The following is a 71465-nucleotide window of genomic DNA, read 5'->3' as shown; positions in this document are numbered from 1 at the left end:
ACCTGTCTGTGAAAAAGAATCCTATAAAAGATTTAGTTAGTTGTTATACATTAAAACATAAAACTTCATAATTATAATTTAAAAACTACAACTTTGACAACTTTGGTCTCTTGGGAACCAATATCTGAAGAACCAATCATGAATGAATCTGAATTAGTAGGCTGCATCATGAGATGAAAAAGAAATTGCTATTGAGTCAGATATTGTTGATCAAAGTGTTAAAAACTAAATATAACTGTTGAAAAAAACCTGAGGACTAATATTCTTTTTTTCAAGTTCATCAATTATGTTTGCATTATCGGTTAATCTTGATATCCCATAAATATTACTTTTATTAATCACATTGTAGCTTGAGATATCAATCTTAATTGCCAACTTTTTCTCCACCACAACTTTCAACTCCATTGGATACAAATCCAAATTGATGCCAAGCTAAAATATAAAAAATAATTGTTAGAAAATTTGTGTATAAATATATAATTGTATAACATAAAGAAGTAATTTAGAACTATAAAATAATACCTTGTTGTTTATATCATACAACTCTTTAGCTGTATATTTAAACAACTTCTTTGCTTCTTGATCAAATAAGGTTAAAGTCAAGGTCCCTGTGTTATCTTGAACCCGAAGTGGGATTTTAAATCTAAATAAAGTATAAAATCATATTATATTACACAATTACAATAAACATATATTGCTTTTATATAAAATAAATATGTAATACCTTAGAATAACCAAAATTTTGATATTTTTGCATTTAGGATTAGCACATTCATAAGTAACGAATTTGGCCACTTCATGAGAACCATCAACCTTATCAGTAGAAGACTCTTTTTGTTTTGATGACTTTTTGCAGTTGCTACAAGCAAGGTAATACCAACGTATGTTTTGACGTATTCCCTTAACAGTACAAACAATAACGATAGTTTTTTCCTAGAAAATTAAATAATGTTTAATGTTAAGAAAATGTTAGTTTATGCCAGTGTATGTTACTTTCATTATAACAATATATTATGTTTCTTTCTTAAGCTTTTAAAATTTATAAATAAAAGTGCATTAAAGTAAAAACTATAAAAATAGCGTAAAGTACCTCCAAAGGTTCAAACAAATCATCAATGTTAGAAAACACATTATTTTTCAGAAAGTCATCCTGTTATGTCACTTGTTTTGATTCCATCATTTTGATTCCACTTGATGAAAGTTGTTGTCCATTTTCAGAAACCAATCTGTTCATTTATAACAAAGAAAGGAATTAAAATTTATTATAATATGAAAAAACTGAATGTGAAAATACAAACGAAATTATAAATGAAAATATTTGTTCTTGTAGCTTGTAATTTCATCCATATCATTGTTTATGAACAACCTACTAACATCAAAGTAGCTGTATGAAAAAGGATGACCTACAAAAAATATAATTTATTATTTAAGTATATATAAAATTTTATTAAATGGTTGTGAAAAATAAGTACAAAACATTAATAAACTTCACTTTGGCAAACTGAACAATAACAACTACCGGAGCAAGGCTATTATTGTTAGCAAGAAAATCTTGCATGTAGTATGCATTATGACCCCACAAAGTTACCTTAAGCTTAGTATCCCTGAAAAAATAAACAAATATTGTAGATAATATATTTGAAAGTATATTATTTGTTTGTAATAATGGTGAATACTCTATATCTTGAAGATGCAAGAGCATCTTGTGTTTTGATTTATCTTGTTCCGAGGTATCCATACGCCCATATTCAAAAATGTGTCTAATAATATCTACAAAAGCAACAAAATATAAGATTAAGTTAATAAGAATTATCAATTTGTAATAAAATGAAAGAAAATAAAATGTTATATAACAAAACTTAATATGAAAAGAACCAAGCAAAAGAGTTTGACTCCAGGATGTTGTTAGAAACAATCGTATTGAAGTCAACAAAAACAAAGCCATGTGCAGAACCAGAAAAGTTTTCACAATTTTTCACAGTTGTATCTTGATTAAAAATAAGTTTTTTGTCCGGATCAGTAAACTTAAAGTTTGAAGTATTTGGTGCGGCATTAGGTTTCCTGATGTATAAGGAACTATCCTCTTTTAAATAGTGGTGGAATTTAGGAAACCATTTCTTCAGACAAGATGCATGACTTTTCCTTCCCTAAAAAAATTGAATTACAAAAATTTAAAAATAATTGCTTACAATTACGAATAAATTTTTATAACAATAATAATTGAATATATGCATTTTATACCTCCTCATCCATCAAAACCATTTCAATCTAGTATGTTTCGTTTGCATCAAATCTTGACTTTTGAGTCCAAAGACATATGATCCGAACCTTAATTGTGAAATTGTCCTTGATTGAGTAAATCTCCTTTATCGGAGTACTATGTTCCATTGTACCTTGCAAGTTAAAAAAATATAATAAAAATTACATTGATATTTAACAGATTTTCATTGATAGAAATACAAAATGTTATAACTTCTTTAAGTGACTTATGGGTACATAAATGACTTCAAATACTTAAGGAAAAAACATGATTAACAGTTTATAAATGCATTGCTATTCAACAATCTGAGATACAGATACATGATGAAACGGTATATATCAATGAGTATATAAAGAACAGGGTTAACAGGATATAAAAAATAGGGTTAACAGTTAAAAAAAACAGTAAACTGACCCAGTTGATTATGCAATATATATATATATATATATATATATATATATATATATATATTGATGAGTATATATCATAGATATAAGAAAAACACACTGCAAGCAAAAAAAAGATAGATCCATGAGTATACCATCGATATATTAAAAACACAAAGTAAACAATGTAGTCTCCTTACCTGATGAATAAAGTCTGATCTGTGCGTAGTGAAACAGGAAGTTAAACACGCATGTAAAGGTGTATATATATTCGACTGATATTCGATTGCTGATTTAGTGGGATGGAAATTTGATTTGCTGATTTTTTGGAAGTGATAGAGTTTAAAATTTATTTTATGCCATATTTGTTGCAGAATCATAAGGTATAATTGAAAATTCAAATTTCAAATATCTTTATTTCCTTATTTAAATATTTTCCGAATTATAAAAAAAATTTACAATTTTTTTCGTGTTTTCAGTGATAAATAACATGGAGGGCAATTCTGGAATTTCAGTTGACAAAAATGAGCGGGAAAAGCAAGGAAGGATGGACTAAGGAGGTGCCACGTGTCATTTATTGTACTGTTTTATTAGATAGGAAGATATCGGAAGAATCAATTAGGTATAATTATTTGACTTTTGGATGGAATTATCGGATCATGAATAGTATAACAAAAAAAAGTTGACTCAAAAACTTTGGATCAATGAAAGGTAACAAGTTTGTTTATTTGGGCTTAGGAATGATCGATGAACAGTAATGTGAGTTGTAATTTTGGGCTCAATGAGCAGTGAATTTCGATAGACAAAATTACAAAAATGGTCCCTGTGGTTTCTTATTTTATATAGTTATGGTCCAAACGTTTGAAAAGTTGCAAATTTGGTCCTTTTCAACAAGCTTTATTGTAGTTTTGGTCCCTCATCCGTTAAGTTTAACTGGTTGGCTGTTAAGTTTTTTAAAATGATAATTTTACCATCATTGACCATTTTCGCAGTTTTGACTTTTACCATACCATAAGGACCATTTTTGCATACATTTTTTTTTATTTTATCGAAGTATTATATATTAATAAATATTATTTTTAATATATAATATTATATATAAATAAATATTGTTTTATTGGATTATTAGTTTATTATAGTTGATTTTTTTTTTGTTTTTTTTGTTAGAGTAATTCTTTTTATTTAGTTATTATATATCAATACATATAGTTTTTAATATATAATATTTATATCATAATAAATATTATATTATTAGATTATTAATTTCTTTTAGTTAATATTTTTAACTCTTTTTTTAAAATTATTTTTATTGGATTATTTAATTTTTTATTTTCTTCATATACTAAATATTGTTTTATTGGATTATTAATTTATTTTAGTTAATTCTTTTTTTAAAAAAAACAATTGTCGAAGTAATTATTATTTATTAAATTATTATATATCAATAAATATAGTTTTTAATATATAATATTTATATATTAATAAATATTATATTATTGGATTATTATTATCTTTTAGTTAATTTTTGTAATTTCTTTTTTTAAACTATTTTTTATTGGATTATTACTTTTAATTTATTATTTTCTTCATATACTAAATATTATTTTATTGGATTATTAATTTATTTTTAATTATAATAATAGTTCTTGTTAATTTTATTAGTTTCACCACAAAGTCATGAGATACGCAAAATCGTCGTCTCTCATCATCGAAATCATTAAGATCGCTGCCAAACACTTTCATTTCATTTAGTTTATAATGAGAAACCATAGGGAAAATACCACCAACATCACTCGGTCACCACCACCACTTATAAATGTTCTAAGGGTTTGTTGCGCATTATGTGGGTTATGAAGGATTCCAGTGGATTATGAAGAGGTTGTCGCAGGTGGCTACCAGCAACGCTAGGTGGAATAGGGTAGGGTATCTATTGAACCTTCAATGAAGGTGTTTGGAGGTGATCCTGCCAATTTTTGACAATGATAAGCGACACTTTTACATATTTCGGCGACTTAGTGGTGAAACTAATAAAATTAAAAACAATTAATAGTATACATTCAAAATAAAATAATAATCCAATAAGATAATATTTATTATATTAAAAAAATAATAAATTAAAAATAATATTTCAACAAATTAATAATTCAAAAAAAACAAATTACAAAAATTAATAATCCAATAATGTATTATTTATTATGATGTAAATATTATATATTAAAAATAATATTTGTTGATATATAATAATCTAATTAAAAAGAATTGCTCCAACAAAAAAGAAATTATAAAAAGAATCAACTAAAAGAAATTTATAATCCAATACAATAATATTTTGTAATATATAATAATCTCATAATATAATATTTATTATGATATAAATATTATATATTAAAAACTATATGTATTGATATATAATAATTCAATAAAAAATAATTATTTCGACAAAAAAATTAAAAATATATATAATTAACTAAAATAAATTAATAACCCAATAAAACAACATTTAGTATATCAAGAAAATAATAAATTAAAAGTAATAATACAATAAAAATTAATTAAAACTTACAAAAGTTAACTAAAAAATGATAATCCAATAACATAATATTTATTATGATATAAATATTATATATTAAAAACTATATGTATTGATATATAATAATTCAATAAAAAAGAATTACTCCAACAATTTTTTTTTAAATCAACTAAAATAAATTAATAATCCAATAAAAAAATTTATGAATATATAATATTATATATTAAAAATAATATCTATTAATATATAATACTTCATTAAACTAAAAAAGAATGTATGCAAAAATGGTCCTTATAGTATAGTGAAAGACAAAACTACGAAAATAGTCCATGGGGGTAAAATTGTCATTTTAAGGAAGTTAACAGCCAACCAGTTAAACTTAACGGATGAGGGACCAAAACCACAACAAAACTTGTTTAAAAGGACCAAATCTGCAACTTTTCAAATGTTTGGACCGTAGCCACATAAAATGAGAAACCACGGGGTGCCATTTTTGCAGTTTTATCATTTCGAAATATTGAAGAAAAAAATGGATTTAAAATAAAGAAAAATTGTGACAATATGATTTTGATTTTTTGATTGATGTAAAAATAATAATTGAATCAACAATGGGGTTTGAAACGAAATATATCCAATGAATCAAAACGATCAAAAATGAAAAACAAAACGCACGAATCGAAATTAAAATTGAATTTCAATAAAACCAGGATCGTTCTTAATCGGATCATCAAAAATCAAGATCGTTTTGGAATCCATTTGAAAACTTGAGACATCTTCTTGATGATTCTTTTTCCATTTGCAACACATGAATCAACCATTGATGATCTTGGTTTTTTTGTTGGAACAAGCAAATCACCAAATTGAAAATTGTACCACCCATGATGCGTGTTGTACAACTCGTTCTTTGTGTTCTTCAACGATCTAACACCATCTTCATAAGAACCCTCAACACTTTTGGGTTTTGAATTCAAATCCATTGCAAAACTTGGAGATTGTTGCTTTGGAACCCATTTTGCTTCATGGATTTCAGCTTCACAACAACATTTGAAGATTTTTATGAATAAACCCATTTGTTCTTGTTTTTTATCTTCTTCTTTTTCTTTATCATCTTTTTGCATCTTGAAGATTTGATTTCAAGAACAACTTTATTCTTGACAACTTCAACTTTGCAAGTTTGAATCAAATCTTTTGGATTTTGATATTTGTAAATTTCTTGGATTGATGGCTTTCGATAAGGAATCATTCCTTCAAACGAATCACGAGAACACAAAATATCATCGGTTTGAACTCTAACTGAGCAAAAAAAAAAACTTTTTCATCTTCAAGAGAATCAACTTGAATCTTCTTATCATGAACTTCAATAACATCAAGAACATCACATTGAATTACATAGTCTTAAACTTCAAAAAACTTAAGAGCATGAAGATCATTTGGGTTTTCAACAAGAGAAATGTATTTCTTATCAACCAAATCTCTTTCTTCTAGTTCCTTTTGATTTTCACTCCAAGATACCATGTTCATGGAAATTTCAATCAAGCATCCTATCTTCAAAAGTGGTTGAAAAATCAATCTTCCATGATCGTCCTTCAAACCTCCATAAGAAACCATAGTATCCCATGAAATGAAGCCACCTTTCAACAATAATCCATAGAATTGATTTTCGTTGACTTTGTATTTGACATCTTCAATGATCACAGCGTAAGAATCATAACACAAGTACACCATCTTTGATCAATTGATAAGAACTTGGGTTTTTCGAGAGAGAGAAAGTGATTTTGAATGGGTTTCTAGAGATAGAAAGCAAAAATCACTTGAATTCTAGTGAAGAAAGTCGAATTATGACTCAAATCAAGTAACAATTTGATTTCTAGAATCCAAAAACTCTCTAAAACACGAAGATCAAATACAATGAAGAATCACCAAATAAAAAATATCATCATGGATCAATTCTTGAGAGATTTAGGAACACCTACTCTGATACAATTGTAGTGGTGTTGATTACGATGACGAATGGGGAATATGAAATGATTTAGTGAATCATACAAGAATCATGAACACAAAGAACACAAGAGTAAACAAATGCGGGTTTTGCTCTCATTAGTTTTTAGAAAGAGTAAAAATGGGTTTGCAATAATTCTCTCTCTAAACTAATCTCTCATAAACTTCTTCCTTTCTTACTTACATAAAATGAGTGTCACTCACTTCCTTATAAAGGAAAGACAACTCATTACACACATACAAAGGAGTAACCACACATGACATCCAAGAGTGACTTTGCACCCTAACATGTTGTTTTTACATTGTTGGATGCAGACCAAATGACGTAAGTGGGTGCGATATTGATGATATTAATTAGGCATTTAAAGATTTTGAACTTACTGGAGGATGTTGATGATTTTGTGGTATATTGTGACGCGTCAATCATAGGTTTTGGTGTGGTACTGATGCAGAGGGGTCGGGTTATTGCATATACTTCGAGGCAGCTGAAGCTTCATGAGGTGAATTATCCCACTCATGTTTTATAGTTAAGGGCAGTGGTTTTCGCCCTCAAGATTTTGTGACATTACCTCTATAGGGTATGTTGTACCATTTACCTGGATTACAAGAGCTTAAGTTACTTGATGGATCAACCAAATCTAAATATGAGGCAGCACAGGTAGTTGGATGTGTTGAATTATTATGATTATGAGATCCTTTATCATCCTGGGAAGGCCAACGTGGTGGCTAATGTGCTTAGTTTCAAGGTGATGAGTGCACTTGTTCGAGATCTATGACTGAGGCTGATAGTGATTACTCTATTATTGGATTGTAACGCTTGTATCAGGTATTATTTATTTCTCAAATTTTTAGGGTTTTAGACTGGAACTCAACGAGTTAGGGAGCTCCAACTCGTCGTGTAAGGATCATATTGGACGTGGGTTAAGGGTCTACTCGACGAGTTAGAAGGCCCCAAATTGACGAGTAGACGCTGGAAAGGAAAATCCTAATTTCAGGGCTTGTACCCTATTTAAAGGCCTTAAGCCTCGTTAGTAGCCTCCCTTATCGCCCCATCATCCAGAGAAACACTAGTTCACCCATTTCCTCTCATTGTGTGTGTGTGTGTGAGAGAGAGAGAGAGAGAGAGAGAGAGAGCTTAGAAAGTGACTTTTGGAGCTCTTTTGGAAAGAAACTAGAAGCTTGAAGAGGATATATTGAGTAGAAGGTAGTAGATCAGGGATTTCCTCCAGTGTTGTAGCTACATTGAGATATAAAGTCGAACTTGGCCTTTTATTGCTTAGATCTTCTTCTATGAAAGTTTATGGTCATTATTAGCCTAGTTTGGGACTATTCTTGGATTTAAGCATCATATGAAGATTTGGCTTCAGATCTGGATATCTCAGGGCCTTTGTGGACTTAAAGTTGCCAACTTTATCAAGTCTTGGCCCTCCTTCATGCTCTAATACCCTTGATAAGCTTGTTTAAGTGTTTCTAGCCCTTTGATGCCTTGCATGGATGTAAAGTTAGCAACTTTACATGGTATCTCAACCTTAGGGGACTGGATATGTAGTTTGGGGCTTTAGAATCGACTGAAAAGGGCTGATTATGTTAAGACTGGAAAAACTTGATGAGTTGCCCTAGTAACTCGACAAGTTGGATCGGGTTTCCCCGCCTTCCGAATACTAAGTGAAATCGATGAGTTGATGAGACAACTCGGTGAGTTGGCTAGGGCTTATCCGGATTTTTTAAACACTGAAGGAACTCAACGAGTTGTTAGATGCACTCGAAGAGTTGGGGTCAACATGGACAGTTGACCTTGACTTTGACCATGGTTGACCAAGTTTGACTTTAAGGGTATTTTGGTATTTCGGGATTTTGACAAATAAGTCACTTGGCGATTGTAGGCTGTTGAGTTGGAGTTGTTGATTGGGATTGATCTTATCGGTTCAACATTTCTTGAGAGGTGAGTCTCCTCACCATACCAATGGGTCGAAGTCACAAAGGCCGGCCCATTATATGATATGTGAATTGTTAGTTGATTATATGATATGTCGGTATGGCAATTGTATGGAAGACCCAAGGGGTTCTCGTGGCAGTAGATTAAGACCATGTGGGGGTTCCCATGGCATTTAGTATAAGTCATTGGAGGGTTTCCAAGGCATCCTAGTATGTTTACATGTTTAGCTCGTATGATATTTATTTGGTTAGTGAAGACCATGTGGGGGTTCCCGTGGCAGGTAGTCAAGACCACGTCGGGGTTCCAATGGCAGTTAGTAAAGACCATGTGGGGGTTCTCATGGCAGTTAGTGAAGACCATGTGGGGGTTCCAATGGCAAGTAGTTAAGACCACGTGGCGGTTCCAGTGGCACTCGGTATTAGACCTTGGAGGGTTTCTATGGCATCCTTATATGTTTGTATGCATGACTTATGTGGTATGTGTAGCTTATAGAGTTAATATGGATTATGTGATTATGTGGATTGTGTGGGGTATGCCATGGGGAACTCACTAAGCATTAGCTTACAGTTTGTTGATTGTTTCACGTACTTCAGAGCCTAAGGGAAAGGGCCCAGCTTGATGGCACGACGTGCACTCTCCGACGATTTTATTGGGGACACTCTGATATTATGAATAAAATGTTTGATATTGTGGATTTTGAAAACAATTTTGATTGGTATTTTATGTTTATTGGAAACGATTTTGTTAATTAAAAATGAAAATTTTTATTGGAAATTTGGGTTGTTACAAGTTGGTATCAGAGCCTTGGTTTGAGGGATTCGGGCACACTCTCGGGTGCGTTAGGACTCAAACTAAGGAAATGGTAAAATTGTTTTCAAAATTCAACGTTAAAACTTCTTAAACTGAAAAAGGAGAGTGCAATGTACGTAATCGTTCGAGCCCAAGTAAGTGGTTCCCCAATATGTTAGTCATGCTATACTGATATTTGGATTATGATAGTCGAATGGATTTTGCTATGTGTATGCTTTAAAAATTGTATACGGTTAGGATCGTATAGCCTTAGAATGATTGATTTGGCGTTATTTCATGTTCCTTGTCTGGTTGTGGTCCTAGGGTAGAGTCTATTATTCGAAAGTCTATTTGATCATGTTCTGTGTATAATTTGTATGCACAAGGAACCTGTTATGATTGATCTGATTTCTGGTTTGATGTGGATGGAGCAAATCTTAGGATAGCCTAGGATTTGATTTATGCGGTATCCTGTGAGATATGTTTTGTTCTGGGACGAATTAGAGTTATCAGGTAGAGCCTTGGGGAAGGTACAGGTAGGTGTGGAATGTAGTTTTGGCCCCGTACTACTGAAAGCACAGGACCGGTACCCGAACCAGTGTTAGATCTGGAAGCTTTAAGGAGAACCGGTATGGAAGGATCCCCTTTTTGAATATCTTGATCATTATGTTTTATGGTATTTCAGAGCAGTATGGTGATAACACGACATGGAGCAGGGGGTTAGGATCAGGATCCAGATATGGGTCGGGCGACGGTTACAAGCCCATTGACGAGAGGCTGTGCGAGCTTATTGCAGCCAAGGTTACGAGGGGCGTCCTTGATGCTACCCTAGTGATTTTTGGGACAGTTAAGGAAGGGATTGCAGACCGTGCAAAGTCGACAGAAGAGCTATGTAGATAGGCACCAATCTGATTTGGAGTTTCAGGACGGAGATATGGTACCCCTGAAGGTGTCACCTTGGAAAGATGTCATCTGGTTCAGGAAGCTAGGCCCCAGATATATCAATATTTTCAGGTTTATTGCCTGGGTGGGAAGGGTTGCCTATCATTTGGAATTGCCTAAACAGCTCAATCAGATCCACAACACTTTTCGAGTATCTCAACTACGGAAGTGTTTGTTTGATGATTTTGTAATGGTGCCTTTGAAGGACATTCAGGTGGATGAGCAGCAGAACTACATAGAGACCAGATATGATCCTCGATAGGAAGACCAAATCCCTAAGAAACAAGGAAGCACCGGAGGGGCTCATAGTGGACTTGGGAGCCTGAGGTGGAAATGAGAGAGCACTATCTGGAGCTATATGTAGCAACGGACTTTGAGGACGAAGTCTGATTCAAGTGGATGATAGTTGTAACATCCGGTTCTGAAGTATGTTTTATTTTTATTTAAGATTTGATTTTGGGGAGTCACCACGACGTGGCGAGGCATTTTCTAGTCGTGAGTCTTTTTGAATCACCACGACGTGGCAAGGAGGGCCGCCGTGTGGCCGCCGCTGACGTCTTAAACCCTATTTTTCGGGTTTTTCACCTATTTAAAGGAATGAGGAGGCTAGGGTTTGCTCACCCTCAGCCTCCACCACCCTCTTAAACTTAGAAGACACTCTAACTCCTTTTCCTCTATTTTTGAAGCTTTCTTGAGTGCTTTTGAGAGATCTTAAAGGAAGAAGCGAGAAAAAGTAATCCAAGAATCAGCAAGAGTGTCCCTATCTCAATTTTGGACCCTTGTAAGTGTTCAAGGTTCCACCTTTTTTATTATAGAGTGCTAGATCTTGTATTTTGTCCCATTTTCTTATTGATCTTGTTAGATGGAATGGTGAGATTTCATAAAGGTTGAATCTCGGGATCATTTGGAGTAGTTCATGATTTGGATCTGAAGTTTGGTGGGTTGTTTGAGCCATGCATAAGATTTTGGCCATAAACCCCCATTTTGACCTAAGTTGAGTCTAAGACAAGCATTTCTAAAAAGCTCCAATTTTTAGGATGGTTTTAGTATCATAATCCCTTATAGAGCAAATAGGCTTGAGACTTAAGGGATTAAGTGCTTCTCGATTAAGTTCATGCCATAGTTATGCTTTATAGACTATAAACTTTAGATCTAGACCTCTTGGTGGGTCTTAAGGGATAAAGTTGGAAAATTTATCAATTTAGACCATAATAATGATCAAATTTGGACCTTGGAACCTATGGGATTAGAGGATTTGGCTTAACCCGTTGAGACACTTTGTGATGGGTTTTAGGCATAAGAACAGTCCTATGTGCTCATACAAACCCTAATGCTTGGATCTAGGTTTCTCTCTTGTACATGCTTTGAATCCAATACTAATAAACTTAGATCTAACATATTATAAACTGAAATTAGGGTTTATAAAATTACCTTTGATTGCTATATAGCAATAACAATCAATTCCTTGCTTGGATTGGCTTCAAAAGCTTAGTGCCTTAAGTGTTGCACCTCTAATGGAGTCACAAACACCTTATGCAACTTGGATGAAGAGGAGAAGAAAGGAGGCTGCCCAAAAATGACTAGAAACCCTAGAGAATCCGTTTTCCACGTTTTGGGAGCCTAAGGGGTCCTTTATATACTTGTGTGGCCTGCTAGGGTTTCAGTCAAAACCCTAATGGACAGCTTAAACTCTAAGCAGCCCATGGAACCTTCTGGATAAAGACCATGGACGAAAATATGATGGGCTTCCATCATAATTTCGTTCACCCCTTATTCCTTTAGCATTCCTTAGCCCAATAACTCAATTATCTAATAATTTCAGTCCAGTCCCCTAAATTTAATTAATCTCTTTTAGCCACAAAATTAATTCATAATTAATTATTGACTAATATTAATTAAACAATATGATTTCTCCTTTAATATATTATTCTCATAATATATTAATAAATCATATTTAAACCTCTCTCTTCTTAATTCATCCTACATATTGCTATGGTGAAGGCAACTCAAAAGGACCATGCTCATAATCGGGTCAAGTACATACCAAAATATTTATGGACTTAGACACTAATCCAATAGTCTCCCACTTGGATAAGTCTAATAACTATTTTCTTTATGACTTCAGAACCTGATCAACAATCGTAGCTTTCAAAAGCCGCTGTCAACTCTGATCTTATCAGATAGCATGTCCTCTAGATAAGGGATTATTTATTCCTCCATTCTCAAGATATCGTATAGACAAAAAACATGAATTTCAATCATTCTCTCTATACTGTTTCCCGACTTCCAATTTATGACGACTGACAACAGACTATAATTGAACACATCAACTTAGTCCCGGCTTGGCCAAGCGCTTAGGTGTCATCACTAAATCATCGAGAGGCACACAGATATCTCTTTTATCCCACTTTGGATAAAAGGAATGGATAAACTTTGACTCAAATGCTCGCTTGAATTTACTGATCGAATCACACACAACAATAAGTTTTATAACACCAAGTTACTGGTGCGTTTACTTATTATCAATGTGCAACCGACCAACAAATAACAACTCACACGTCTCGGTTTCAAGAATATACAATATTATCGTCTTACTAATCACTCATGATAAAACCATGAAGTGATCCAAGTGAGCGTGGGTTTAGTCCAATACTCTAATCTTATCAAAGCACTCATGAACTCTGCAGCAAACTTGTGCTATGTCTAAACCTTTCAGACAATCTACAGACTCTTCATGACAGCCTTCCTTCATACTTACTTCCAACGTATGACTGACTGTGGATGTTTGAATAACCTAGTTATTTTGGAAGTCAAAACATGCAAACTGAAACATAATAATAATACTTAATGCTATATGGCCCCAAACTTGTGAGAGTAAATAAAACACTTCTATTTAACCACCATATTGATTACTCATTATTATCGTTTAATGTTTCGGATAATCAACTCATTACTTGAATTACAACAACAATTGTCCCATGCTCTAAACATGCACACTTTGTTTCCTATGATCCATGCTTTGTGAAATAGATCAATTGAAAAAAAAATTCAATGATGCTCATATCACAATTCCTTAATCCCCATTGTTAGTGTAAGAGCACAAGGTTCTTGCCACTACTAGAATATGCTAGATTCTAACATTTTACGCAACGATCCTTTCGCAAAGTCATAGCACAAAAGTCACCAAGACTTGGCCAATGAAATTACAAAGTACTCTATCGAAATTGTTACAAGACAATTCCATAAACGTGAAGTCCCACATTCAAAGTACATTCATTTGAACATCCTTCCTGCATAAAAGTTTCTAATCTAGGCATAGACTCTCAATATCCAACTCCCAATATGGAAACATTTCCACATTTGCCATATGACAACTCATTCTTAATAGAATCTTATCTATTCATAATAATGTCGATATGGTCCATCCAATACCATACTTCCAACTACTCACAAGCGAGCAATCCTCAGTGAACTTTGGATCGTCCTTAGATGGTTGTTTAATTATTTTAGTCAAAACCAATTCTAGTCCTTTTTCCCTCTTAATGCGCTAGACATTTGGGAAAAAATTTAGAATGGTAAAATATTATATCATTTGCAATCGATCCTATACCCGAAGCGTATGGGACACGATGCATAATGTCTTACATAAAGATATGATACTTTACCAATCTTTTGCCATAATATTTTATGTGTCATATTCTCACAATTCGAATTATAAAGAGGGATGCCGTAATCATAATCGAAATTTAAGAACACACAATGTATCCTTTGACTGAAGATATTAAAATTTCTCAATCTAAGCTTTAGATTTTGAAACGAAGTAAAATATTCTCTCCCTTAATTATATCAAAACAACTTTTCAACCCATGCAGCTTTGCAAATTGAATCTTTGTTTTTCTATAATTAATATTGCTAACTTGCAATACTTTCCATAATAATCATAACACTTATGCTCCCACTATCATGATGATTATTATCATATAAGCATAACACTTATGCTCCCACTAGCTTTTGACATGTATTCAGAAAACAAATGAACTTCCAGAAAACAATGCCTATTGAATTTCTGAAATTCATATTTTTAATACCAGATGCTTCGATAAGCCTTTATCTAAGCTTCTTAAACTTATACACCTTTGCCTTAGATAGCTCATATGTGTGTTTAAACAATTTAGAACTTATGTTACTAAGTTCCAAATCTTCAAACTAATTGCCAAATCTCACAATTCGAACTATGGAAATGGATGTCATAACCATAATCGAATTTTGAGAATACAATTTTCACAATTGCTATCTTCTTAAAATCTCTCTTAGTGAAAGCATTTCCTCACAGTCATTTTCATGGAGGGAATCTTATGACACTTAGATTTTATGGTGTATGAGTTCCTATCCATGTGAGTTTGCCAAAACCAAAGTTTGTGACAAATTCAACCTCATATGGACTGAACTTTCTTAATCTTGATTTCTTGCCGAGTGCCCACCATGTCTTCCAAGTAGTTTAGTAACTTGTCCTTACATATCAATGTACTTTCCATCGACTAAGGCTCTAGTATGCATTCAAATGAGAACTCATAGAATTCACATACACAATTAACTCAATTGGAATGGCATAGAAACAAAATGATGTCAGCACGATAGGTTGTAAACCTCAAGTCGTGTGCTAGTGATGATCGATAAGGTTTATTCTTGATTTGTTCTTGAAACCTTTCAAGACCATTAAGACTCCCACTGACTCCTTGACATATAAGATTCTCTTGTCAAGAAACATTTCTTGACAAAGCAAAAACTCAAGAGTTAGTGTAGTTCTTATCAAGACAAAACACTTCACATAATTGGTCCTAGTTGGTCTTTGTCTTATCCAAGACAACACAACTTACCAATTTCAAATGTGCAAGAATAAGAAATTTTTTCTAAATTCCACATTTGATGAGTGTTATAAACCTACTTAAGACTTTTCACTCAATGTCACAATCTTGACTCTAAGACTTGATATTGGAACGAAGTATGACTGACTTATTGATTTAACCATTTCTACAATACTCGATTCCTCTTCTTAGACATGCAATTGCACTAAGACTCACTTAGAGGATCTATTGAGACATGGTTCTTAATCTTTAAGACTTATCATAAAACACAATAAAAGGTACTCTCCCTTCTTCTTAGAAAAGAGAAACTTTTATCTTTCTGCCTACTTGATTCTTCTTTATTCGTTCTACTATTCATTTAAACTCTTTCAATCAACTCAGAATTACACTTAATCTTATAAGTATGATCATATTTACTAAACTTTAGTAAATCATGACGAATATCTTTTTCACTCTTGTGGTGGACTTGATCAACGCACAACCTTGTGTACTCGATCTCCATGTCCTTCAATTGACACTTTGCCAAAGAATTAGTCTAAGTTTCCCAAATGTGAAAGTTTTTCATTCATCATACAATACACATTGCATGATTCCAAGTTTCTGTCCAATTGAAACTTGGGCGATGAGAAACTCTCCCTATTTGGTAAACTTCTGATATTTCCACAAATAACATAATTAAGAATTAAATCCATTTTGCTAATAATAGAAGTGCACAAACATCAATTTGTTCATATATTTCATTGCAAGGATAAACAAATAAGATAAAATAAAAATTCATTTTATTGCGGAAAAAATTTGTCCTTACAATGCAATTCAATTGAAAAACTATGTTATTACATATTTCTTAACAATCTATTCTAACTCCAAGTAGTAGCTCAAGAATCCAATCTTCAAGAAATGCCACCGAAATCCATTTCTTCACGATCAGATTTAGCTCACTTCTTCCCTTAAGCTTCCTCTCTTTTCTTCGATTCTACAAAACATCAAAATGTAATATTATCACATCATGTATTAAGAATCTAGAATAGGAACTTAAAAGAGTTAGATAATGGATTTTACCTGAAGTGGAGCCATACGTCTTGACTCTCCCATCTCTTAGATCTCTCAGGTAAATAGGGCAGCTTCGTCTCCAATGCCCCTTCTCTTGGCAATAAAAGCAAATGGACTCCTTTGGCACAGCACATCGACAATCACAGACTTAGTTCTTTCTGGACTTCCAATGTTGCCAGTGTCCATTGAAGTTTGGGAGCTTGATTCACCAGACAAATTTGCTTGACCAGCACGCCAAATCATTGCTGATTCAGCAGCTATAAGCAAATAGGTGAGATTAATGAGGGTCACGTTGTGATCCATCATATAGTACTCTCTAACGAACTCACTATATGATTCAAGAAGTGACTGAAGAACCCAGTCAGCAGCCAACTCGCTTGAAATCTTGACACCCAACATGCTTAACCTATCAATGTGTGACTTCATCTCTAAGACATGTGCACACACAGGTTTCCCATCTTCGTGTTTACTTGCCAAAAGGGCTTGAGTGAGCTTGAACTTGTCAAGCCTTTGAACTTGTGGGTCAGGGAGAACGATTGGAGGAGGTGGAGGAAGTGAAGCATGACTCTCATTTCCTTGATCGTATCTCGGAACGTCATCTTCATTTGGAAAGCTTGTTCCAAAGGATTTGGGAAGACCATTGTAAGATGTAGACATCTACAAAACGGGAGAAAATTCAAGTTAAGTTGATTGAGTCCTTAATAAAACACCCAAATGAGTTATTAAGGCTAGGATCCAACACAATATTCTACAACCTAGAAGAGGGATGCCGTAATCTAGTTGAAGAATATTTGAAGGTAGGTAAATGACGATTCACCAATTTCCACCATGAAAAACGAAAAGGAATATTAAGTTTTAAATGAATTGAAAATCCTAGATCTTTTGAGATTCATTGAACTTTTCAATGGCATGTTTAATCTCGATTATGCCCTACTATTTGTGACTGGGATGCCGAGGATCACAAACAAGGTGTGAATAACCATACGAATCACGTGGTGCACCCAATGCTACTATCACCTAATCAATGTTCCGGTTAGCCACACACGCTCCATTGATCTATGACAAACATCGAGTCACCCTTCGCTACCAATGTCATCCCCAAATTAGTGTGCCGGTTAACCACACACGCTCCACTAACGTTTGACAGGGGTACGAAGTGTAATTCTATGGATTAGCATACAATTTCACATTTTTCCTAAAGTAACTATGATTTGGGAATTTGAAAAAGCATTTAGTTACTCTGTACTTCATTATACTTATAATGGAAGGTTTCTGTCCTATCCTACCCGTTCGGCTAACGACCCTCCACTAGTCAAGAGTGCGGTGGGTAAGAGTGGATACCCATTCAATCGCCATTTTATAGGCAATTTCCTTAAACACCCCTTATAGACCAGCTTCATGAATGAGGTCTACTAACGGTAAGACTGACTGTTTACTCATATATATATATATATATATATATATATATATATATATATATATATATATATATATATAATATTAGACTTTTAATGTTATATATAATATAGGGTGTATTTTACACTTTTAAAATACTAGGTGGTTTAATTTAGTGAATTATACTTTTAATTTAATTAAATGTAAACCAAAACTTTATGGATTTATTAAATCATTTTTAATTATACATGTTAATTAATTAATAAAACCATAAGGGTGAGATTTGAACTTTTTCAAATTACTAGGGTTTTAGAATTTAACATTTCAAAATTAAACTTTTAATCAACTTTTAAATCCCAAAACTTGAGGGCAAGTTTTGAGACTTTTCAAAACATAAGGGATCAAATAACAAATAACATAAATTAAACAATTAATTTCATAATTATCTATATTTGACCTAATCTTATTTTAGTCATTAGATAATTACCAAATAACTTTAAATAATCCTTATTTATCACATAAACAACCAATATTTAAAAGATTTGAAATTATCTATTGTTTTGGCATGGATAAACACTTAATTAAGATAAAATTCGGATTTTAACTTCATAAAACAAATTAAGCATCAAGTCCAAGTCAAAACAGCAGCCAAAACCCGAAAATCCTCTGACCCCTGGACTCGCCGAGTTCATCCACTGACTCGCCGAGTCAGGTCGGGCAGAGGCCAAAAAATCGTTTTTTCAGCAATAATTCAACATAGCATCACATACAACTGAAACCAATCAAGGCTCTGATACCACTGATGGGTTTTAGGCATAAGAACAGTCCTATGTGCTCATACAAACCCTAATGCTTGGATCTAGGTTTCTTTATTGTACATGCTTTGAATCCAAGACTAATAAACTTAGATCTAACATATTATAAACTGAATTAGGGTTTATAAAATTACCTTTGATTGTTATATAGCAATAACAATCAATTCCTTGCTTGGATTGGCTTCAAAAGCTTAGTGCCTCAAGTGTTGCACCTCTAATGGAGTCACAAACACCTTATGCAACTTGGATGAAGAGGAGAAGAAAGAAGGCTGCCCAAAAACGACTAGAAACCCTAGAGAATCCGTTGTCCACGTTTTGGGAGCCTAAGGGGTCCTTTATATACTTGTGTGGGTTGCTAGGGTTTCAGTCAAAACCCTAATGGACAGCTTAAACTCTAAGCAGCCCATGGAACCTTCTGGATAAAGACCATGGACGAAAATATGATGGGCTTCCATCATAATTTCGTTCACCCCTTATTCCTTTAGCATTCCTTAGCCCAATAACTCAATTATCCAATAATTGCAGTCCAGTCCCCTAAATTTAATTAATCTCTTTTAGCCACAAAATTAATTCATAATTAATTATTGACTAATATTAATTAAACAATATGATTTCTCCTTTAATATATTATTCTCATAATATATTAATAAATCATATTTAAACCTCTCTCTTCTTAATTCATCCTACATATTGCTATGGTGAAGGCAACCCAAAAGGACCATGCTCATAATCGGGTCAAGTACATACCAAAATAGTTATGGACTTAGACACTAATCCAACACTTTGAACCAGTGCCCACGACGTGGCCTAGGTTGCCACGGTGTGGTGACTAGGGAAAACGCGTCTGTTTTGTCGTTTAAAAGCCACAACATGGCCAAGGATGGCCATGACGTGGAGAATCAACCTTGACAGTTGACTTTGAATTTTGACTTGTAATGACTTTTGGTCAAACCCCTAGTTTGGAATGGAAGATAAGGTTGTACTTTGTATGGTTGTATAGGAGGTTTGTAGCATTTGTATTCACATCAATAAGAACAATATCATTGTTTGTTAGGTGAGTTTCCTTACTAAACTCGTGGGTCGAAGTCACCAACCCGGCCCACTAGATTATGTTTGTAGGATGATAGTTGTCTTTGTAAAACTTGCTAATATATTTGTATGTGCTTGTTTTCTTTGTGACTATTGTTGATATGATTGTATGCTTAACTGTAGGGGTGAAGTAGATCCAGTACTAGTTGAAAGATACCGAAGGGGGTAAAATAGACCTAGTATTGTTTGAAAGATATTGAAGGGGGTGAAATAGACCCAATACCGGTTGAAAGATACCGAAGGGGGTGAAATAGACCAAGTTTTAGTTTCAAGTTGTTATGTATGTTTGGTATGGGGTATTTTGGGGGAAATTCACTAAGCTTGTGCTTACAGTCTTATGTTTATGGTTTCAGGTACTTCCAGTTTGAAAGGGAAGGGTCTGGCATGATCGCACCACATCCACTAGCATTCCGCATTTTATGAGATGATTTGTACTATGATAACTATTTTATAGATTATCACATTTTTTATGGATTTTGAAATGAATTAATGATGTTTCTGTTGGTTTTAAAATGAAATTTTTACATAGTAATTTTGAGGACGTTACAAGTTGGTATTAAAGTCTTGGTTTGATGGATTCGGGCATACTTTTGGGTGTGTCTGAACTCAAACTAAGGAATTGATAATCTTTTGATAGGAAATGAGTTTTCTAAATAAATCTTTACAAAGAAAATGGGGTGTGACGTGTGCGTTCAATCAAGCTCAAGTAAGTATTTTCCAAAATACTCATACATGTTTATTATTTCAGTATATATATATATATATATATATATATGTGTGTGTGTATGTGTGTGTATAGCATGCTAGATTAGGGATAAGGATTTGCTCAAAATTTCATGGTAGGATGCTAGGAGAGATGCCTTGTATGTCGGTTGTAAGAACCTTTAGAACTACATGCTAGTATAGGTTTTAGATGATTAGATAGAGTGGTCTGGTTAGATAGTGCTCTGGTTTAGAACTCAATGCTTGAATGTTGCTTGCTTTGTGCTTCTAGGGACCCCACTGGTGTCGGATAATTATTAATAGAATACGTTAAATTACATGTTGTGGGGATTAGATAATTCTCAAAGGTTAGGTTCAACCCTATTGCACAACTCTTGTTTGAGTCCAACCGCTATAGGGTGGGATCTGGCGGTCGAAAACTATCTGATGTCGATAACATGTAACTGTATTCGTAAGGTAGTTAGAAGATGTTGGAGGGAGTGTCTTCTGCAGCTGATGGCAGAGGGTGATGAGAACCCTAGGAAATCGTGGGGTTGAGACATATTTTTCACAAACAACATTTTTTTCTTCCTAATACACACTCAAGATCATGACTTCACGAGTTCTCGTTCCTAATTTACCCTAGTCACTTCAAATCTTCGATACTTCCAACTTCCAAGTTCCACCCAACTCCTTGGTTCGTCAATGGCTTCACCTCCATCCGATTATCTAAAGGATGAGATTCGATTCACACAAGGTATCAATTGATACCTTTGATTGACACCGGGTTGCTATTAGCATTTAGCCACTTTAATACTTATTTTATAGTGTAGTTCATAAATCCTAAAGGTTAGCTATTGATTCAAATAGTTTTCTTATAAAGTTGTGTTTTAAACGTCCTTTGCTTTTGTGCATTGTGATTTGTGAGTATTGAAATTTTGTTAGGAATTAGAATCATATATTGACGGATTTTAAGGAAAGTTTGCATATGAATCATAGTAATCTTAAGTAGGGGTTAAGTGTATAATATTTGCATACAATCTATCAGTTTTGTCTTAATTTTAATGTTATTTTTTCTTATTTTTAGCATTAACTAACAAATAAATTAGATACACTGACAACCACTGATATATACTTATGATTTTTTTCAAGAATGATGTTGAAGTATTAGTTGTTTGTTGCATTGTTGGAATGGTGTTGAAGTTGGAAATAGTGAACTGATATTTTGAAATGTTAATTGTGTGTTTTAAACTTTGGATTGTTTTTTGGAATTTTGTTTGTGTGTTTTATACTTTGTATGTTTTTTTTAGTTTACAAGGGTAACAAATACACTAGAATCTTATATTTACTCATTGTTAACATTTAAACAAGTAATATGTAATGTTATTTTTCAAATTTTTTGACATTTGAAGAAACAAATATAGATGATTGCGTTTTCGGGTATCTCTGATATTTCCGTATCCAAAATTGTGGATACAAAATCGGATATCAATATCTATTTTTGGAAATTTTCGGATATACGGTTATGAATACCCCTAATTAGTGGATTATGTGGAATTTATGCCTTCAGCTATGCTCAATCCCACAAATTATTAGCAAGATTTTTCAGGATTTTTATAGTAACTAATTAGACGTAAAATTACTTTGTAAAGAAATAATTTTGTTCGCAAAACAATATTGAACTTCAACTTGGTAATGTGTATTTGCTAGTTAGCGAACATGTTTTTGGGAGGATTATAGTTGTTTTTTTTATGAGTAAAATATTAATGGTTATCTAAAAAAATAATGCGAATCTTTATTGTATTTTTATGAATAACTACAATATTTTTTTGTTAATGTCATATTTTATTAAATAAAAAATCCAATATCATGGATTACCACCAATAGAAGCAGATTGGATTTATCCAAAAGATTTAATTAAATATAAAATAAATAAATTGCCAACATGCACAAAAAGATGAGAAAAAAGTATATATACTTGAAAAAGATCTCCGAGGCAATTTCGGTCATTCCGTTTTCCACCGATTAAGAATACGAACAACAAACAGTCCTAAACCCTCCCTCACCTCTTCACAAAACCCTCTTTCTTCTTTAAGAATCCTTTTCATTCTCCACTCTTTCCTTCAAATCGTTCTCAACATATAATTGAAACTGACTTTTTTTTTTCTTCTCTTTCTTTTGCATATTGCATTAAATCCAACAATAAATTCTTAGGTGGTATTTAATTTGCTTACGTAAGGTCAAATTTTTGTTTTCTTCCCATCCTTTTACACTTATTCATAAACATTTGTCGATTACAAAAGCAACAGGAATGGGGATTTTGTGATTTGGGCATTCTGGGTTTCTTGAATTCGGTGTTTTTCGCAAGTATTCTAAGATTCTTAAAGGGTTTTGATATCGAATCATGGTGTCTTTTAAGGGTCTTTTTACAAAGAAGACATTGTTCGCCCTTTTTCTCGGGCAGATTCTCTCCCTTTTTATCACTTCAACTGGGTTTACATCATCTGAGCTTGCTAGAAGAGGTTTGCGTTTTCGTTAATTATTTTAGCTTACTTTGTAACTATTCTACTAAAATTAAACAAATAAAATTAACTCTCTTATTATATATGGCTGTTTTATATCGCATGATTAGCATCTTGTGTGAATCATTTTTCTAGGTATATCACTTGTATAATTGATTGTAATATAGTTTCTAATTTATGTTGTTTTATGTAATAACTTAGGAATCAATGCACCAACATCACAGTCTTTAGCAAACTATGTGTTGTTGGCGATTGTTTATGGTGGGATTTTGATTTTCAGGAGACATGAGATGAAAGTTAGTAATTAAACCTTCAATCCATCTTTCTTCTCATCATATCGTATTTTTTTTTTATTGAAGTTGATTGGTTTATAACATTACAGGCAAAATGGTATTATTACTTACTTCTTGGACTTATAGACGTGGAAGCAAATTATCTTGGTAAGTTTATAAAACGATATAATGTTTAATAGTAATTCTTATAAATTAACCATGTTTAACTAATTTTTATATATATATATATATATATATATATATATATATATATATATATATATATATATATATATATATATATATATATATATATATATATATATATATATATATATATATATATATTGAGCAGTGGTGAAGGCATATCAATACACGTCATTAACGAGTGTTATGCTGTTGGATTGTTGGTCAATCCCATCAGTCATAATCCTGACGTGGCTCTTCTTGAAAACAAACTACAAATTCAAGAAAATTGCGGGTGTTGTCATTTGTGTTGCGGGTCTTGTGCTTGTTATTTTTTCAGATGTGCATGCAGCAGATCGTTCACGTGAGCATATATTTAGCGTTTTACTTTCAATTTCATTTTTTTTACATGAAAATATGATACGGGATTTAGGATTTTACTATATGTTTTTTTTTTTTTTACTTTTTTTTTATGTGTATGGATAGAGAGTGGGAGCAATCCTATTAAAGGGGATTTGTTGGTTATTGCTGGAGCTACACTTTATGCTGTCTGCAATGTTAGTGAGGTGAGCAAAAACAATTGTCATTTATGCAAGAAATAGCATTAATGTTGTGCATACACTTATTGAAAAACCCTTGTGCAGGAGTTTTTTGTGAAAACAGCTGATCGAGTTGAACTCATGGCAATGTTGGGTCTCTTTGGTGCCATTTTCAGTGGTATTCAAATGTATCCTTCTTTTATATGCAACATTTTGTTTAAAATAGTTTAAAGGGTTACTACATTTATTTTATAGAGAGCTTCTAAGCCATAAAAAAAACACCTATTCACTTGACATTTGACACCCGTTTCTTTTTGTTTTTGTTAAGTGTTTTTTCCCATTTACTGTTGCTTACATATAAATTATTTTTAAAATATATTTTGACCAAATGAGGGCATTTTTGAGGAATTGGAAGAAAAAATAATACCACTTTGATCTTGTTTGTATATTTTTTTACATTATTTTGTGGTCTTTAACAATGTCCATAGAAGCGTACTTGAGCGTGAGGAACTAAAATCCATCCGTTGGTCATCAGGAGCGGTACTCTTTCTCTCTCTTCTCTCTCACACACACACACACACTAATCGTGTGTGTGTGTGTGTGATTGTACTTTCATCTATAGATTTATTCTACAAGGGGCTAAATGCAAGAAATAATAAAGTACTTCCATTTATTTGTGTATTACAACATCCTACCTTCATTTTCTTTTTTTGAGCATTTCACTTCAAGATTTCTTTTTGTATAACAATGCTATGTAATTGGGTAGACTTATAGAATTAACGATACTGTAATAGAAATAATGAAAGTAGGATGTTGTAATAATCAAATTAATGGAATTAACCTACAAAAAAAATTCAAACACCTCTATTAAATACATGTTGTTTGTTTTTCTTAGGTGCTTCCTTATGCTGGATTTGCAGCAGCAATGTTTCTATTTTACTCAGGTGTGCCAATCCTGTTAAAGGTGAGACTTTGCAACATTCTTTATACATCTTTCTAGTTATGGAAATTTTAAGAACTCTATGATTGAAGTTTGTTTGTGTTGGTATAAAATGCAGATTAGTGGGTCCACAATGCTAAATCTGTCTTTGTTGACGTCAGACATGTGGTCAGTTTTGATACGTATCTTTTTGTATCATGAAAAGGTTTGTAAAGAATATCGAGTTTAATTTTTTTAGTTTTTTTTTTTTTTTTTTTTAAACGAAGCTGACATTGTCACATATCGTCAGGTCGATTGGATGTACTTTTTAGCTTTTGCTGCTGTTGCTGTTGGGCTTGTTGTTTATTCAGCGTATGTTTCTTATTTCATCATCTTTTGGGCTTAATAGAAAAAGCAAAATGAAACCCATCATGACTAAGTTTTTTTGATGTTTTTTTTTTGCAGGTTTGATAAGGAAGAAGACAAAAGCCATGGTGATGAGGAAGCTGGTGTATAAGAGATTTGATATGAAATTTTTTTATTTTTTTAGGTTGAAGTAAAGTTAGACAGGTCTCTCTTAATTGTGAAGTTTTTTTGGTAGTGATATTGTACAATCGATGAAAATGGTATCTTTGGTTTTGAAATTTTTGTAGTTTTAATGTTTGAATCTAATTTTTAATGAGCTTAGAAGGCTTTAGTAGGTTGACCATGAAATCTATTTATAACTTCATCCGAAGAGTATGAGAATTTTTTTATCCTTCCATTTTTTTTCAGTCTAACTTTTATTTCCTTCTGTTTTTTCACACTCAATAAGTATTTTTAAATCATCTCGTCTATTCTGATATTCTTCTATTTGTTTAATTAAATCTAGAATGAACTTTTGAACCATATACTGATTTTTGTAACATTTTAGAAGATTTATGACGAAATTAAAAATAAAGTGTAAACTCTACCAAGTATTGTCATTTAGCCATAGTTTATGGGGGTTTTATATAAAATTAGTTCGTAAGTAAAACAAGCCAACGGAATCTTGCCAGTCTCCAACCCCCAAACACAGCATGAATCTCTCCTCCTCCGTATGTCGCCACCACTCTCCTCCCTCATCGCCGGAGAACTTAATTTCTAATTTTAAAGCTTTTGCACTTCCGAGCTACCCGATTAATCCGATTCTTACCAAGAAAAACATTGGATATGATAATCTTCGGAAATCACGGCCTTCAGTCCACTCCAATTCCATCATCGTTAGTTCTTATGGAGGAGACAGAAAAGCCTACGACGCCACTTCAGAGTCGTCTCCGGCGAAGAAGCTACGACAACTACTTGATTCTCCCGGAATTCATCAAGGCCCTGCTTGTTTTAATGCTCTCAGCGCCAAGCTTGTAGAGAGAGCTGGCTTTCAGTTCTGCTTCACGACTGGTACCTTTCTCATAATCATTTGTAAAATTTCGATTCAGGCATCCTTTTTGGGCATGCTTCAAAGAGAATGGTGAAAACTGGTTTTAATGTGCAACCTCGTCTGATCAATCCTATAAATTTTGCTTGTGATGGATTCTGTCGCTAGGTTTTGGAATATCGGCTGCTCGATTAGGCTTGCCAGATACCGGACTAATATCTTACGGAGAAATGGTGGAGCAAGGGCAACAAATTACAGAAGCTGTATCCATTCCAGTGATCGGCGATGGTGATAACGGATATGGAAACGCCATGAACATGAAGAGAACTGTGAAGGGATACATCAAAGCAGGATTTGCAGGAATAATTCTCGAAGATCAGGTTCATTTCTTAACATCAACTATCATTATATTCATCTGTAGGTCCTACAGATTGCTGATACTGCTCAAACTGCAAGGTATCCCCAAAAGCTTGTGGTCATACACAAGGAAGGAAAGTGGTATCTAGAGAAGAAGCTGTGATGAAGATAAAAGCAGCTGTTGATGCTCGGAAAGAGAGTGGTTGTGACATTGTTATTGTAGCAAGAACAGATTCACGTCAAGCATTGTCCTTAGAAGAAGCTCTTTGGAGATCAAGAGCTTTTGCTGATGCAGGAGCTGATGTACTTTTCATTGATGCACTTGCTTCAAAAGAAGAGATGAAAGCATTCTGTGAAATCTCTCCTGGAGTTCCTAAAATGGTTAGCAATCTTGTTTTTGATCGTTAACATAAAAAAGCTATAACTTTAAGGATTCTTAACTTTTTTTTTCTGATTCTTGTGTAGGCTAATATGCTTGAAGGTGGAGGGAAAACACCAATACTGACTCCTTTAGAACTTGAGGAGATAGGATATAAACTTATAGCTTATCCTCTTTCTTTGTTGGGTGTATCCATTCGTGCCATGGATGATGCATTGGTGGCTATTAAGGGAGGGCGTGTTCCTTCTCCTGCAAGCATGCCATCATTTGAAGAAGTCAAAGAAATCTTGGGTTTCAACACCTATTATGAAGAAGAAAAACTTTATGCTACTAAGAACACTCAACCTGTGTGGCAAACAGGTTGGTCAAGAACCTCACTTTTCAAAAGGGTTTTTTTGCTTGTTTGAGTGATTGATTTTGGTTATGTGTTTGCCAGGTGGCGGAAATCCGTATGGTATTAGAAGATGGGGTCAAGATGATAAAGAGCAGACAGGTGAAGGTGAAGAAGCATCGAAGCCTGTTGTTGAACTGATGAATCCAGATATGTATAAGTATGGTGGAGGAGGTTCAAATGATCCTTTCTCAGGGATCTGGTCTCGTTCTTTAAGAGTCAAAATCACTGGGCGAGATGGCTTTGAGAAACTTGATATCCGAATTCCTGTATGTCATTTCTTTTAAGTGAAAAAAAATAGTAATGAAAGAGCTAATTCAGGGACTAATATTAGTGGATCTGGATGTATGATGTTTTCAGGCTGGTTTTCTGGATGGCATCACGAATATTGTCCCAGGTATCATTTCTCTGACAAGACGTTATGGCTTTGTACTTATCTGACATGCATTACACACAGACTATGTCAATGAGACAAAAAAAAATTGCAACTTTTGTCCCACACAAAATGATGGATCATGGACTTGTTCTTGGTCTTTTGTACGTGCAAAAGATGTGAACGTCTTTCTCATCCTTGTTATTGAAAATATGCCTAAAAAGTTTGTCTAATCCTATTCAATCATTGATTTTGTCATACAGCTTTGGGAGGAGTAAACATAAAGGCATTGCTAGATGATGTATCATTTGAAGTGGGAGGAAAGCTGTTGCTAGATTTTAAAGATTCAATGGGTGACAGGATACAAGTCTTTCTGGAGTAAAATATGTTTATCCTTCTTTTAAACAAACTAAATTACTTACTAGTTTTGGTGCCCATTTTACGTCATTCTGATTGAATACACATATTGTTTGCTCTTACTTTGGTTGAAAAATACACACACTTATACAAAAAGCGAAGAAAGTTGGAAGATGAATAATTAAAAACAATAGTGAATCCTAATGTTTATTGTTTGCAACTAGGCATTACATGGTTCAAGAATCAACAAGAAACCAAAAAAAAATGTTTTAAATGTATAAAAAAGATGCAACCTGAGACTAGCTGTCCTTGATGGTATACAGAAAGCTATATGTAATGAGACAAAAACCTGAATAATGTAAATGAACATTACAAGAAAAGAAACTCATAACAAAATTACAAAGTGAAAGAATTCTTATATATCACAATAACATAATGGGGTTGGGGTTGGGGTTGGGGTATGGCTGAAAATCTTATCTGTAACCACCATAAGGTTGTGGAGCATATCCAGCAGCACCTCTACCCATCATTGGATTATTATTATAATTTGCAGGCATGGCTGAGCCAGGAGGATACCCTTGCTGCATCTGAAATCCTTGACCCATGTTCATTCCCATATTCTGAGGAGGCATAGGGTTCATTCCCATGGGCTGGTTAAAGCCAGTGGGTGCACCCATCATGGGGTTTGGTGTGGGTCTTAGAACAGAACCAGCACCAGCACGTCCCATTCCAGAACCGGAACCCATGGCCTTACCCATGGAGACATTTGAAACGACTGGGGTTTGGCTTGGTTTTTCCATCCTCTTTTCCTTACGGTTTATGGCTTCAAAGTCGATTCCAATGTCGGATAATGGGTTTGTTTTAGCTGCACACATGCATAATAAGTACATAACATAACTAGTAAGTATCATATTCATATATGATAATGTGATCAGTTTGACACTAGAATGACTAGGGTAAAGTTACCTCCAGATATGTTCAAGTTGACAAGGCCTCGGTTCAATGTATCAGCCCAGACTGTTGATTTGGTCTCAAACTTTTTATCCGTTGGTTGTTGTGGTACTAGAGCAAGAGCACCTGTTGAAGTAGTCAGAGCTGGTGGTTGTTGTGGTTGATAGAAATTTGAAGGGTTGTATTGTGGGGCAGGTGTGGGTGTGGGTGTAGGTGTGACTTGTGATAAGGGCGCCATTGAAGCAGAAGAACTGTGTGGCTGGAAACCCCCAAACAAGTTGTTTGACTGAGCATGACCATTGGAATTGGTAAACACTGGTTGTGGCTGTGAGACATTTGGCTGAGCAAGTTGACCATTTGAAGGAAAACCACCAACACCAAGAGATGCATTTTGGCCACCCTGAGCCACAAAACCAGGCTGCAATAGAGACTGGCTGCCCTGAGCTTGAGCTTGCAACATCAATTGGCCACCCTGTGACGGAAAACCAGACTGGCCGCCCTGAGCTGGAAAACCAGGGTGCAACACGGATTGACCATTGGCCCCTGCCCCTGAGACACTGACACCACCCAACTGAGAAGAAAAACCACCATTTTGGCTGCTGCTTTGGGGTACAGACTGGCCACCCTGACCTGGAAAACCTGGTTGTGGTGCATATTGACCACCATGACCTGGAAAACCTGGTTGTGATGCATATTGACCACCTTGAGCTGGAAAACTTGGCTGTGGTATAGACTGTTGGCCACCTTGGACTTGTAAAGCTGACTGTGGCATAATAGACTGCTGGCCACCTGGAAGTTGAAAAGCTGCTGACTGTGGCATAGACTGCTGGCCACCTTGGAGTGGTAAAGGTGCTGACTGTGGCATAGACTGCTGGACACCTGGACTTTGAAAAGCTGACTGGTGGCCACCTGGAAGTTGAAAAGCTGACTGTGGCATAGGCTGCTGCTGCTGGACACCTGGAAGTTGAGAAGCTGACTGTGGCATAGACTGGTGTCCACCTGGAAGTTGAAAAGCTGACTGTGGCATAGACTGCTGCTGCTGGACACCTTGAGGTGGAAAAGCTGGGTGTGGCATAGATTGGGCAGCTTGAGGTTGAAAAGGTTGACCACCTTGACCTTGGGACGAAAAAGTAGGTGGTTGGCCAAATGGGGTTGAAAAACTCGAAGGAAATGTGGTCTGGTTAGGTTCTGCTGAAAAACTAGATGTTTGACCATTTTGAGAAGGAAAAGCAGTTTGTGAGGGTCCAGGTGGAGGCAGTATATCAGCTAAAATGTCAACAGTTGAATCAAAATCAAACGTATCCCCAAATCCCCCTGACCCTGACATTGGGTCAACTGAAAATGATGGTGGTTCAGCAGTTGTAGTGAAGGGTGATGTTGGTGGTTGAGCCGAAAATCCATCAGTAGAAGGAACAGCTTTAAAAGGACCATCACCAAACGGATCATCAAATGCCTGCAATGCATAAAGAGTGTACATTTACAATATAAGCAAACTATCAATGTATGTGTGTGTGTGTAGAATCCAGCTTTTAAGACACTCACGCACCTGACTTGTCGATGAGGTGTCGAAGGTGAGATAAGGATTAGTATTTGCTGGAGGATGAACTTCAGTGGTTATAGATGAAGTAGATGTTACAAGAGCCAATGCATTTGAAGAAGAGAAAGACTCCGATAGAGAACCAAATAAATCCTCCATCTCTCCGCCACCTGATGCTTGCGGAGCAAGGGCAACGGCAAGAGCAGGAGCAGGAGCAGCACCACGGGGATCAAAAAAGTCAAACCCGTCGTTTTCATTGTTGACTGTCACTGCAGGTGGTGGCGGCGTAGTGGTAACTGGAGGTGGTGTGGCGGCGGCAGCTGGTGGTGGTGGAGCAGCTGCTGCCGGAATTTCTTGATGGTTAATGTTCACCTGAGGTGATGATGTTGCAGTTTCTCCATTCCTTCAAATGTTTATAAGTTAGACTAGATTCAATTATTATAAATATATCACAAATTACAAGTAAATAAATCTTTTGACTTATTAATTAATTAATTCACCTCTTGGTATCAACAGGGCTATGACCATCACTCACAGCATCTTCATAACTAGGAGGCCCACCAACATTTTGTCCAGATAACTTTGGTTCAAGCCCCCTGCCCTCACCACAAAAAAAAAAAAAAAAAAAAAAAAATATTTCAATGTATATATAACAAGGGTATTTTGGTCTTTTTAATCAAAAAGCAGATTCCTTCCACCATCTAAATTACCTTCCATCCGGAGAAGCATCCTCAACTCTAGCACTGCTTCCTCTGGCAATGAATATAAAATCATAAATATAAAGAATTATCATTTTTCAAGTAATAATAAACAAATCAATGAAATTAGGTTGCTATAATTGGAAAGTTGTATACCTAGAAGAACGATGACCATCATCTTCAAATGATCGATCCCTCTCTCTATCAGAGCTTTGACTTCTTGTGCCATAATCACCATCATTGCTTCTACTTCTTCCACGATATTCATCATCACCCCATTCTCTTTCTCTCCCATAACCATTACGATCTTCTTCTCTATTACCAAAACGCCCTTCATCTCCCGATGTATTACGGAATCTACTTCAAAAGGTTAAAAAAAGTCATTCCACTATCTAATCATAATTTCTAAGAATCTAAGATATTCACTACTCACTTGTCCCTGCTGGCATTTGCCTTCTCTCTTGCTTCTTGTAGTTTCTCTTTATCATTCACGAGGGCAACAAGAATCTGAGACTTCTTCCTTATATTGCTCCCTTGATCCCTCCCCGTTGAATCAATATATTGAAAAGAAGCCAACGCCTATTAAAAAATAAAAACATTAATTTATAAAAAAAAAAAAAAAAAAAAAAAAAAAAAAAGAAACTCAGAAATAACAAAGTTACAAGGAATAAAAACATACAGTTATTTGGTTTGCATGTTCTCTGATATCTTCAATGACACGTTCCGATCCGTTTATCACCAAATACTCAAGAACCGTTAAACCCTGGTGCAGAAAACAAAAGTACTTAAAATGACAAAACTACCCTTGACACATGTTGGAATAATTTACAATGGATGGGTAGAGTTGTAAACCTTGAACACATGGCGCCAGTTCTTTCCAGTATCACTGAGGCGCTTCCAAACTACTGACATGATCATTTGGTATTCATGGCTGAAAAAATAAGAAAAGCAGATTAATTTGGGCACTAAATAATCATTTTTTTTTGTTTTAAAATTTTATAGGAAAATAAGGTATGTCATACTAGTTTCTTGAAGCCTGTGCAATATCAATAAGATGAGTTCCATGAGGACCCCATGGCTCGTTGCTGGTAGCATCAAGAACCTTTTGTTCTATTGAAGGAACTTTAAGAACTTTCTTATTTACTCCTCTCTTACTGCAATGAAAAAGGATCAAATCCATATGAACAATCATGATTGACATAGATAATTGTGATGATATAAATAACAATGGTTCAAATGAAGGATAAATCTTTTATTACTTACATGTCCCTGAATGCCTTCTTCATTTTCACCTAGAAGAGCACTAACCCTCTTCAAGTGAAGCACACACTCGAAGAGTATTCAAGTCCAGCTGGAAAAAGGAGACCAATAATAATGTTTAAGTGACAATGCTAAATGGGTAATAGAAGTGAATATTGATATTTAAGTAACAATGCTAAATGGGTAAAAAAAATTCAAAGTACAATGCTCTAATGGGAAGAAATGAAAGTAAAACGCAAAAATAAACAAATCAATGAAAGTATGTTCACTAATCACTATGTTGCCACTCCTTGCATTTAACCTTAAGCAAAATAAAGTTAAAATAATGGCATATAAGTTATTGACAACCAGGTTTGTTGTGATTTGTATCAAACTGGTTATATAATCCTCTAAATAATGAAATAATTATAAGCAAAAATGGGATACATGAACACTAAAAACTTATTAAGGCAACATGATTTGTAAAATTCTGTAGCACCAAAACTCAAATGTCTAAAAAGATTGCCTTAAAGCCTAAAGATGAAGAACAGAGTTACAGAGCCAAAATAAAATAAAGATCGACATATAGTCTTTAACAGTTCCTTAATTATGATGACAAAACCGAATCGAAATGCAAAAAAGAATAACAGCCATTAAATACACCAATTACATAACTTCACACATCTAGTTAATCCTCACGACTACAAATCAAAACAGCAAAACCTTCAACCAGGAGAACAACAAAAAAAAAAAAAAAAAAAAAAAAAAAAAAAAACCCTAACTAATCACAATGACGTATGAGCTAAACACACATCCAATTACATAACAAAAATTACGAACAAATACGAATCAGAAGTCTACAATACAAAACAAGATCTAGTCAATCGAGAAAATTGAAACTAAACTAACACAGATCAGAAAAGTGATTTTTCGAAGAAAAGGCATCGTACCTGATCGAACTGAAGATGGCAGATCTGATAAACTGGTATCTTATAGTAAAAGATGAATCGAAAGATAAAAAAGATGAAGAACGGATGGTCGATTGTAATATAAAACACTCAAAACTCAAGATTTATTTCTGTTTTTTGTTGAAAAAATTGAACGAAAATGATATAGTAAACAGAGAAAGGGTTTGGTCTTTCCTTTTTGTTTCTCTGTCAACAACAATTAAGGGAAGGCGTAAAACTTAAAAGATGAGAATTGAGATTTGAGAAGAGACAGCGCACCTTAGCGCGGAGAATTTCTGGGATACATGTATTGGTATTACTATTTATTTCCCTTTTACTTTTCTTCCTTATTTTTCAAAATTTTGAGACTTATTTATTAAAAAGAAATCAAACTAATTTTTTTTTGTATATTTAATAATATTCCAGTATGTTAATTTGTAGCTGGCATGTATAAGTCTTTGTTGGGTGTTATGTCAAAAGCTATTCTAAACACACATGGCCGTCAAAGGTCATGGGTGGTGTCACAAGAAGATTCTAAATATTCTATAAAACAAACTCTTGAAAGCATATGAAGAATTCTTAGACATATATAAATTCTTGTACTTTTTTTTCATTGGAGGTCTTATATATAAGTTTATACTTTTTGTATGGCTTCTATAAGAGCTATTCACTTTCAAGCCAAATATCATATGATAACCATGTTTTCAACTACTATCACAAAATGGCTATCAAGTTCGTAAAAAACATATCGGATAATTGCTTTCTCATTTTTCACAAAAAAAAAAAAGAACAGGTTGTGAATTCACAAATTTGTGTCGTAAGTGAACTTTGTGAACTTTTCGAATAATTCAAGAAGTTAGCGAACTTCTGCATGATTAGCTATGTCTTAGTCTCCCACCAAAACAAAAAATATTCCTCAAAATTGACCAGTTTCAAGACTCGTTTCAATACACTTGGAAAGACGTTTAACTCGTTCTGCAAGATTAAGCTTGGATCCTTAATTTTCCGTCAAACATTTTATTGATGTGTTTGTTTGAATAATGGTGGGTGTCTTACTAGACAAAATTAATGGAACCCAAATAAACTTAATATTTTGGGATGGCATGTGATTCTTATTCAACTTCCAACTAAGGTTAAATTGGACATAAGGGGTGTCGACATTGATTGTATTGTTTGCTCGCTTTGTAATCGTGAGTCTCAAACAATGGATCACCTTTTTCGGATTGTGAGGTGGTGAGATCTTTGTTGGGTTTGACTTCATGGTGATAGAATCATATGGGCAAACCCAACTGGTTGCAAATTTTCCCACAAATTTTCAGATGTAATGTAAATTTTTTGATGATTTTCCAACATAGTAAAAAATTCCAAGCATGCTACCTCCAAAAATCATGTGTTACCCTTACATTTTATTACTAGACGGAATATTCAACTCTCGTCTTTTTGTTTGCCAATGATTGGACTTATTAGGCATATCAAATTACATTTTTCTTTGGTTAAAAAGAAAGACTTTTGTTGCGGTTGACTTCACAACAATTTGGTGGATTTGGTTGTTTCACAATGGTTGGTTTAAAGACCCTTGTATTAATTGGAGTAGGTTTCATAAAAAAGAGTTTGATTGGAAAGATTGGTTTAAAGACTTTTGTATTAATTGGAGTAGGTATCATACAAAAAGGTTTGATTGGAATGGTTGGCTTAAAGACTTTTGTATGAACTTTTGATTTTTTTGTAGTTCTCTCAAGCCCTTTGCTAGTCTCAAAGAAAGAAAGAACCTAATGAAGGAATATCTCTTCACCTGCTCACTAGAGTGCTCCTTAAGGTGAGGAACAAGAATACGATGTTATATTTTGAATTCTAAGTAAAAAATCTACATAACAAAAATTTTATCTAATTACATACCCAACAAAAATTCTATAGAATGGTATTTATTGACAAAGTATCAAAAAAAAAGTTTCTTTAACCTGCCTTTTTTAATTGAATTGTGTTTGTGCTTATGCTTTGATAAAGCATCAAAAAGTAAAAGTCATTAAGAAGTGAATTAGGTTTTCAATAATGACAAAAAAATTCTCACAACAAGACAAACATTACAACGTGAACAAGAAGAGATAAAAAAAAAATGAATATTTGCATTTTCTCGCAACCTTTTCAACAACTAACAACAACATCAGGCAAATGGATTATTAACAATGTATAATTTTATATAAATATAATTTTTTCAATAAAATTTACCAGAATCACCATCTTCTTTAACAATACCCGTGTATTTATTCATACTCAATATGATAAATCCATGGCTGATAACAGCATATGAAAACACAACTCAAGAATACAAAAATCCATCTTCAAAAAATTTATCAGACTACAAATATACAAATGTTTAAAATATCTTTTTAGTTAAAAAAAAAAAAGTCAAACGGTCAACCAACGGGATCACCTGGATGATCTTTCGGTTGATAAACCGTCTCCAAACACTCCTTGGCCCTGTGAACCTTTGACTGCAAATAAAAACTCCCATTCTTCGCATTTCTCTCAAATAGATTATCATATTTCTGTATATAAAGATTTAACAAATATATTATTTTTAAATGCAAAAAAAAAACAACATACTTTCATTAATTTGTTTATTATAGCATCCTATTCTCATTTATTCCTATTACTGTGTTTGGCATACATTGGACTGTGTGACTGATGTCAGTAGGGAAAAAGTTGCAACTTTTTATCCAACCCAAAAAGATGAGACAAGGACTTTTCTTCTATGTGCAAAAGACGTAAATGCCCTTCTCATCCTCATCATCAAAAATAGCCCTAGAAAGTACTAACCTGTGCAATCTCCTCCCAAGATGATTGTTCAGTCACACCAAGAATTTGTCTCGCTTCTTGTTCAGTCATAGCTTTGCTTCCTCTTCGCACAGCATTCTGTAATGTTTCTTGAGCAACCCCTGACTTTGAGGCATCTGCAATTTTGACACCAAAAGTTATATAATTTATAAATATACACACATAGATAACTAAAAGTCAAATTGCTTGGATAACAAACAAAGTATATGATCCAAAGGCTATAAATCTACAAAGATAGTAGACACAAATGAACAACATCATTATAACTGACATTTGATTTCATAACACCATCACTATCAATGTTTTTGACTTCCTTTTTTTGTTTTGAGGTTTTACTAAATGGAAAACAAAGTTACAACAATAACTTACTTTGGAGAGCCTGACGATATGCTTGAACCATTCCCCTAATCAAGATTCCAGAGCCCATTACAATCAAATTTGCAAGAATCTTAGCAGCCTGCATAGCATAAAGAAGGTTGCATCATGATTCAAGAAAACATTTTAGAACTCAGATTTATATTATTAATACGTAAACCAATGAAGCTGCTAAAAGAATCAAACTGGATTTGGCTATGGTAGTTGATTCATGGAATGTTCTGTAGCACAATCTTCCAATATAAAATGCGAAGGAAAAAGATTTATTGCAGATTTTACAATTACATCCTCCTAAACAATCTATTAAATGAAATCGCATCTTGATTTATATCTTTTCATTGACAAAGGTCAAACGCCTCATTTCATACATCTAAAAAACATGGAAAATGTTGCAGAAAGTGATGAAATCTATTCATAATCAAGCACTAATCCAAAACCAACAAAAATAAACTAAATTCACTCGATTACACCTTTTGTGTCTAGCTGTTTTGAGCCAGCTGAGAGCTTCTTTTTTCATAAACAAGGGGAATTTTTTTTTTTAAAGTTGAAACATTCGTAAATTTCTATGAGATTCTTCGATAACCAAAGGAAATTGTGAATCGAGAGTACATAAAACTGAAGATGATAGAATATTATAACATACCATGATTGTATCCGATCAACGTTCTGTGAAATTTAACGAAGGTTTCGTCGGAAAGTAATTTTAGGGTTTTGTTCGGGGCGAAGCAAATGTCGGACCGATGGAACTTGGAAAAGAAGGCGGACTTGCAAAATCTGCAGCATTATATACAAAAAAAGGATTATGTACATTACAGCCCCTTAACTTTATTTATTTCTGTATAAACCCATCAAACTTGTAAAACTACCATTTTATTGTTTTATGTGAAAGCTACAACAAATGGTTTGGTGGCGATTTTTGTTATTTTTGTTATTATAACTAACCGTTTTGTTTAACTAATTTTTTTATTATATTTATATCCATAACTGAAATTACATTCATGTATCATAGACTAGGTGTAAGACCCGTGTAAAACACGGGTTTGATAAAAATAAAATTTTAATATCAATATATAAATATGAAGTATTTTATAATGTAATACTTTACATAACATAATGTAATCTTCTGAAAATCTTCAAAATAAACTAAATCGTTTGAAATATTTATGAAAATTTATTACCAAATTAATAGGATGATTTTATTTCCTTATAGAACCCATTATAATTTTATAGAATTTTATTTTAAGAAAATGGAAATTTTTAAAAAATGACAAGTGGAAAATAAAATTTCTAAAATTCTCACAAAATGACAAGTGTCAAAATGAAGAAGAAGATGACATATGGCAAAAAAAAACTTCATTTATTATAAAGGAAGCATCTAAAAAATTTCATTGATAACTGAAGCACAAACACATACATAATTGTCCTCGTAATCTATTCTCATTTCACATTCAAAAGTAAACTACGCATTCATTTAAAGGTATTTCACCCTTCAAAATCAGTTTTTCACATTCCAATGTAAACTACACCTTCAAATTGAATGAATCGACAACAAGGCAAATTATATCAGATACTAGAAAACAGATACAGCAAAACCACATTTTGTTGAGTTCCAATTCAAATCAGAATAAGTGGAAAATTCAGAGAACCAAAAAAATTAATCTAACAGAAAATAAAACGATTGTTGCAAGAGAAAAAAGAAAACAAAACCATAAACAACTAGGAAAGAAATAAACACGAGTCCATGCCTGATCAATGATTAATTAGTCTTAGGGTTTCAGGCACCAGAAAACAAGCAAGGCCGGTCCTGAGGATTTAAATACCCGGGACGATCCGGAACAAAAAGGCCCTTAATCTTGAAGGTGTAACGGATTAAATGACATAAACTATTTTTTTTTTAAAACGACAATAAACTTTATAGTAATAAATTAAAGCGTTGCTTTTTCCTGCACTTAACCCTAAAGTTCATTACTTGTTACCAAATGACATTATTTTTAACCGAAGTTCCAATACCCTTTCTACATGAATCTGTAACACCGTAAAAATTAAAACAATTTTTCGCATTTTCAAAACACATTTTCCAAACACATTTATTAATAAAATGTCATTGTATCATATCCTTGTTTCACAAAACATCCCCCAAGATCGAAATACATAAAATCCCATGTGTGTGTGTACGAATCATGTCGGCGCCTTCCCACGGTCATCACTGGTACCCGAAACACATAACACATAACAATGTAAGCATAAAGCTTAGTGAGTTCCCCAAAATACCACTCTAACATATATTAGCCACTCGAGGCTATAACTTTGTTGACCCTCTGGTCAATGTGTCTCAGTGGGACCCTCCAGCCCCAACTCTATGTGGGCCCTCTGGCCCTAACTCTATGGACCCAAAGGTCCTAACTCTATGGACCCACTGGTCCTACTCTATAAACTTTGAATCATGCATATCACGTATCACAATAAAACACACACATAAATAACATGCAAATACACTAGCACACATCTCTAAATTACACTGTCACATGACTCTGTTACCACACTAGGTGAGAAGACTCACCTCTGGTATCTCGGTAAATCTCAGTCTCGGTAAACGCTGGCCTAGCCTCCGCCTAATCATATGAAATAAATACTCTATTTAATATAACTCTCAAAGGCTAGACTATGTCCTCTTATGACACTCTCGGAAGGGTAAAAGACCATTTTACCCATCTCATAACTCAAAAGGCCCCTCAATAAAAGTCAACCAAAAGTCAACTTTCCGGGTTACGTTGCGCGTACCAGATGTGTACGCTGAGCGTACCCGGCTGCCTCTCAGAATCAGAGAACGCCACCCAGTACGCGGCGCGTACTGGGAGTACGCCCGGCGTACTCCCCAGCTTCAGCCCCTTAGCTCTTGAGGTCTTAAACAGTTAAGACCCACGTCCAATTTCTAGATCTGACCACATTTAAGCCTCTTAATCCATAAAGTTGATGACTTTAAGCCTTTGCATGGCTGAACAAGCCACCAACTCCCATAATATTCCATCCTCTAACTCTAGAAGGCTTAATACTCAAACATGACCTCAAACTAACAGCCAAGATGGAAACTTTATGGTTCTAAATCACTAATACCACTGAAAAGGGACAGATCTCGGACCATGGAGCATCTTATACTCATAAAGTCTCCACCTTTGGGGTTTTTAACCCTAGAAATGACACATGCAACAACAACCAAAAGTTTTGAACTTTATACCTCTAAGTGTAGCCCCTTTCTCTGTAGATCTCAGATCCAAAATGGCACTTCAAGCTTTAGCTTCCAAGAGCTCCTTTCCTTCTTCTTCACCAAGCCACCAAAACACAATTAGCTCCAACAACACTCACACACACTAAGGACGATGGGAGACTCTCTCTTAGGGTTTCAATCACTAATATGGAGGCTGAGAAATTAGCCTTAACACCCTTTAAATAGTGCACAAGAAGGATTAGGGTTTTTGCTCCTGGGCCGGGTACGCCCGGCGTAACTCTGGGTACACCTAGCGTACCTTGGCGACTCCGCGTCCAAACTAAGCGCATGAGTACGCGCAGCATACCCCTCTGGTACGCCCAGCGTACTCACTTGCTAGTTTCCCTCCACTCAAGGACTAATCATGACCAATTGACAAAGAATAAGGGTGAAAGAAATGCACCTGAATCTCGGGGTGTTACAAATCACTTCTTTCTTGAATGGGAATTTTGCAATAGACCTCCCATAAGAATAATATAAATTTTCATTTATTCATATGTAAAATTTAACATCAAACAGGAGACACATGGAAAGAACAAGAAAAAAATTGTCTCAAAACAAGAAAACAAGAAAAGAGGATAGTTCTAGAAACAATGGTAAGCCTCCTAGGTTTCTACCAAGAGAAAGAAACATAATGTCGGTCAACTTTTGATAGTAAGCCTCCTACCTTGAATACAAATTAGAAACCAAATATAATCAAGAGAATGACATGGAAAAATTTGGACTGTTAATGCAAAGTTATCTCGTCGAAATATCTTATGATAGGAATTTATTACTCAAAATTTATGAATTTCGCTAAACATATTTCTGAACAAGCTGAGGTATAGATGATGGAATGTGTAGAGCCATTGATATCTACTTGAAGGTATGTATGTGTATCTTCTTCTTCAAATTAAGTATATCATTTATAGGGTTTATGTCATAACTCATTAACTCAAAACTCATTAACTATTATATTAATCTAATAACCTGAAATACTGAACTAGTGATAAACTAAAAAACACTAAAAATGATAAAGATTCATTCAACATGATTACATGACAACATTCATTCAACATTAAAGATTTAAAATAAAACAGATGATTAATGATAAAACTCAATCCAATAAAACTATTAAAACTGGTAATGATAAACTGTAAAACTAATTTAGAATCATTTACATGATTACTATTAGATTAGCAGGAGTGGATGTCATTTTCGTTGAGTTGCATTCAATGTGATCCACTGATCTCTACGAGGCCTTAAACGTTGCCTTCTCCTTCTGCTGCGATGCTCCATTGTGCCTTTCTCCCGTACGTGACAAAATACGATTCTGGACTATTTTGCATTGACTTTGGGCCAAAACAAAATGTTGTGTTAAAAAAATCAGGCCCCTAAATAAGATGGGCCCTGTTCATGTGCCCATCTGGCACACCCTCATCACCGGCCCTGAAAACAAGTGAAAAGAAGAAGATCGACATAAGCATAAATCGACAGCAAGGAGAAGAAATTCTCACACGAATACAAGCAGACAGGAAAAAAACCTTAGTTGTGGTTTGCGTTGATCTCTGGTGTTGTTGTGGGTTGCGTCAATTTCCGGCAGTGGCGACGAGATGGCTAACGGCGGCGAGCAAGGGAGGGATGGCTTGAGGAATCAACGACAAGAGAGAAACGACGAGCTCTAATGTGCAATGTTTTGAAAACCGGACTGGACATCGAACCGAATGTTTTACCGGGTCGATGGTTCAACTGGTCTGACCGGTTGGACCGGTCCTAAAAATCGGAAAAACCGGATATATATATATATATATATATATATATATATATATATATGGGATAATAAATTTTTATTAGAAATTAAAATGTTTATTATTAAGTCCATATATGAAAGTGTGTCATTGTGTTGTGTTATGTGTAAAAGGAATAAATTATATTTGTGTATATGTATATTAAATATACGTAGTGTGTTTGTGTTTTATATACGTATATGTATTTAATGTGTGTGTAGTGTAAATGAGTCGCATATCTTTACAATATGGAATAGTTACATTTAAGGAATCCTACATCGGCGGTTGATAAAGAAATAAAAGGCAAAGTGAGTAAATAAAAGGAAGCATTATCATAATTTAGTGGAAGGGTTATTGTCACTATAAACCAACAAACTTTAGTATGTTAGTTTAAATGGTCCCTCGTGATTTTTTTTGGTAGTTTAGAGCATAAAATCTATTTTTACCTGTTAAAAAAATACCAAAGACTTGTTATTACCGGTATTTCTTGATGATGTGGCATTTACTTTACTTTTTCAAAAATGATGACTAGATCTTCAACATTATATCCATCAATTGGACCAATATAGTATAAACTGAGCTCCTCAACTAATTTCTACCCACTATCACTAATCATTCCCCTTGCATACTCATCCACCTTCGCTAATGGGATTGAGGTCTGATGTGCTTCGTGATTAATCGCAAAATTTTATATTTGGGTATTCTTACTAAATTGCATAATCAATCGCTAGATTAATGACAAAATTTAATCGATCAGTTAATCTATCACCTTTACAGCTTCATGAAGCTTACGGAATTTGGGACTTGCTTGGATTTTAGCTAAAGTGCTACTCAAACCTCCGACGGGAGTTGTAGGTCCATCTAATGTGGTTGTGGGTAAAGAGACTTGTTTGTTGTCATTTAACATGACGATCAGATTTGAATCGAGGAATCCTACGTTGTTCATGGCTTCATATGCTTGTCCAACTGTCATGGCGTCATTGTCAATTACAGAGATCACACTGTTGTTCTTCCCTAATAAATCTCTTCAAACAGCCATACCTATTGAATTGATTCCAGATTCACCATGATTTATGATTTATCCCAAATAAGAAAAAGTTTTTTTTGGGGAATCTAGACATACCTAGGCCGGCGGAACTATGTCCGGCGCCAAAAGCATCATAAACACTCTCGTCTCCTTTCGGAAAACCTGTAAGTCCTGAAGTTTTTCTTATGGTGTTCATCTTAGACCTTTTTCTTGTAAGAATCTTATGTTGGTATGTCTGTTTTTATGTGAGCCATTAAGCAGGGCATGACAGTACCTGCCATGACTGTTTTTGTATTAGAATCTCCTTCATTGGTGAGCGTATTGAGTTTGCATATAGATCTATACTGGATTGACTATCCTATACCTTGCTGCTCGCTACAATGGGGCTTGCGAGTCTACGGGTGCCAAACGTCATTTTTACGGCATCTTACATTGTCATTTTTCAGTTAAGTCGGTAGCAAGATACATGTCGATCACATGTTACCTTAAAATTTACATTTGGTTTAAGGTAGTTAGTACAACAGTAGTTACTAATTACTACATTGCAGTACTATAACGTTTTCCCTTTACTTTTTTACTTTGTGATATTCACACAATAAACAATAATGTAAAAACTATATTTTTGGTTAATGATAGTCGGATTTAGGAAAATACACACTTTTACAAGAGACACACACACACACAAATACTAGATGCCTTGGTAGAAGGCTACTTTTAGTAGAAAACATAGGGTTTTCTAGGAGAGTTCAATCAAATACAAAACTTTTACAAACATACACAATACATCTTACAAAACATCTTACAAATGCTTTCATACAAACACAGACACTAATATACTTATGAACTCGCCAGCTCTAAAGCTGATAATCTCTTTCAAAATAACTTGTATTCTCAGGTCACCAGTAAACAGGTACCAGTGCCAGGTTTTTGAGAAGACGGAGCTCGTTCAAGACTCCTCTTTTATTTTTGAAGTATATTTTTTTGGTGTCTATGTAACTTGACAGAACACACTTGTATGAAATTATATTATTAATGCAATGGATGATGTTGTTGCTTGTTTACTACTTGCATTGTTGTGATACTGTACATGACGTCCTCCACCCCAGAACGTTTCCGCCATTCATCGGTTTTGGGGGTGTGACAGTTAAGGTGTTTAAATAGGGTGCTAAACCCTGAAAATTAGGGTTTCACCAGCCCTACTCGTCGAGTTAAGGCTCTCACCTCGTCGAGTAGGCTTTAAGTTTCGCGTCCAAATTCCGTTCCTACTCGACAAGTTTGGGGCCTCAAACTCGTCAAGTTCCTGTAGAAAAATGAATAAATTGATTTAAAATACATATCAGGAACATGGCTTTACAAGAGAGTTGTGAAAAATCATATTAAAGCAGGAAGACAACGAGAGCTGAGAGGTCAGATAATAGTGAAGAAGACATTGGGAGGTAAAATCACATTATCATGTTAACACCTCTGATTTAGAAGTCAAGGGTAATTTTTTTTTTTTCATTTTAATGATTTTTAAATATAAAAAAGATTCTAAAATATTAAAAACTATTAAAAAACATATTTGGGTAAATATGATATTTTAAAAGGTTAAGAATGACAAATACAATATTTGGATGTTAGGCCGGGCAAATACGATATTTTAACATTTAATATGGACATATACGAAATTCTCCCTAAATTTAACAAGTGATACTTATGGTAATATTTTTTTTAAGCATAATGTTTTTTTGGGTTATTTTTGTTAAACACAATTAGTTTATAAATATCTCAACTTAAATCTGATCACAAATATATACGAGAAAGATAGAGAAAGAGAGGCACCAAGTCACAAGTACTAACACAATTCACCCCGTTTAAACTGTTTTTGGCATCGGCAATTCTGATGCTTCTTGGTCACGTCTATAATCACATGCTCATTGCTCGTGTGCTAATTTCACATTCTTGTATTAGAAGAACTTGAAAAAGAAACCCTCAAATTCTTCATTGTCTTCTCGAAGGTAGACTCCCAAATCGGTAATATTCTCTCTCTTCTCTCTCTCCCTTCGTCGTCCCTCAGGGCTGACCCATGGGCCTGAGCAAACTGGACGACCGCACCGGACCCCCAAATACCGAAGGGCTCCTATTTTATACTACTTTACTGGCCCAATAATATAGTACTGACCCAATAGTTTTAAGCCTGTTGGACTGATTATTCAAAGACCAATACTGTTATAAGCTTAAAGCGCCAACCCAAAAGAGGAAGCAGGAGGAGAAATACCTGGCGTGTGATGAGTGACGTCCGACTTCCTAAGGCGCAATAAATCTTCAACTATCGATTTCTATGGAAAATCCAAAGCAACGGTTCTTTCTCCAGATTCCATGAGCAACGGTTAACGGTTAGTCAGATTTCTTATTCAAATTTCAAGTGAATCAATTTCTTTTCCATATTTTCTGATTTTACGATTTTGTCCACAAGAACCGTATCATACTAAAATCGACAGTGAATTGAGAAGTCTTATTGCTATTTGCTTCTCCTTCTTTTCAGTTTTCACGATTCCTGACAAGTGTGTATCCCACCTTCTGATTGTGTATCTCTGTAAGTTCTACTTTCTAGCCTTGAAATATCTTATTCTTATCTGATATTCTATTTTTTTATGAAACTTTTCTGATCTTTAGAATTTCATGCTGTGCTACTCTCTATAATCTGAGAATCTAAGTCCCAATTTCTATCTCTAAACTCCCATTTTTTGGATTCCCTCTGTCCCTTTCCCAGTTTTACCATATCTCATCAGTCATTCGATTTATAAATGGGTAAACTCCCGATTTTTGGATACCTTCTCACTTTCGATTTTTGGATACATCTTATATTCGATTTGTGGATACCCTCTCCCGATTTCTGTTAATCTAAAGAGTGAATTGAGACCAAAGTTGGAGCTCCAGGTTTGCTTCAAGATGTATGATTTTCTATCTGATTAATCTGTTCTGATTTTTGAATTTCTAGAGTTCATGCCTTTGGTTTCTTATCTTTGATTTAACACTTTTATGTTGTGAATTAGGAGGTATACTTTTTATTTTATTTTATCAGAACATCCTCAGACTAGAGGTATACTTTTTTATGTTTCGCTGTTTTGATTTATGATTTTTCTGTGCTTCGGCTAGTAAGGGTTGTGATCCAAAAATTGTGTGTTATTCTGTTTTATCTCTAAAAATGGATCTTAATTCTTTAAGGCTTGACTTGTTAACTATTTTGGTATTATATAAATGCAAAAGAATGACGTTTGTGAAAGTGAAACTTGCATGACTTTATCAAAAGAAGTAACTATTTGTTGGTCATAACATTATCCCATTTAATTTGTTTGAAATATAATGTTTCTTTTTGCAGTTTGTCACTTTTTATGATATTAGCAACTTAGCATGGGATTCAAACGATGATGATGTCAAGAAAAAAGAATTTGTTGTGAAGAACTGAAGCAAGTATTTGGAGAATGTAGATTGTATGGATTTTGCTTCAAACATACATGAAGATATGTTTTAGGTGATTTGTGTAGGCAGTTGTTTGTATTAATACTCAAAATTTTTATTGCATTTTTGTTTGGTCTATTGTGCATTACAAACACAGTTCTTTGTTACATGTCATGTGTTGATACTGTTTTCTGTAGCCTGATTTTCTATCTGTAATTTATCAGTTAGGGTTTTTGGGAATTATATACTTAAAGCATCTTGTTTTCGTTTCTGATTTTGATTTTTTTTTGTTTAGGTTAACTCATGAATGTCAGTCATTTGATGATATAGTAGCCCCATGCTAAATTGGCACGAAGGTTGCTGACTTCAGGTAATACATTATTGTGATGTTGATGCATTTTTGGAATTTTATTGATGCAATTATCATCATAATGGTTTAACTACCAATTCAATTTGCCAATCATATGTAATTTATTATGTTCTGAGTTGTTGATAATTGGTATAGGAAATGTTTGAAGGTTTAGTAAGGCAGCTGATATTAGGTTATCTTGGCCAATATATTAAAGATATACACAGAGAACAACTCAAGATCACACTGTGGAATGGTAAGTCACCAGTGTCTATCATGACCTTTTTTTTTTTCAGACTTAGTTTGTTATTAATGGCTTGCTACTTACACTATTATCAGCACAATATATTTACTTTTTTGTTCATTTACATTTATGTAGTTTGAAGGGTATAACAACATAAGCAGAGAATACTCATACCATTGTTACCACATTAATGGTTGACACCAATATGCCATTTGTCATTCATATTGTGGCGTATCATGTCAATATGCAATGAATTTCTTATACTATAATTGTCATTTGTATGTATCGAACTTTTTGATTACAATCTATACTATTGACTTTTTACGTTTCCTTTAATGCAGAGGAAGTGTTCTTAGAAAATGTGGAGTTGATTCTAGAAGCTTTTGATTATCTAGAACTTCCATTTGCTCTAAAGCAAGGTGATCGATATCAACCTTAAACTTGCAATACTTATTATTATACTTTGTTATTTCTTGGATGTGTTTTTTCATGTTTGAGCTATGGCTGTGATGATTTGACATTTGTGAGTGTTTGATAGGTCGGGTTGGGAGGCTAAGCATTAGAATTCCTTGGAAAAAGCTTGGGTGGGACCCTATTATAATAATTTTGGAGGATATATTAGTTTGTGCCTCTCAACGTGAGGATGAAGAGGTAAGTGATATCTGATATCAAGATATGAGTATTTTTGCATCTCCATCATATTAGATAACTTTACATTGCGTGGGCCCAGGGTTTCCCTGCCACGTCAGCAAAGTTGGCCTTCTTTACCACAAAAAATCTAATGTAAACAGCTATTCTTTTTGTAGTGGAGTGTTGATGATGTTGAAAGAAGAGAATTTGCTGGAAAAAAGGCCAAACTTGCTACAGCAGAATTGGCAAAGTTATCACAACGTGTGTGTGGTGAGTGACTGAAATCCACCTATAGGCTACATTGTTATTATAACTCCTGTTTTTCATCGTGCATTAGGATGATATGCATCCATGTATCTAGAGAATTCTAATCAAATTTGCACAGATATTTGGTGCTAATATATTCTCTTGTTCTTCAGATAATGATAATCAAACTGGGAAATCATTTATGTCATACATTACTGCAAAGGTAGTGAGATTCCATGGTGCTTTAACTTCTTAATAATGATAAAATCATAAACACATACATCTGTGTTTCTGTTGCTTGTTAGGGTTACTTATCATGTAATACAAGTTTTCTTAAACTTATATGCAAATAAGGTTTGATGATACTTATTTATTTCCATCTTTTCTCCAGATTATTGATGGCATTCAAGTCACAATCAGGAATGTCCATGTTGTATATAGAGATAGAGATATTTCAAATGACAAGGCACAAACTGTATTTGGTTTGAAGTTAGCTAGTTTGACTGCAATGAAGCAGAATCTTGTTGGGTATCTCTTTCTTTCTCTACAATCATATTGTTTTTTATATATCAATTTTCAAAGAAAAAAAAGACATAATACTTTAATATAATTTCAGGGTATTAAGTGGAAAGGTGAGAGCTGGACAAGTAAACAAACTTGTTGAGATACAAGGTTTGGAAATCTACTGTAAAACCTTTCATGGATCTGCAGAAGATCTGTATACCAACAATGGTGAAGACTCCATGTCAATGGTTGCTGCAAGCTTTCAAAATGATGAACATGCTCACTTGTTGTCTCCAGTTGATGTATCTGCTTCTCTTTCGGTATGCATCATCTCATAACAAAATTTCTACTGTTTTACTTTGCACATTAGATAGATTTTTACTGTTGTACATTGCAGGTGAACAGGTCTGGAAGGCTTGAGAATAATGCAGCACAATATTCGGTTGATATCGAGTTATCTAGTTTGGTTAGTTTCTTAGCTTTTGTAATAATAAGTAAATAATTAATCATTTCTTAGTTTATTATGTCAGATTACATAACATTCAACTGACATGTCAGCATGTCACCAACTTTTAGGTTTTGTCCCTTGATGAAGATCAATTGCAGCAAATACTGTATCTGTATGATTATCTATGCACCTGTCGGATAAGAGAGAAGTAAGTGGAATGTTGGTGTTATCCTTTTTTAATTACACTTTCAGATTGTGAAAGATGAGACGTTGGTTTTTTAGATATGGACGATATCGCCCTTGGGGGATACCTATATCAGAAAGACCTTTGGGATGGCAGATACAATGGTGGCATTATGCTCAAAACTCTGTGTTATCTGATGTTCGTAAAAGAATGAAGAAAACTTCATGGAAATACTTAGGAGAACGTCTGTAAGTTGTTCTTTATTCATCTATGATCTAACATGCTATACTATTTTTTGTCTGCATTTTCATCATGGAATGCTTGAAATCTTAAACCCTTTAAAATCTTTTACTTGTACAGAGGCAGAAAAAGACGATATGTTAAGTTGTACAAGTTGAAACTGGAATGTCTTCGAAAAGAGCAGGTGAGATCATTAGTCATTACACATATATTTTTCTTGATTTAAACATTAAATGGTGTAAATGATTCAAACATTATTTGGCGTATATGAATTATGATCATCAGCCTCTGGATGATGAAATTGTTTTGGAGTTAGACCAAATGGAGAAAATATCTGATATTGAAGATATCTTGAGTTACAGGTCTGCTGCTGAACATGAGCTTCAGGTATGATTATGATCATTGTTGCTAATATCTATTGCATGTGCTTTTTACTTATACATTTTATTAAAGACTATGAACATGTAGGAGTTCTTGGTGGATTCAGCTTCTGGTTTTGGAAATAGTGAAGCAAATACTTCCATTGACAAGTCAATGGATGATGATCAAACATCTGGCAAACCACAAGGATGGTTGAAGTGGCTTTCCCGTGGTATGTTGGGTGCTGGAGGCACAGATGATTCCAGCCAGTTTTCTGGTGTTGTTTCAGATGAAGTAATTAAGGTAAGTGTGTGTGTGTGTTAACTGTTAATCTTATTTATCCAAAATGATTTCACTTTAACTGATCTTTATATAATATGATACAGGACATTTATGAGGCAACAAAGTTTCATCCTGCACCTTCCCCTGTTCTTGATGCTGCTGGAAGTGATAGAATTCTTTTGTCCTCTATTAAATGCTCTATACATCGAATTTCTGCAACTCTGCGCAATAAGTATAATTTATTAATTATGTAATCATGTAATTATCTTTACCTAATGTAGTTTCTAAGACTTTATTGTTTATTCTAGGAATTTGGATTGTGCTATTGGTGAACTGGTTTTTGAGGAGAATCTTGTGGAGTGTATGATTTGGGAGGAATCTGCTGTTGTTACTGCATCAATCAATGGTGTTGAGATGATTAATCCATTAAACAAGCAAGTCGTTTTATGTGTGAAAAGGGTTTGTGTCTTTATATGTATTGCATGTCTTGTTATTGGGGAAGTCTTGAGTTATTTGACTTTTTTTTTTTTGACTATTTTCCATTTTCTTTTAGGTCATCTCTGAGGAGAATTTCATTGAAGTGGAGAAGCCATCTCTAAATATCCAAGCTTACATACCACAAGCAAATCGTGAGGGTGACTTGACATTAAAGGTACCCAACTTACATTTTAAATAAAAAAATATCTTGTGCTATAAACTTCTGATAAATGACAATGACCCTTAACTTTGTTTTAGGTCTTGCTTGAGCCGATTGAAATGACATGTGATCCAACATATCTTGTTAATTTCATGGAGCTTTATACTGTGTTGGCTTCTTTTCAATCTCATGAAGGAAGGGTCAGTGTTATTCTAGTTTACATGTTTTGAAGCACTTGCATGCTTTTTTAAATGTTACATGTCTCAAAGTAGATGCATTCTTTTTTAAGAACCTTTTGATTATCTGTAGATAGTGAATTCAATATTTCTTTAATACACAACTAATAGATTCTATATGATTAAATGAGATAGACCGGAAAAGATCTACATAATTTTTTGATACAACTAACATGAGTTCAAGGCTTGAAGCTTATTATGAAAGATTATTTAACTTTTCCTTATGAGGTTTTTGAGTAACAGCTTTCATTGGTGACATGTTACAGGTTCTAAACTCGCTTAATGGGATAAAAGACATGAAGTCACGTCTAATATCGAAAGCCGAGTATGTCTTCTCCTATGATCTTACTGGAATATTATTTAAACATCTCTTCAACAATGTATTTTCTCTTCTTTTGTTTTGCAGATACATGTTGTCAGGTCGGAAGAGAATGATGTGGGATATTAGTTTAATAAACATCAAGATAATTATTCCATGGGAGAATGAAAAGTCAGAGATACATAAATTGGTATTAATTTCTTTTTAAATGGTCATACAAGGTCAACATATTCACATTATTTGTATTAACTTCAAACCTTAACATACAGGTACTTGGATTAACAGCTGTCACCTTTTCATCCAAGCATGATGTTGCCTGTTTTGCACCAGATATCAACGTACCTTCTCAATTCATGAGGAATTTAATAGATGAAAATTCTTCAAGTGAGCTTCTAGAAGGAACTCAGATTCAAGATCTGTATGATCTCTTGGAAGTTAAATTAGTCGACTTCCAGGTCAGCATCTTCTCTCATTTTCACTCAAAATCTCACATTTCACATAACTGATGTTCCACTTCTTGCAGATAAACTTGTTTGTACCTTTCTATCCTTATACTTTTCCTATCTTGGAGAAGCTCAATGCTTCTTCTGCTTTGGCGTTGTGCATTGTTCAGGATGAATCATTACTGAAAGCAATTGAGGTAAGTAAAGTGTAAACCTTTCTGGAAGTTTCCATTTTACATTATCCTACTAAAAGTTAAATTTTTGGCACACTTGTCACCATGAATAATTGGTTTCAGGTTTATGTAGTGGTGGCACCATTTCTGGCACACGTGTCACCATCAATAATTGATTCAGTTTTGAAACTAGTTGAAACCATCGACATGCTCCATCAAGCTTCTCACTTGGGTGCCACGTCAGCAACCTCATCGTTTGATACAGATTCAAATAACCTAAACAACTTTAGCAGTATCTCTGTTATTGTCAATTTGGAGTCTGCTAGCTTCATTGTTGACCTTGAAAATGGCTTAGATGCTAGCTGCACATTGACTGTTTCTCTTCATGATTTGGATATGAGATTGATTACTATGAAACACACAAAATCTTTCTGGATATGTACACAGGGTTTAAAAGTAACATCTCGTTTGTTGAAAAATGATGATGACATGGACCTTATAAATGTTTCAACTAATGGGCCAAGCCATGAAGAGGAAATTAATGTTTCACCTAATGGGTGCCTCATGTTACATCATGATGGTGATTTGAACATATGGTTGAGTGATCTTGATCTTCATTGCTATCCACATATTATTGGATTGCTGATTGAATTTTTCGATAAGCTACCTGAATTTAGCCCTTCACATGATGACAAAAATCAAGAATTTGTGGGAAGTAACAGTAACAGTGACAATAACAGTGTCCTCTCAGGTTCTTATTTTGACTTCCAAAGATTTGGTTGTTCCAATTTTTATGACACCTGTTCTTCAGATTGGGAAAGCATTTCAGTTGATCATTACCCTTTTGTTACAATACACAATGATAGATCTCTTCTTAGCCTCGAGAGTTCACTTATTAACATCAATCCAGACTGGAAGAAGGTTGTCAAGATAAGAGAGGGTAAGATAAATTGTTCAAAGTCGAGGGCAAAAAAGGAATTCCAGAAACAATCTGATCTTGATCTGGTTGTAATCAATCTTGATCTCAAAAGCATTAGACTACACCTTCATGACTCTTCATCCATTGTTGCATCTTTTACACTTCCTACTGCTAAATCTTCTATTTCTATCCATGAAAGCTGTCTGGATTTGTTGTGTTCAACTGAGGGATTGAGCCTTTCATCACAATGGTTTCCTCAGACTCTACAAGACTCTCTGTGGGGCCCTGCTTTACTGAATCTTTCTCCAGTTATCAACATTCGAGTGAGAAAAGGGAATCATGGAATGGAACTAGATTTTAGCATTCAGAATGTTTCATGCATATTGCCAACTGAATTTCTAGCTGTACTCATTGGTTACTTCTCAATGCCTGATTGGAACTCGAATGCAAAAGAGTCATCTGGTATCGATAATTCCAAGATCACAGATAGCTTTCCTTTCACTTACAAGTTTGAGATATTGGACTCAGTTTTGTTTACACCTGTGGCTAATGCTGATTACCAGTTTCTAAAGCTTAATATTTCACAGCTGTACTTCACTTTTATTGAGAATAGCGATTCAGACATTCTATTAAAAGAAATCCCTTTGGAGTGTTCTGTTCCACCTGGATTTATTGGAGATAAAATTTATTGTCTAAATGTATTCGGGAGGGATTTATCTTTACATCATATTCTTTGGAAAGACAATGCTTCTGAAGTGACAAGTGTCAGCTTAATTGCTCCTTTTAGTGGCGATATATGGATCAGAATACCATATGGATCTGATTCTCCTTGTGCAACATGTATCATGTCAAGGGTTAATAAATGTCAGTTTATTGTCGAAGGTAGAATATCATCTTTTATGTCGCTCTGAATTTTGTACATAATTGATATTTGATTAATGCAATTGTCTTTCTTTTTTCAGGAAGTGAAATACTTGGCTGCTTTGAAGCATTGCTAGCTGTCATCGACCAGTTCACATCTGTTGAAACTCTATCCATGTGTTTCACTTCTGATGTTTCAGAGTTTCTCAATTCAAAAGAGAGCTTTAAAGAAAATCATGTGCTTCCAGTTCCTATCGAATCTTCAAGTGTCAGCTATACAGAAATCAGATGCTCTGTTCAATCCATGTCAGTAGAAATTTACTCTGACAAGATACAATCGGATGCTACCAAACATATCGCCAAAACTGACATGAAATTCACATGTTCAGTATCATTAAAAAACGAAAAGCCTCTTTCTCTTGATGTATCATTCACTTGTTTGACACTTTCTTCAGTGCTTACCTCTGTTGTCTTACTGGAATGCACATCTTGCACCAAAAAAGTACCAGTTCTTAACATGAAACTCTTGATGTCAGATGAAGGAGAAAATCATCTTCGATTCTCCCTTCCTTGTGTTAACATTTGGTTGTTTTTGTCTGAATGGAGTCAAGTTGTTGACCTTGTCAATTCTTGCTGTGAACATCTTTCCAAACCTGCAATCCAAAATGAGGAACCAGAAAAATCCATTTCAGAGCCGGTTTCTCGTGTTGATACTGCAGAAAACTCGCCTCAATCAATCAATGTCTCCGGTTCTTTATCTCCAGAAGATCGTTTTTCATTAGCTGTGAAGTCGGATCATATTGGTATAAAAATTCGTGTTCCTGTTCAGGTTTCTGGAGAAGCATTTAAATATTTTGGGGCACCTCAAGTTCGTGAGCAGAATTCCTTTGTTGGAAGAGATGATGGAAGTTTTCTATATATTTATTTGGAAAGTAGGTGCACTGAGGCGAACATCAATGGCGAAAAAGTAAATTTGAAGTCCAATCTGGGAAAAGCAATGGGAACAGTTGAACTATTTCAGAACAAGAGTGTCCATTCTTGGCCTCTTTTTCAGTTATTGGAAATTGATATAGAAGCCGAAGTTGGTAATGATGATATGGATCTCATGGATTTGAAGACAGAGGTTCACTGTGATAATCTAGATGTTTGGCTTTCACATCACACATTTTACTTCTGGCAAACTATGCTATTTGTGTTTCCGGAAGATTCCGGATCTTCTCAGCTTCCAGTTGGCAGTGTAAATTTCAGATTTCACTTGCAAAAGATTTCCATTCTTTTGACAGATGAAAAGGTATGTATGTTGCCATATGTAAAACTGTTTTCCCATTTTGAAAACTATAACTCATGTTTGTTTAATCTGTGATTTTGATTATCTAGTGGAGCTCCAATGGTCCTCTACTGGAGATTCTTATGGGAAGCTTGTTGTTTCATGGTATCATAACTGCAAATGTGATGGAAGGATCGGTTGATAGTGAGCTTCAAGTGAACTACAATAACATTCATAAGGTGAACTGGTGAAGTATTTATTCTAGCAATTTATGTAATGATGATACCATGATAACTTATTTTGATTATGTTCTCTAGGTTTTGTGGGAGCCTTTTCTTGAACCATGGAAGTTCCAAGTAAGCTTAAGAAGAGAACAAGGAAAAAGCGCCCTTCAAAACAGCCCAGTCATGACAGATGTTCATCTTGAATCAACAATGAATCTCAATATCAATGTCACTGAATCCTTCATTGAGGTTGCTTTCAGAACATTTGATATGATTACAGATGCTTGGGATCTCATGAGTCTGAATGTTTTTCCTGAAAACTCAAGATTAACAACAGCTCACACCAATGAAAATACACTAGCTAGCAGATACGCCCCTTACACACTCGAAAACTTAACTTCACTCCCTCTAGTGTTTTACATCTCCAAAGCCTCTAAAAAAGCTGATGGTTTCAATATATTGAAAGATGGAAAATACGTGAAACCTGGTTCTTCATATCCAGTGTACATTGATGATAATACAGATGAACAAACCTTTGGCTTTAAACCTAGCCATTCAACTGACAATCTAGGAGACAAAAAACTCGCTGATGCACAACATCATTATATAGTTATTCAACTTGAAGGAACTTCCACTTTGTCAACTCCTGTTTCTATCGATCTTGTTGGTGTGAGCTTCTTTGAGGTGGATTTTTCCAATTCAGTTGACAATTCCAGGGATATTTCTAAAGGTGTCAATAATGGCTATGTTGTTCCTGTAGTAATTGATGTTTCAGTTCAACGATACACAAAGTTAGTCCGATTATACTCAACAGTAAGTTTACTTTACTGTTTACCCATGTTAATTTAGTTCCACTTGTAATGGTTTCTAGCTATTTTTCTCTAAAAAGATTCATAAAATGCCAGGTCATACTCACAAATGCAACAACAATGCCATTTGAAGTCAGATTTGATATCCCGTTTGGTGTATCTCCCAAGATTCTGGACCCTGTATATCCAGGGCATGAGTTTCCTCTTCCTCTACATTTAGCAGAATCTGGTAGGATAAGATGGCGTCCATTAGGAAGCACTTACCTATGGAGTGAAGCTTATAGCATTTCCAATATTCTTTCTAATGAAAGTAAGATTGGACATTTACGTTCATTTGTCTGCTACCCTTCTCTTCCAAGTAGTGATCCTTTTCGTTGTTGTGTGTCTGTGCATGATGTGTGTTTGCCTTCTGCTCGGAGGGTAAAAAAGGGATCAAATTTATATGTTCATGATGCTATTGCTGACAAGATAGAGAACCAGGATCTGTCAAATAAGAGGTGTATTCACCTGATTACATTAAGTAATCCTTTAATAGTGAAAAACTATTTACCAGTTGAAGTATCTGTGATGATTGAAAGTGGTGGAGTTTCTCGTAGCATGCTGCTTTCAGAGGTTGGTTATCTTGTTATAGAGTTCCACATTTTCTTAATGACTTATAGTTTTTAACATCTGCAGGTTGAAACTTCTTTTTGTCATATTGATTCTTCACATGATCTTTCATTAACTTTTGGTATACGCGGGTTTAGACCTTCTGTTTTGAAGTTCCCACGTGCAGAAAAGTTCAGTGAAATTGCTAAATTTAGTGGAACAAAGTTTTCTTCTTCAGAATCCATTAACTTCACTGCTGACATTTCTAAAGGTGATGCACACTTTTTCTCATCTCCCTCTCTCTCTCTCTCTCTCACACTCTCACAAAAGCTGATGTGTCTTTGTGTAGGTCCCTTATATGTGACAATGGAAAAGGTGATGGATGCGTTCTCTGGGGCTCGTGAAATCTGCATATTTGTTCCCTTCTTATTATACAACTGCTGTGGCTTTCCCCTCATGATTGCAAACTCAACTAATGATCTGACAATGCGCGACACTTTGCCTTCCTGTTATGATTTGGATGAAGAGGACCCGTTTTTGGGTAAAAAAGATGGTTTGGGCCTTTTGTCTTCAAACCAAATCTTAAACAATGATGGTATGACTATGAGGTTTCCCCTAAACAATAACCTTGTTTCCACTAGAAAGGAATCTTTCGGTTCATCAGGATCATCAAACAAGAACATCGGCACACAAAAACCATCTTTGTATGATCAGGAAAAAAGCTTAGTTCCAAACAGTCAACAGATTGACTTTGACGAAACGAGTCGCAAAAAAGTCAACTTCCGCATGTATTCTCCTGACCCTAATATTGCTTCTTCGAGTGAGATCATGGTCAGAGTTAGTCGGTCCCACTCTGAATCTGATGTGGCAAGCACCTCAAACTACACATGGTCTAGTCAATTCTTCCTTGTCCCACCAACCGGTTCTACTACAGTCCTTGTCCCCCGATCATCAACCAATGCTTCATATGTAATATCTGTTGCATCTAGTGCTATTTCTGGGCCATATTCAGGAAGAACAAGGATCATCAATTTCCAGCCTAGATATGTTATTAGTAATGCATGCAGTAAGGACTTGTGCTATAGGCAGAAAGGGTCTGACTTTATATACCATTTGAAGGTGGGACAGCATTCTCATATTCATTGGTCAGACATAACAAGGTACATTGTTCGTTTTTCTTTTTAATTAACTTTTTGTTACCACAATTCACTTATATGTAGTTGTAACATAAAACAGGGAATTACTGGTGTCTGTTCGTTTTGATGAGCCTGGATGGCAGTGGTCAGGATGTTTCTTTCCAGAACATTTAGGTGATACACAGTTGAAAATGAGAAACTATGTTACTGGTGCTGTAAGTATGGTACGTGTAGAGGTTCAAAATGCTGATGATGCAATCAGAGATGACAAGATTGTTGGGAATCCACATGGCGATTCTGGGACGAATTTGATTCTTTTGTCTGATGATGATACAGGATTTATGCCTTATAGGATTGATAATTTCTCAAAGGAGGTTAGTTAGTTGGTGCATATTCTTGATTTCTTTCCCTATGTTTTCAAACAGTTGTACATGATTAATGATTAAATTTTGTTGACATGTTGCAGAGACTACGTATTTATCAACAAAAATGTGAAGCGTTCGAGACTGTTATACATTCGTACACATCTTGCCCTTATGCATGGGATGAACCTTCTTACCCACATCGTTTAACTGTTGAGGTATGCATTCCATTTACAAGTCATATATATATTTTGTAATTATTGATTAAGTCCTCATATGTTTTAATCTCCAAGGTGTTTGCTGAGAGGGTAGTAGGGTCTTATACTCTTGATGATGCCAAAGAGTACAAACCTGTGGTTTTACCTTCAACTTCTGAGGTAAATTTGTAATGTATACAAAAATATCTACATGGGGTAAAATCCGTAGTAACCATTGTTTCATGATTCCTTTTGGCAGAAGCCTGAAAGAAGGTTGCTAATATCTGTCCATGCTGAAGGAGCATTGAAGGTATAATTGTTGTATTTCAGATGCAATCATTCCTATTTATCACTTTATTTTTTTTTCTAAGTGCTCCTTATCATACAGGTCCTCAGCATCATTGATTCCAGTTATCATATCTTTGATGATATAAAAATCTCGCGTTCTCCTCGGTTAACTGATAAAAGAGAATATGATCAAAAGCAAGAAAGTTCTGTTCTTTACAAAGAAAGATTATCAGTTTCCATACCCTTCATTGGGATTTCTGTTATGAGCTCTCAACCACAGGTACCATTACTTCATAAACAAATTTAAGGGTATGTCATTTTCACTGTTCTTATAAAATTTCCCCATTTGTAGGAGTTGCTTTTTGCATGTGCAAGGAACACAAGCATTGATCTAGTTCAAAGTTTGGATCAACAAAAGTTTTCCTTAAAAATTTTTGCTTTACAGATTGATAACCAACTACCAAACACACCTTACCCTGTTATATTATCTTTTGACCATGAGTATAAACAAATGGCAACCTCTCCCATCAAAAGTAAAGATGCTTCATGTGAGCCTGTGTTCTCATTGTCTGCAGCAAAATGGAGGAATAAAGATAGAGCTTTGCTTTCGTTTGAGCATATAAACTTAAAGTATTTATTATTCTGTTTGTTTTTGTAAATAAATAAATACCTTTAATCGTTTATGAACTACTAACAGTTTCCTTTGTTTTAGAATGACAGATTTTCATCTTGAGCTTGAGCAAGATGTGATTTTAAGTCTGTTTGATTTCTTTAAGGCAGTATCTTCAAGGTTCCATAGCAGAGGAATGCCACATATGGATTCAGTCCTGCTGCCTCTTTCCTCAAACTTCAGTGTAAATAAAACAAGTAAATTTTCAGAGACTGAAAAGGCAGAAGGTGGGGATCTTGTTGATAATGAAAGCTTCCCTTTACTCCCATCAATATTGCCAATTGGTGCACCTTGGCAGAAAATATATCTCCTTGCAAGAAAACAAAAGAAAATATACGTTGAACTGCTTGAAGTGGCCCCCATCACTTTGACCCTAAGGTGATTCATTTCACTCCCTACTGAGAAGGAAGGGCATATGTGTAAATATGTTCCGCTTGTGGGACTGATTTCTTTTTTCTGTTTTTACAGCTTTTCGAGTAGTCCGTGGATGCTAAGGAATGGAATACTTACATCAGGAGAATTTCTTATCCATGTAAGTATATGAGTATTTACATATTTTTCAAAATAAAGTTAATTAATTAAATACTTATACATGCAGAGAGGTCTAATGGCTCTTGCTGACGTGGAGGGAGCAAGAATTCATCTGAGGCGGTTAACAATTTCTCATCAGCTGGCTAGCTTGGAATCCATACGAGAGATCTTGATCATACATTACACTCGCCAACTTCTTCATGAAATGTACAAGGTTAGATATTTTATACTCTGTGAAATCCAATTTTATTTTACAGTGTCGTTAAAATCTGATATTTTTTTTTTCTTCAGGTTTTCGGCTCTGCTGGTGTAATAGGAAATCCCATGGGTTTTGCAAGGAGTGTTGGAGTTGGCATCAAAGATTTCCTCTCAGTTCCAGCCAGAAGCTTCATGAAAGTAATGTCATTGTCATGTCACATCTAACATGTTGCTTTAAACCCTTAAAAGCTTTGAAATATATTAATTACTTTTGCAGAGCCCAGCAGGACTTATCACAGGCATGGCACAAGGAACTACTAGTCTTCTTAGTAATACAGTTTATGCCATAAGTGATGCTGCAACTCAAGTCAGTAGAGCTGCACACAAGGTATATATTTTTTGAATTCTTTTGTCCGATGTGTTAAAGTTAAAAAAAAATATTTCATGATATTTGCTCTCAGGGTATTGTTGCATTTACAATGGATGACCCATCTGCATCAGAAATGGAAAGGCAACAAAAGGGGATGTCGTCTCATGGCAAAGGTGTAATAAATGAAGTTTTGGAAGGGCTGACTGGTCTTCTCCAATCTCCGATAAGAGGAGCTGAAAAACATGGGCTTCCGGGAGTCTTCTCAGGTATAGCACTGGGAGTAACTGGACTAGTGGCAAGGCCAGCTGCAAGCATTCTTGAAGTAACAGAAAAAACTGCTCGCAGCATAAGAAACCGAAGCAAACTCTACCACATGGGATCCCAACGCCTCCGAGTTCGTCTCCCAAGACCATTATCCCCAAACTACCCCTTAAAACCCTACTCATGGGAAGAGTCCATCGGTATCTCTGTAATCACCAATTCCGATTCCGACGACACCTTAATGCTAAAAGACGAAACCCTAGTCCTATCCAAATCCTTAAAACAAGGGGGCAAATTCGTCATTATCACCGAACGACTCATCCTGATCGTCTCCTCCACCAGTCTGGTAAACTTGGGGAAACCGGAGTTCAAAGGCGTCCCGGCGGATCCCGATTGGGTGATTGAAGCGGAGATAAGGTTGGACAGTGTGATTCATGTGGATGTTGATGAGGAGGTGGTGCATATAGTCGGGAGTAGTTCGGATGTGGTGGTGAGACAGAATGTGAACCGGGGTGGTGGTGGTGGGAAGCAGCGGTGGTATAATCCGCCGACGCCGTTGCCGCTGTTTCAGACGAATTTGGAGTGTTCGGGGAAGGAGGAGGCGGGGGAGTTGTTGAAGGTGTTGTTGGTGACGATTGAGAAAGGGAAGGAGAGAGGGTGGGGGTGTGTGTATCGTTTGCATCAGAGTAATGTTAGGTGAGGGGATAGTGAAACCCTTGTATATTTATTTTGTAGATGTTACTAGGTTAAAGGTGGAAAAAAATAATAAAAGCTACATTAGGAGAATATTATATACGAAAAAGAAGGAAACAATTGGTTTAAATTGTTTTTAATTTTAGCTGGTGTTATGTTATCACTCTGTATATTGTATGGTAGATCATATGGAATATTCAAATAGTTTTGGTTTTTTCAAGTTTTATCATGTTGCCATATTTGCCAAAATGGCCACTGGGTTTGGTAACGGGCAAGTATCTTTCAGTAATAACAGTAAGAGAAACTGCCAGCGGACATCATCCACAAGCTTCTAAACATGTGAATAATTTTTTTAATTATATATATTTATTGTTTAATTTCTCGAGAAATTTAAAAAAATGACAAAAAAAAAACTTTTCCAAAAATGATCATTTAATCTGACCCTCTACAAATTGACGTGACTATTCACTGATGATTTTTTTTCTCTCAATTTGTTTTTTGTCAATAACTTTTTTTTTCTTTGTAAAATAAAAAATAAAATCTGAAAAAAAATCAAATTCTTAAAATTTAATTTTATATAAAATGAACAATTGTCATGAAATTTTGAAAAAAAAAACATTAATATTTTTTCTTTTTACAAAAAAAAAAAACTCTATAAACCATATAAATTTAAGGAATATTTCTACTTGTTATATTAGTATGCTTGTAACAAAATAAAATTTTAATAAGTTTGCAGGAGTTTGTATTTTAATTTTAAGAATATATTAGTTTTTGTAAGATACTATATATTTTTTTTCCTGCAAATTCAAAAACGAAAATGGAGTTCTTTGTATTTTTTTTTGAACAGCTCAATAAATATAATTATTAAAAAAAACTAGCTAGGAACTGGACAGTTGCAGAAAATAAACAAATACCTAAGAATAAAAGAAAATACATAGGAATTTAAAATCAACACCCAAACATCTGATGGACAATATCTAAGTGACTGAAAGAGGTAACTAGTGCCCAATGGAGAGGATAACTAGGAGATCGACAACATCACCAACCAACATTGACTAACTCCTTTCTTTTAAGGGCAATTTCCATACCATTTTATGACAGACATGGAGTGATGTATCACTTGGCTCACCAAAAGAGGATAGCCATGAAATTTAAGAAACCAAATATAGATTTGCCCAAGTATATTCAAGAGTATAGGACTTCCTTAAAACCAATTTTTTTTGTGGAGTAGACAATCCATGGCCTATTTGCAGAACAACGACAAGTGACTTTACTGCTATCCCATCGCCCATTAGGGGTATTTTTTGGACCAGAACTAGTCTCCAACATTTGCATATCCATAATTCTAGGTCGCAGCTGATAACAACATTTCTCTATGCATCAAGCCTGGTAGACAGCTTCAATGGTTTCGCCACCCCGTTGATAGGGGTAATTTGGTCAATACTTCCAACAACACCTCTACCTTCTGGTTAAGATGGGGTTAACTGAAATGTGTTTACCTGCACTTGGGAGAATATTCCAATCAAAGAAAACACTTACACACACCAAAGCATATCCCCTCGACCCAATACCCACACGAAATAATCAATTAAGACACATAAAAGAATATCCGACGCAGCATATATCCTAATTGATGTTTACCCTATGAATATAAACACACGCCAAACACACACTAGTTGCATCGAGATATGTCACCAAGAGACCCCAAATTATATCCTTAACACCCCCACCACCACCAGTCAATGCGATGCCAACATCAACGTACAACTGATTAAAGTTGGGAAATTATGAACACACTAACTGTAACACCCAGCCACACCAGAAGACAACAAAATATCTTTTTTTTTGGTCCACACAATCCCTCCAAACCAGGGCCACATCCCAAGAGCATATCACTTATAATCGACATATTGTATTGATTGGATCGAAACACTAGTCCTTCCATTCAATTGACCTATTTTTTAACCTTGCATTTATCCATAAGTGTGATATCGTTTGGATATCATTTGCCAGACCATTGTGAGATTTTATTTTTCCTGAATAGGCCTTCGAATTTATGTAATTCCAGATGATCCATATGTAGACTAGCATTATAGCTGACTGGAGTTGGAGTGTGATGTTTGATGTTCCATTTTCCCAAAACAAGAGCTCTCTCACTGATGTCAGGGAGTCTGGGAGTGTGCGCCATCAGGTTTTGAGACTATTCCAGACCTCACCAGAGATTATGCAATTGAGAAGAAGATGTTCTTCAGTTTCTGTTTCTTGCTCGCATAGTATGCACATGGGGTTAGTTCCAATTCCTCTCTTCAAGAGGTTCGCCCTTGTTGGGATCCGACCGTGAGCCACTCTCCAGGCCAGTATATTGACCTTCTTAGGGAGTAGATTGTTCCAATCCCAGACTACTGTCGATTTAGGCAATGACATTTCGTCAATCAAAGTCCGTAGGGAAGAGACCGAGTATATTCCTGATGGTTCCAACTTCCAGCTCCAATTTGTTCGCTGATTAGACTGAGATTCTGTGAAGAGTTCTTTGAGGTCAATATTTTCTTTTGCTAGAATTGTTGGCAGGTTTACAATATTACCCTAACAACAACTTTTTCGCTTTGCTCTGCAGGGTTCGTTAAAACCCCCATCTTGTCCATAGATTGAAATGCTGACACTCTTCCACAGTTCCTATTTGTGTTCTTTAAACCGCCACCACCACTTTACTAACAATGCGAGGTTATGGGCTTTGAGACTACCGATACTTAAACCTCCATTCTCTTGTTTCGATAGAACTTTTTCCCAGCCAATCCATGCTAATTTTGATTTCTATGATGAGCCACCCCAGAAGAAGCGTCTTCTTATTTTTTCAAGATTATTAAGAACTTTAATTGGAGCCTTATATAATGAAAAGAGGAATGTACCAAGGCTACCCAACACCGCTTTGCATAATGTAAATCTGCCGCCAAAGGAGAGTGTAGAGGCTTTCCACTTTGATAATTTAGCTTGGAATTTGGTAGTCAACCCACTCCATTGGGAAATCCTTGAGATTGTAGCACCCATAGGCATACCCAAATATATAAAAGGTAATTTACCAATAGAGCATTGGATGCTTCTGGCCAACAATTCAATTTCAAGATTATTGATCCCCAAACCGAAGAGCTTGCCTTTTGTTATGCTTACTTTTAGACCCGATGTGAGCTCATAGCAACTAAGTATTATGATTAAGTTCTTGGCGTTTTGTGTTGACCACTCTCCTAGGAAAATTGCATCGTCCGCATATTGGAGATGAGACACAGTTGGGCCGTTATTTGGAAGGGCAATGCCTTTGAAGATATTATGGTTTGTAGCTTCTTCCATTGCGATATTGAGTCCCTCAGCAGCCAAGATGAATAAGAAAGGAGAGAGAGGGTCTCCCTGTCGAATTCCCCTCTCTAGAGAGAATTCTTTGGTTGTTGATCCATTAACTATTATTGAGGCCCTAGCGGAGGTAAGACAACTCCAAATCTAGCTGTGCCATTTTAATTCAAAGTCCATCTGTGTCATTATAGAATCCAAGTACTTCCAATTTACAAAGTCAAAAGCCTTTTCAAAATCTACTTTAAAGAGGAAAGCCTTGGTTTATATATGCTTGTATCAAAAGCCTTTCCAATTTACACGATCCAAGTTTTTTGTAATAAAAATATTTTAATGACTTAGTAAAAGAAAATCAAATATCTTGTTGTTAAAGGTATATATGTTTTGTTTAAATGACTCTAGTTTTTTTTTTTTTTTTTTTTTTTTATAAAAATTAAGATAAAAAAAAATTGTTTAAAAAAAAACATTTTAAAGGATTGTTAGTTTCATTAATTTTTTTTTATTTTTATAAAAATCAAAAAATATATTTTTGTTTAAATTTTATATATAGAACTTGTAACAAATTTTGGTTTATAACATTTTGAATCATAACCAATTTTGGATCATAAGATTTTGATTTAGATTTTAGATCAAAACTTAAAAATCACAATAAAGTCTTTTGAATCAAAATCATATCCTTTTCAAACAAATAAAGTCTTTTATTATTGATTTTGGTTAATAACGAATTTTGTTCATAATATTTTTGGATAATAACATTTTGAATCATACATGTATAATTTTAGATCTTAATATTTTGAATTATATAATATTTTTTTGAATCATAACAAATTGATGATCATAAATATGTTGACTTATAACATTTGCTCTTTAAAAACTTACTAATGTAGTCAATATAAAAAATTCCTTAAAATTTCATTTTATTTGAAAGCAATTTTTTGTCTTAGTTTTTATAATAATAGAAAAATTAAAAGATTATCTATACTTTTTTGAATTTGTATGATGACTATGCTTATTTTGTAGATAATTAAAGTTTTCGGACATAATATTTTTTAGAATGACCCTTTTGAGATCCAAACCACGTTACATTATATTCTATAAAAATTCTCTCAATTTTTCAAAATTTTCAATAAAAGGTTAAATTCAATCATCACTAATAAAACACATTAAATACCTTCCTTTTGCATTTAATGGCACAATTATATAGATCCTGATTGAAATATTTAACAGTTGGTAGAAGTATTGATTTTGTATGAAAAGATTTTATTGCATAAAATTTTTAATACCACAAGAAAAAACCTAACTCAACTACCTACTTACATCCGCAACATTTTACATCTCATCTAAATACTGAAATACTTAAAAAATTCCTAAAACGATCAAAAACCTAATTGAAAAAATATTGTTGATTTGGGTTGTAAATGATTGGCAATTCATAAACATCATGATTAGGAGGCATTGCTTCCAACCAATGATTCAAATCTTCCAAACTCAAATTGTCAAGCCAATCATTCCCATCATCTTCTCTTTGGACCAAATTTTCCATTACTTTCATGCTGCTTTGCTCACTTGTACCTTTGACTTTGGTCAAAGATTCAGGTGGCATGTCGCTTAAGAACATGACATCACCTTCAAAGTTACCACCAAATTCACCTTCTGAATTTTCAAATGAATTCGTACTATCGCTGTTGTTACTCTGTGATTCATCTAATGGTGATGCAGGATGAAGATCACGGCTATGGTGGATGTTATTGTCCTCTGGAGTGATCTTCTCTTTCGGATTGTTCTTCTTGTTATAAAGACGACACAAAACCCAATCTTCCAACTACAGTTATTAGAACATACCAATGTCAACCCCAATGTTTTTTATAAAATAGTTTAACTAGAAGCCACCAATCGATCAAATATATAAAATGAAATGTCAACGCACCTTGGAAATGGTTGAATCGGTGTGTTTATTAGAAGGGGTAGAATTTGGTCTATATTCATGCATGATCCAATTCGTCTTGATCCCTTTAGGCCCTTTTCCAGCGTAAAAGACCAAAGCTTTCTTGATCCCAACGATTGTATTCGGGTCGGATTTTCTCTTTATGGGTTTATCGGCTCCAGTAGCTTTCCAGTACCCGTTTCCTGTGACCCGGTTTGGTCTTGATCCGTTAGGGTATTTCCTGTCTCTTGGTGTGAAGAAGTACCACTCCTTTGTTCCAAACAGAGCCAATTCTGAAGAGATTTAGGGACAAATAACAAATTCATCAGTAATCAGAATTGAATAACCTGTAAATTGCGAACTAAGATGTCATGGAGTTGAAAAGAAAAGTTACCAGGAAGCTCCCATGGATCGTGTTTGTAGAGATCAACATCGGCGATGATTGACGGCGGTGGAACGACACCAACTAGCTCCGCTGTAGATCGGGATTTGCGGCAGAGATAGTGAACGATGAGCTCCTCGTCCGTTGGGTGAAATCGGAAACCGGGAGGCAAATTCAGCTCAGCTTCAGCATCTCTTACCCTTTTTGTTACGGATTTCGACGGCGATCTCATCTTCTAATGCGATTGAACCAAAGTTGACTTGAATCGAATCTCTATCTGGTAATCTTCTATCCGGTTGAAGCTGAAACGTGTGAGAATTGAAGTCGGAATCTGGAAGTTGAAGATGAGGAGAATTGAGGAACCCATGGGAGTCTTTTATACGTGCTTTTGTATGGATTTGGAGACGAGGGAATTATTTGGAGAGTTAAAAGGGAAAGACCGAAGGACAGAAGTGTCTCATGTGGACTAGACATTAGGGCCCCACCTCATGTGTGGGCTCCACAGATTCAATGATCGTGCAAATTATAAAAAATTACAAAAAAATGAAACATAAAAAAATAGAGTAAATACAACCTGTGTGCATATATGGTACGTATATTAATATCATTAGAAAAGTTTTTATTGTGTTTCTATTAAAAAATAATTGTGTAGGGTAATATAGGGGGAGCCTGGCCAGGCTACTGCTTCGATTCTTTTCTTTTTTTAATACTATGTCTTAAAATACGAGTGTAATTAATTTAGATAGTAATTATTAATTTAGATTTGTTTGGAAATTTTTTTTGGATGTTTATTAAAACTATATATATATATATATATATATATATATATATATATATATATATATATATATATATATATATATATATATATATATATATATATATATATATATATATATATATATATAGGTTATTTTGTTTCTAGTAACTATTGTGTGCCGGAATGCACAGATTTGAACCATTGGATGTAATATAATCAAAAATCATGATTTGAGGGTCTATGATAGTAGAATATGATAACATGTACCATATAATCACACAAATTTGAGCATAAGAGCATTTTCGTCAACTAACCTATATTAAAAAAAGGAAATTTTCGGATTTTTAGGGATTCATTTATTTTTAAAAATCTGAATATTTTAAATTAATTTAAAAGTAAAAATCCGATTTTATTCTGTCAGAATGATATAAATTTAACCATAAACTAGTAAATATATTTTTCGATTTTATTCTGTCAGAATGACAGAATGCCAACCATAAACTAGTAAATACATTCTGAAAGAATACACAAAATCGATTCTTGAACTAACAATATACCAAATAATTACATTGTATGATTGTGATTCATTGAATAATAACAAAAACGTTCTGAACGAAGAACAAATATAACTCTTAAAAAATAACAACATTCTTAAACAATGAGTGTGATCATTCTTTAATTTATTCTTCAAGCCTTTCCCATAAGGTATTCAAGCCATTCTTCAAGCCATTTCTATCAGAATTTATTGCCAAGTAATTTTGTAGTGATACACTTGTAACAACTACACATTAAACATACAAATAATTAACTACAATTCTATCAGAATATAACAACAGTATTCTTACAGAATAAACTATTCTTGCAGAATGGTTTTGAATATTCTTAAAGAATTTGTATTATCTAGAATATACCCAACGAACAAAATATTTGAAATATAAATGCATGAAAAGATCATGTTAACACAAAAGGTGACTAAGAAAAAAAAACAAGTAGAATATATAAACCATCTTCGGCTCACAAGTTTTTTATTGTGAAAAATGATGATCTATGAAAGCACCAGGATGAAGACTCCCTGTATGTATTCCAAATACATTATACTCCTATTTAGTTTCTCTTTACGTATAAAAAATCCTGTTACAAGAAAAAAAAGAAACCAAATATCCAAACCACATGGAACACAGTAAGGGGACAATAAGTAGGAAGAAGACCCTCCAAGGGTAAAAAGGTCCAAATAGATGGTATCTATCCCACCAGGTATAAAAACCACATTTGTTTGCACCTACAACTTGTGTAAATTATTACAACAAAAAAGTAGTTCATGTGTTTGCATTCTAATATGAAAAAAAATCATCAACTTAACCTTTTTCATGCAAATTCTGACAGAATATCAACTTAACCCTTTTCATCAAAGACTAATGACATGTACCACTACAGTTAGAATAATTCTTAAACTGTGTAATTGACACATTCATTTTTTGAACAATATAACCAAATTCTTAAAGAATGGTGAACAATATGTTATGTACTCTTATAGATATAATATGTTTCTTTATTTAAAAAATAAAAAAAAGAGTTCATTGAGGCATTTCATCGAACGGTGTATGAGCATACATAATATGCAAATTTAGTAAGAACAAAAATTATCATTGCTTTTTCTAACTTTGGAAATTCAGGGGGACTTTGCCCTGCTTTGAATTCAAAGTTTTCCACTAGTAAATGGATTCAACTTACATTATAAGAAAAATGGTTGCTTTCAAAGGATTTTTCAAGACCAAATTAAGTCATCGACAATTGCAACAAAAAAAAATTCAGTTACGCATCATAACAAGAGAACAAAGACCAGATAGGGAGAAAAGAGACATTACATTGGATATAGAACCCCTCTCTTCTACTCTTCCATCAGGATTATGGGGAATCGGTAGTGGTCAAAATGAGAAGACCAGACTTGAAAATCGGTAAATTGGGGTTTTCTTCACTGACTAAGCCGACGGTGGGTTGTAAGGAGGACTCGACCTCGCCAGGCTGAAGAACTGGGCGACCGCTACTGGTGGTTTCCGCCGACAGCAAACAGTTTCCGACCAACTTCAATTAAATAGTCGGTCTCAAGGGGAATCAGTGGTGGTGTTTTTGGGTCAGTAAAAGAAGAAGAAGAAGAAGCGGTGGATCAAAAACAATGGTGTAATATCCAAAAATACGACCCAAAATTTTTTGTTTTAATAATAATAAAAACCATATACTGATCGTCACATCATAAAACCATGTGTCAAATATCTCAACCCATAATAAAATGTCATGAACATTCGTGCCAAATCAAACTGTGAATCAAAACAAACTCCCAGGAAAAAGACTGAAGCTGTGGTGTGTGCGATGCCATCATCCCGAGCTCTTCCCTTTACTTGCAGAAGTACCTGAAACAAAAACTGAAAACGGTAAGCACAAATCTTAGTGAGCTCCCCCAAACTACCACATACCATACATAACATATAAATCATCTACTGGGCCTTGCCCACTGCATCGAACCGAAGTCCGGAAACTAACCAGGGCCTTGCCCTCTGCATCGGACCGAAGTCCGGAACTAACTGCATCGGACCGAAGTCCGGAACTGATTGGGACCTTGTCCCCTGCATCAGACTGAAGTCCGGAACTGACTAAACATAACAAAGCATAAACATATCAGCTAACATGGATGCATATACTACATACTGCATCGGAACAGAGTTCGGAACACATAACACCAAACATGCTTGAATCACAAAGACATCAAGCACCCTAACTACTGCATTAGATCGAGGTCCGAAACTACTGCTAACTAAACAGGCCGGGATTATGGCTGTAGACCCATTCCTACTGGAAGGAAACTCACCTCGTAGTCTAGCTGCTGAAAGGACTGCTCCGGAATCTGTTTGCTGCGGCTCCGGTTTCACCCCAGCTACAATTTCCATAAGCACCATCAATCAAATACTGATAATAATACTGAGGGTAAAATGACTCTCTTACCCCTGGTCCAAGTCAACCTAACGGTCAAAGTCAACATTCAGTTGACTTGACTCGTCGAGTTGGGTCACCAACTCGTCGATTCCTTACTCTTACTTTCTTGATTCTACTCGCTACTACTCGTCGAGTTTTGGCACAAACTCGGCGAGTTCCTCTTTGTTACTAACACTCTGACAATCTGCATCCGACTTGCCGAGTTGTATGAACAACTCGTCGAGTTCTCCTTCATCAGATGAACACTCTAGCTGTGACTCACCGAGTTTTATGAACAACTCGTCGAGTCTGTTCTTGAGGCATGAAGATTGCCTTGGACTCGCCGAGTCAGGGCATTGACTCGCCGAGTTCTTCCACGAATGAGTCTAACCCTCTAGCCCACCGAGTCCATCTCTCACTCACTGGTTCCACTCAACATAACTCGAAGAAGGGAAAAACAGGGGACTCGCGACTCGACTCGCCGAGTCTGAAGAACGACTTGCCGAGTCGTATACATGCAAACACTATATACTCGATTCTGCTTGAAACCAATCCTATCCATTCATAGATCTGGGTTCCCGGGACTTGATTAACACGTAAAGTTTCCAACTTTACGTGTAAATAACATCAAATGAAGGTTTTAGGGTTCAAAGCACACTATAAGAGTAGATCTAGAGCTTTCATGCAAAAAAGGCTCCATAAAGGTGCTAGATCTAAGCTTCTGGAATTCAAACCTAGCTAGATCCGAAGGCTAATCAACTCCATGAGTCCTCTATGCTACTACTAAGCCAAGAAATGGTTCAAGAATGGCTTTAATGGCTTCAAAAAGGGGATTTAAGCATAGAAACAGAAAAGGGTCAAGATATACCTTACTATCTTATGAAATTCCTCAAGGATC

At 34.7% G+C, this 71465-nt stretch overlaps 6 protein-coding genes and 1 pseudogene across 7 annotated transcripts; 3 read left to right on the top strand and 4 right to left on the bottom strand.

Moving 5' to 3' along the window:
• Positions 1-22757: 22757 nt before the first annotated feature.
• LOC111889788 (uncharacterized) lies at positions 22758-25892 on the top strand. The gene is made up of 11 exons (XM_023885943.3): positions 22758-23279; positions 23481-23575; positions 23662-23719; positions 23907-24101; positions 24224-24303; positions 24382-24464; positions 24765-24816; positions 25172-25240; positions 25335-25421; positions 25506-25567; positions 25661-25892. The coding sequence occupies exons 1-11, from the start codon at positions 23162-23164 to the stop codon at positions 25710-25712; spliced, it is 951 nt and encodes a 316-aa protein (XP_023741711.1). The 5' UTR covers positions 22758-23161; the 3' UTR covers positions 25713-25892.
• Positions 25893-26209: 317 nt separating this feature from the next.
• LOC111889781 (uncharacterized) lies at positions 26210-28567 on the top strand. The gene is made up of 7 exons (XM_023885934.3): positions 26210-26611; positions 26757-26968; positions 27045-27326; positions 27411-27684; positions 27761-27984; positions 28076-28112; positions 28352-28567. Exons 1-7 carry the CDS (start codon positions 26254-26256, stop codon positions 28468-28470), a joined length of 1506 nt encoding a protein of 501 aa, XP_023741702.1. The 5' UTR covers positions 26210-26253; the 3' UTR covers positions 28471-28567.
• Positions 28568-28626: 59 nt separating this feature from the next.
• On the bottom strand, positions 28627-34125 carry LOC111889767 (clathrin interactor EPSIN 2). 2 transcript variants are annotated; one of them, XM_023885923.3, is made up of 12 exons: positions 33821-34125; positions 32895-32982; positions 32654-32785; positions 32484-32562; positions 32311-32394; positions 32065-32210; positions 31788-31991; positions 31644-31685; positions 31434-31529; positions 30943-31336; positions 29412-30849; positions 28627-29310 (listed from the first exon to the last, which is right to left on the bottom strand). In XM_023885923.3, the coding sequence occupies exons 2-12, from the start codon at positions 32915-32917 to the stop codon at positions 28919-28921; spliced, it is 3030 nt and encodes a 1009-aa protein (XP_023741691.1). In that variant the 5' UTR covers positions 32918-32982; positions 33821-34125; the 3' UTR covers positions 28627-28918. The 2 variants fall into 2 exon arrangements, with proteins under 2 accessions (XP_023741691.1, XP_023741696.1); XM_023885928.3 differs by having other exon boundaries at positions 31788-31988.
• A 1931-nt stretch (positions 34126-36056) lies between these two features.
• On the bottom strand, positions 36057-37830 carry LOC111889799 (mitochondrial import inner membrane translocase subunit PAM16 like 2). The gene is made up of 4 exons (XM_023885954.3): positions 37671-37830; positions 37022-37109; positions 36635-36768; positions 36057-36363 (listed from the first exon to the last, which is right to left on the bottom strand). Exons 1-4 carry the CDS (start codon positions 37671-37673, stop codon positions 36232-36234), a joined length of 357 nt encoding a protein of 118 aa, XP_023741722.1. The 5' UTR covers positions 37674-37830; the 3' UTR covers positions 36057-36231.
• A 3835-nt stretch (positions 37831-41665) lies between these two features.
• Positions 41666-43500, bottom strand: LOC111889677 (probable 1-deoxy-D-xylulose-5-phosphate synthase 2, chloroplastic; annotated as a pseudogene).
• Positions 43501-45305: 1805 nt separating this feature from the next.
• LOC111889810 (uncharacterized) lies at positions 45306-61419 on the top strand. The gene is given in 44 exon segments (XM_023885963.3): positions 45306-45460; positions 45610-45660; positions 46447-46599; positions 46822-46896; positions 47032-47131; positions 47461-47538; positions 47658-47770; positions 47926-48019; positions 48169-48218; positions 48387-48523; positions 48612-48819; positions 48897-48965; positions 49076-49155; positions 49230-49379; positions 49492-49555; positions 49657-49758; positions 49840-50034; positions 50118-50245; positions 50322-50472; positions 50567-50665; positions 50749-50850; positions 51153-51211; positions 51293-51395; positions 51475-51660; positions 51729-51845; positions 51945-53622; positions 53703-54892; positions 54979-55107; positions 55186-55905; positions 55998-56513; positions 56577-56760; positions 56839-57649; positions 57726-57999; positions 58092-58205; positions 58281-58364; positions 58444-58494; positions 58573-58752; positions 58825-59102; positions 59185-59520; positions 59611-59674; positions 59741-59951; positions 59954-60069; positions 60149-60259; positions 60333-61419. Coding segments are annotated over 40 exon segments (10299 nt in total). The 5' UTR covers positions 45306-45460; positions 45610-45660; positions 46447-46599; positions 46822-46896; positions 47032-47034; the 3' UTR covers positions 61203-61419.
• A 4354-nt stretch (positions 61420-65773) lies between these two features.
• LOC111889819 (NAC domain-containing protein 67) lies at positions 65774-67284 on the bottom strand. Its single transcript, XM_023885970.3, has 3 exons — positions 66853-67284; positions 66462-66751; positions 65774-66356 (listed from the first exon to the last, which is right to left on the bottom strand). The coding sequence occupies exons 1-3, from the start codon at positions 67070-67072 to the stop codon at positions 65919-65921; spliced, it is 948 nt and encodes a 315-aa protein (XP_023741738.1). The 5' UTR covers positions 67073-67284; the 3' UTR covers positions 65774-65918.
• Between the last annotated feature and the right edge of the window lie 4181 nt (positions 67285-71465).

The sequence above is a fragment of the Lactuca sativa genome, chromosome 6 (genome assembly GCF_002870075.4).
Source record: "Lactuca sativa cultivar Salinas chromosome 6, Lsat_Salinas_v11, whole genome shotgun sequence".
Lineage (NCBI taxonomy): Eukaryota > Viridiplantae > Streptophyta > Magnoliopsida > Asterales > Asteraceae > Lactuca > Lactuca sativa.
This window is presented reverse-complemented; position numbering and strand designations above follow the sequence as displayed.

Bases quoted from the DNA above. Each gene is read 5' to 3' on its own strand.
- LOC111889781 (XM_023885934.3), top strand. From the start codon at position 26,254: ATGAATCTCTCCTCCTCCGTATGTCGCCACCACTCTCCTCCCTCATCG. The intron at 26,612-26,756 runs GTACCTTTCTCA...TTCTGTCGCTAG, and splicing joins TCAGTTCTGCTTCACGACTG to GTTTTGGAATATCGGCTGCT. The intron at 26,969-27,044 runs GTTCATTTCTTA...TCAAACTGCAAG, and splicing joins GAATAATTCTCGAAGATCAG to GTATCCCCAAAAGCTTGTGG.
- LOC111889788 (XM_023885943.3), top strand. From the start codon at position 23,162: ATGGTGTCTTTTAAGGGTCTTTTTACAAAGAAGACATTGTTCGCCCTT. The intron at 24,102-24,223 runs GTGAGCATATAT...GTGTATGGATAG, and splicing joins GCATGCAGCAGATCGTTCAC to AGAGTGGGAGCAATCCTATT. The intron at 24,817-25,171 runs GTACTCTTTCTC...TGTTTTTCTTAG, and splicing joins TCCGTTGGTCATCAGGAGCG to GTGCTTCCTTATGCTGGATT.
- LOC111889799 (XM_023885954.3), bottom strand. The intron at 36,769-37,021 runs GTAAGTTATTGT...TCAAAATTGCAG, and splicing joins ATATCGTCAGGCTCTCCAAA to ATGCCTCAAAGTCAGGGGTT. The intron at 36,364-36,634 runs GTTAGTACTTTC...CTTTATATACAG, and splicing joins CTTGGGAGGAGATTGCACAG to AAATATGATAATCTATTTGA.
- LOC111889767 (XM_023885923.3), bottom strand. From the start codon at position 32,917: ATGAAGAAGGCATTCAGGGACAT. The intron at 32,786-32,894 runs GTAAGTAATAAA...TTTTCATTGCAG, and splicing joins AAGAAGGCATTCAGGGACAT to TAAGAGAGGAGTAAATAAGA. The intron at 31,992-32,064 runs GTGAGTAGTGAA...AACCTTTTGAAG, and splicing joins GCAAATGCCAGCAGGGACAA to TAGATTCCGTAATACATCGG.
- LOC111889819 (XM_023885970.3), bottom strand. From the start codon at position 67,072: ATGAGATCGCCGTCGAAATCCGTAACAAAAAGGGTAAGAGATGCTGAA. The intron at 66,752-66,852 runs GTAACTTTTCTT...AAATCTCTTCAG, and splicing joins CGATCCATGGGAGCTTCCTG to AATTGGCTCTGTTTGGAACA. The intron at 66,357-66,461 runs GTGCGTTGACAT...TAATAACTGTAG, and splicing joins CCGATTCAACCATTTCCAAG to TTGGAAGATTGGGTTTTGTG.